Genomic DNA, 72,089 nt, shown 5'->3' with positions numbered 1-72,089 from the left:
GTTCAGCTCATACTACTTGTCTCTCTTACTTACTCCCACTATTTCATCACTGGGGTCCTTTTACATACCTTAGAAGACTTCACATCACAACTAACACTCATGGCTATTTTATTTATTAGAGAAATGAAAAACAGAACAAATGACAGAACATAAATGATTAACTGGTTAATTCCATTGCAAACTCTTCTGTCTGCCTCTCAGTGTAGAGCAGGGGCGGGCAAACTTTTTGGCCTGAGGCCGCATCAGGTTTCCAAAATTATATGGAGGGCCGGTTAGGAGAGGCTGAGTCTCCCCAAACAGCCAGGAGTGGCGTGGCCCACCCAGCCCCCACCCCTTATCTGACTCCCCCTGCTTCTCACCCTCTAACAGCCCCCCCAAGACTCCTGCCACATGCAACACCCCCTGTTACCGGACAGCCCACCTGGGATCCTTGCCTCATCCAAACACCCCTTCTCCCTGTCCCCTGATCGCCCTTGACTGCCCCCCATGACCCCATCCTTCCTGACTGCCCCTCCAGGATCTCTGCCCCCATTCAACCTGGAGCACCAGTGGTTGGTGGCGCTACAGCCGCACCGCCTAGAGCAGCAGGATAGGCAGCTGCGCTGCCCGGCAGGAGCCAGCCACACCACCGCCCACACAGAGCACCGGGTCAGGCCGGGCTGTGCAGCTGCACTGCCCCAGGAGCTCGCAGCCCTGCTGCCCAGAGCATTGCACCAGCGAGGCAGGGAGCTGAGGCTGCAGGGGAGGGGCAACAGCGAGGGGAGGGGGAACAGCTTCACGGGCCAGGAGCTCAGGGTTTGGGCAGGAGGAGCCCATGGGCCATAGTTTGCCCATCTCTGGTGTAGAGCCTTTAGAAGAGATTACCTGGGCTTTGGTGGGAGTACTTTTTTCATGGTAAATTGAGACCAAGGTCTTATTTCCCTCAATGATTATGAGTGCAGTCTTGGTGCATCAAAAGAAAATGAAGACTGTTTATAAACAGGCAAAAAAATTGTTTAAAGGCAGGTGAGCTCTGTCTAGTTATTATTAATAACCAGACAATTTATAGATGGGCAAGGTAAGCAATCAGAACTAAAACCTATGAAATCAGAGAAAATATTTAAATCAGTTAATTAGAAAATGCTATTTAAGAAATTGTCTTAAAACTGGCCAGTTAATTAATATTAAGAAACTGAAGTCTAATTAAATTATCTGCTTATTAGCAGGGGCGCCTCCAGGCACCAGGACACCAAGCATGTGCTTGGGGTGGCCAGCCTCGGGGGGCACTCTGCTGGTCGCCACGAGGGCGGCAGGCAGGTTGCTTTCAGCGGCATGCCTGCAGAGGGTCCGCTGGTCCCATGGCTTCGGCGGACCTCCTGCAGGCTGCCACCAAATTCACAGGACCGGCGAGCTCCTGCAGGCAAGCCGCCGAAGGCAGCCTGCCTGCCGTGCTTGGGGTGACAAAATGCCTAGAGCTGCCCCTGCTTATTAGTGGAATAAATGGCTTAGCCATTTGGTGATTAACAAAAGAAACTGTTAATATCTTAAATTACATCAGCATTTCAATATCCCAATAAAATCAATATGAGTTTTAAAAACTAATTCCTTGTTAGTGTTTTAATTAACTTCCTCTCATCAATGCTGTGGCAAAGTACCTGTCTCTCCTCTCCTAGCTCAGTCCTTCTCAGCCTTGGAGACACAGGCTTAGGCAAAGCAAAGCCCTTCACAGTCGCGCAGGGTCTGGCTGATCCCTTCTCAGTCAGGCCCTTGTTCTGTTGTCCTCTCCTTCTGGGGAGAGTGCAACCTGCCTTGCAAGAAAAGTTTTAGAGTTCAACTGCCTCTGCTCACTGGCAGCTACTCTACTTCTCTCCTCCCCACTGCTTCCCTGCCAGGGAGGGTTTAAAAAGGTCTCCAGCCATTGGGGCCAGCTGAAACTAATTATCTCCCTGGTAACCCCTGTTCCAGCTGAACTTTATTCCTCCATGGTTAAGCCTTCTGGGACTAATTACTACCCCTCTCTTGGTAGCTAAGTGTCCTGAGTTTGCCACAATGCATGCTGAGGTCTTGAGGACATAGGTGCTGAGACTAGGGGTACGTCTACACTACAGGATTATTCTGATTTTACATAAACCGGTTTTGTAAAACAGATTGTATAAAGTCGAATGCACGTGGCCACACAAAGTACAATAATTCGGTGGTGTGCGTCCATGTACCGAGGCTAGTGTCGATTTTTGGAGCTTTGCACTGTGGGTAGCTATCCCGTAGCTATCCCATAGTTCCCGCAGTTGCCTCCGCCCATTGGAATTCCGGGTTGAGATCCCAATGCATGATGATGCAAAAACAGTGTCACGGGTGATTCTGGGTAAATGTCATCACTCATTCCTTCCTCCGTGAAAGCAACGGCAGACAATCATTTTGCGCCCTTTTTCCCTGGATTGCCCTGGCAGATGCCATAGCATGGCAACCATGGAGCCCATTTTGCCATTTGTCACTGTCACAGTATGTGTACTGGATGCCACTGACAGAGGCAGTACTGCAGCGCTACGCAGCAGCATTCATTTGCCTTTGCAAGGTAGCAGAGATGGTTACCAGTCCTTCTGAACCGTCTGCTGTGCTGTTGTAAATTGGCAATGAGATGACGGTTATCAGTCGTTCTGTACCATCTGCTGCTGTCATGGGTGCTCCTGGCTGACCTTCGCTGAGGTTGGCCGGGGGCGCAAAGACAAAAATGGGAACGACCCCTCGGGTCATTTCCTCCTTTATGTTGTATCTAAAAATAGAGTCAGTCCTGCCTAGAATATGGGGCAAGTGTACTAGAGAACCAGTGTATCAGAGAACCAGAGAGCACAGCCGCTCCGTGTCCGATCCCAGAGAAATGATGAGCTGCATGCCATTTTAGGGGGTGTCCATGCAACAACTCCACCCGTTGCTTCCCTCCTCTCCCAACCGTTCTGGGCTACCATTGCAGGGTCCCCCCATTTGTGTGATGAAGTAATAAAGAATGCAGGAATAAGAAACACTGAGTTTTTAGTGAGATAAAATGAGGGGGAGGCAGCCTCCAGCTGCTTTCATAGTCCAGGCAGGACATTAAACGGTGGAGGGGAGCGGAGCGCAACATCCCGCTGCTATGATAGTTCAGGCAGTACAGAATCTTTTTTTAGACATGAAAGGGGGGGGGCTGATGGAGTTCAGCCCCCAGTTGCTATTATGAGGATGGTTACCAGCCGTTCTGTACCATGTGCCGGGAATAACCGGGAGTCATTCCTATTTTTACCCAGGCGCCGCCAGCCGACCTCACCTGAGGCCAGCCAGGAGCACTCACGGGCTGATGACGAGGATGGTTACCAGTCCTACTGCACTGTTCTGTCTGCCACCGGGGAAGGGAGGGGAGAGGATACTGCTGTTCATTGTCCCAGCACCGTGTCTACCAGCAGCATGCAGTAGACATACGGTGACATTGAAAAAAGTCAACAAACGATTTTTTTCCCTTTTCTTTCACGGGGGGTGGGGAAGGGGACTAAATTGACGAGATATACCCTGAACCACCCTGGACAACGTGTTTGCCCCTACAGGCATTGGGAGCTCAGCCAAGAATGCAAATACTTTTTGGAAACTGCGGGGACTGTGGGATAGCTGGAGTCCTCAGTCCCCCCTCCCTTCCTCCATGAGTGTCCATTTGATTCTTTGGTTTTCCGTTACGCTTGTCACACAGCACTGAGCTGTGGACTCTGCATCATAGCCTGGAGATTTTTTTTCAAATGCTTTGGCATTTCATCTTCTGTAATGGAGCTCTGATAGAACAGATTTGTCTCCCCATAGAGCGATCAGATCCAGTATCTCCCACACGGTCCATGCTGGAGCTCTTTTCGGATTTGGGACGCATCGCCACCCATGCTGATCAGAGCTCCACGCTGGGCAAACAGGAAATGCAATTCAAAAGTTCACGGGACTTTTCCTGTCTACTTGGCCACTGCATCCGAGCTCAGATTGCTTTCCAGAGTGGTCACAGTGGTGTACTGTGGGATACTGCCCGGAGGCCAATACCGTCGATTTGCGGCCACACTAACCCTAATCCGATATGGTAATACCGATTTGAGCTCTACTTCTCTCGTTGGGTAGGAGTACAGAAACCAATTTAAAGAGCCCTTTATATCGATATAAAGGGCCTCATTGTGTGGATGGGTGCAGCATTAAATCGGTTTAATGCTGCTAAAAATTAGTATAAACGCGCAGTGTAGACCACGCCTAAGAGTGCTGAAGGTGCTGCTGAATCCCTGGGCTTGAAGTGGTTTCCATCACATAAAGTTTGGTTCAATGGCTCCCAGCATTGCCACTGTAGAAATTGCTCCAGCACCCCTGCTTGGGGAAGTTGTCCTTACTTTGGTTTCTTCTTGAATCATTTCTGTTCTTCTTAGCTGTCTGTGACAGTTTGCTTGCAGAGATGGACAGGATGAGTTGTGTTGAGTGCAGTGTGATTGAGCAGGATAGTCAAGGGTGTGTGGCTTGGTGCTCTCTTGAGAATTTTTATACTCTTCTTCCTATTTTCATGAAGTTATAGAAAAACTTATTTCAGACTTGTTTAGAATCAAAATTGGTTGCTGTCATCCTTTAATTGGTTCCTGCCTTCGGGGGTTGGTGTTGATGCAGGAGCGGTGCCAGGGTTTTTGGCGCCCTAGGCCGTAGGGCTGGCTCTAGCCTTTTTTGCCACCCCAAGCCGGTCCTGCGGCTCCGGTGGAGCATCCGCAGGCACGCCTGTGGCAGGTCCACCGGAGCTGCGGGACCAGCGGACCCTCCAAAGGAATGCCTGCGGGAGGTCCACCGGAGCACGCTGCTGCCCTCCCGAATCCTGGCGACCTAGGAGACTGCCTAGGTCGCCTAAATGGAAGCGCCGGCCCTGTGTTAGTGACATCTGCAGCTGCTGAATATGCAATATGCTTAATCACTATGCAGCACTTTGCTGTTCTGTGGCAGGAAAATCCCAAACAACTTTTGAAGTTAGAGTTTAACTGTTTTCTTTTTGTTTGGTCCATTTTCTGAGATATTCCTTCAGTTTCCTTAGGGTTTAACAGAAAACAAAACTGTGTTTTTATTTCTCAAAACAGCCTTTTACAATTAAAGAATTCTTAGGGAGTCTTCAGCTTAAACAGCTATTAAAGAAATTGTTGATTTGTCATCATAATTTTTTGAGAGATGGTTCTTGTCTTCCTGAGTTGGGTAAGAGAGTTGCTTGATCACAGCAATTAAATAAGTATTTCCTCATTAATATAAATATTGTATACCTAAGTGGCTTCTTATATTAATAATCAGTTTAACAAGGTCTTTAGATACAGGTTATTACATAAAGCATTTTGCCATATGCATAGCACAGCTATTAGGGACTGACATAGGAAGTTTTGCATTTAGCAAACATATTTGCGTGTCTGAATTTCACAAAGGAATTTGTCATATCAACTTTTAAGACATAAAAAAGCTTTAAAATTTTCCAACTACACCTGTTGCTCTAAAGATTTAAGGACACAAGCTGAGGTTTTTCTTCCAAAGTGGGGGACTGGTGGAGGCCCATTTTTTTTACTTCGATTTATTGTCCTGATAACACAGCCCTACGTCCCTCTGGAGGCATCCTGCTTAAAGTACATAGTCACATTCATTTAGAGGACCAGGTCTTTCCAAACATTTTGAGTTACAAAGTTTTTTTTCCCAACATAAAGGACTATATCTATATCCAACTGGGATCTTATACAAGAGGGACGTACTTGAGTCAAGATAAGACACTCTTCAGCTCTATTTGTCTCTTGACCCAAGCTCCTTAGAATTACATTCTCTTTGTTATCACAATTAAACTTTTGTTAAATATTTTGCACAAAGTATAATTTTAATAATATATCTTTTAAACGTAACCCAAAAGAATGTAGTACAAAAGCTAAAGCAAAGTAAAGTTAGCCCACTGGCAGTGGCATGTAGGGTATGTGTAGCTACACGCCCCAGTGAAAAGCATGTAGCTACACAGAGAAGTTAAAGGCTCTTGCAGTGAGGAGGCAGCAAGGAGCTTCTGGAGCCTTTCCCCACTGCCAGCCTTTCACTGCATCAGAGAAAAGCTCCAGCAGTTCCGTGTGACAGGGAAAGCTCCAGCTGCTGGAGTCTTTCCCTGCAGTGGGGAAAAGCTCTGACAGCGTGACATTGCCCTGCTAAAAATAGCAGCATAAATGTGGGAGGCAGTGCTGGGGTGTGTAGAAAGCTGTGTCGAGTATATATCCTAAGGTTCTGGCATGTCTTTACTCATCTAAGCAGTGCCTCACAATACACAGGCTGTGGGGGGGTTGTTTGTGCCATGTATGTAATCTACATGCCACCATAAATGTAAATATAGCCTTAGGAAAGCTGCCATTTAAAGTTTGTATAACCACTTTTGATGGGGTGGGAAACAGTTTTTATGACCAGGCAGGTGTCATCTTCTTGACACTTAGCTAGTTTCTGGATGCCAGAAACCAGAAGCCTTCTGCAATTTCTTTGATTAGCTTGAACATTTTATAACATAACTAACCAAAAACATACACAGGTGTTGTTACATTTTCAAGCATCCTGGCTATAACCTACTTGTAGGTATATTTTTATATTCAGAAAGAATGCAAACAGGTTTGTAATGAGCTAACATAATAAAAATACTTTATAATACTTTTATTAATATAATTTTTGCATCAATATTGTGGTCTCTGTACCATACTGGGAATAGCTTTAAGACCCTGAAGAGCAGTGGATATGCAGAGTCACCAAAAGTTTCTTAGTATATAGAGAACTCATCACTTTTTATTTGTGGGATGGGAAGAATATACCCCTCAGCCCATTGCTGAAAAGGACCCCATAATATTTAAATTAATCCTGCACTTTGCCTAGTCACTAGGCTCATCTCACGGGAGTGTAATAGCTGCTTCTGTTAATTAATATACTCCATGGCTTATTGGGGCGGATGCAGAATAGGCATGTGGGTTCTATTTGTAGCTCCGGCACAGTTCAGAAAGTCAAATCAGTTCAGATCATTCAATGGTATTTGCTTATCCTGTTCACATGACCTGCAAGTGTCAGTGTATTGCCACAGTGGCACCCACCATGAACTTCTCAACTCTACAGCAAATTAGTTCCCAAATGACCATTAACTCTGTGGGTTAGCCAGCCATGTCAGGACAGTCACAAGTTTCTTTTCCAGGGTGAGTTGTGATCTCATTGTAGCACTGCAATGATTGGGCCAGATCCCCACAGAGACAAAGAAAAGTCTACTCCTTCATTCAGAAGCCCTGCAGGCACATCCTAGATCTCAAGTGTGTGGTTGAAATCCTGTTTTGAAAGCAGTGCTCCTCCAGTGAACTTCATCTTGAAGTAACACCAAAAGCCAATTACTCTGTCAGAGCGGAAATGCATTGTGAATTTTATTAACTGCTGATCCTGGCTGTCTGCAGGTGCAGTCAGTGCACCTTCCACTAGCTCTCCTGGGATGCCTGAGACATCCGCAAATTAATTTACAGGATCTTAAGCAGAAAAGTATCTTTCTATAGAATGAGTGAGAGATCTATGACTGTTCATCCTGGCCTTTATTTTGAGAAATAGCTATGGAAATGACTGCCCTTCCCAGAGAGTTGTGGGAGTTTGACCCCATCTCCCACAAACCCCTGAGCCTCCCAGAAGGCCTTTTGAAATGCGTGTAGGTGCCCAGAGGACAGTGCAACTGCAACAGTGTACTGGAGTGATAAATATAGACCCTAGGGCAGAACTGCACCAAAAACAGGACAGCTAGTATGGAAGCTCTAGGCCATTGCTATTTACATCAGTGCGAGATCACTGCTTCAGTCAGTTCCTCAGCGTAGGCTCAGACAACTGGGCAAACAGTAGAAGGTGATTTTCTTTGTTAACAATTGTCACCAGGGAAAGCAGCTCCTTTTACAAATCTTCTAGAATAAGGGATTGTATATTGCTGTAGAGAAACAGACATTCAATTTGCTACAGGCAGAGCAAGCCTAGAAGTAAAAATGGTTTTGTTGATTATTTTGGTTGATGGACTTGGGCAAATACAATCTATTCCAAATCACATTTCTGTCAGTTAAAACTTTAGAAACATGCTAATTAAATATAAGTCATTTTACTTTTCATCTGTTTGTGTCAATTTTATTTCCAGAATTACCAAGGACTAAAACTGAATGCAGTACCTCCTTAATCACTGTCATCCTGGTTAACGTTTCATTGTTACGTCGCTGATCTATTAGAGAACATATACATTTAAAGTTGCACAATGTTTGCTTATAATATTTTGTGGCCGTGGGGGCTTGGAACCAGGGTGGGTTGGCAGCCCCCCTATCAACTCCCCTCCACAACCACCCCAGCGCCTCCCACCCACCGGCAGCCTTGTGGATCAGCAACTCCCCACTCCCTCCCCACACCTCCCAACTGCAGCAATCTACTGTTTTGCAGTGTTCAGGAGGCCGGGAGGGGGAGAGAGGAGGAGTGAGGATGCAGCGTGCTCGGGGGGAGGGAGTAGAGCAGGGGAGGGAAGAGGCGGGGTGGGGGTGGAGTGGGGATGGGAAGAGGTGGGGCGGGTGGGGCCTTAGGGGGAGGGATGGAGTGGCAGTGGACCTGGGGCAGAACTGGGGGTCGAGCCCCCCTAGCACTTTGGAAAGTACAGGAAGAGGAGCAGCCTGACGATCCACCTTCTTTCATCCTGTGACTCTACCACCTCAACCAAGCTTCACAATCATCATTGCTGAGTACACTATTGTTTGTTTAGAATTGTTTAAAACTTGTACTGTATATGTATATAATGTCTTTTGTTTGGAGAAAAAAATTTCCCTGGAACCTAACCCCCACATTTGCATTAATTCTTATGGGGAAATTGGATTCACTTAACATCGTTTTGCTTAAAGTCACATTTTCCAAGAACATAACTACAACTTTAAGTGAGGAGCTACTGCAGATATTTACCTTCCTATGGATTCAAATACATCTTTGAGGTTCTTCATACCAAGATGTGGAATTATTTTTGGTTGAGTGACTTTCTAAATTGGTAGATCACTGTAAGTGTATTATATAGAGAATCTCAGCTAAATTAATTAAAATTTAGTGATACCAGTCAATTTTTAATCTCTGCAAGTTTAAAACAGTGACTGCACAGCCCAAACCAAGTTCAAACTCACATTCTTAAAGAAATTAGAGACATTTGGCTGTCATTTTTTTTTTTTTTTGCCACCGTGAAGCTGGTTAATTCATAATGAGGGCTTAGGTGGCAAATTTCTTTCCTTTCACTTAACATTTAAGTAACATTAATTACTTACATTAATATTAATTAACATAATATTAATTACTTTCTTTTAACAAAGGGAACCGTGTTCTCCCAAATTCCCACTCAATTAAAGCCCTGCTTCTAACTTTGCACAAGTAAGCATTTAAAGAAATCAGCATTACTGGAAGATCCTTCTCACATGAGAATAATTTAAGGAGATCTATCTATATATCTATCCAGCCATGCAACTTAGGCACTTATTACCGTAGTATCTGAACACCTCACTCTCCTTAACGAATTTATCCTTACAACACCCCTGCGAGATAGGAAAGTGCTATTATCTTATTGTCCAGATGTGGAGTTGAGGCAAAGAGAAGCTAAATGACTTGCCCAAGGTCACACAGAAAGTGCAGAGCATTGAAATTGCACTCCCAAATCCAAGGCTACCACCCTAAACATTGGACTGTTTTGCCTCGTCACCAGCTCAGGAAGAAAGCAAGAATTATCATTGTCATCTAGTTAAGTATACCCTCTGTATCCCCTCTGAGAATACAGAGGCTATCCTCTGATTATAGAGCCCGGACATTGAGTTTTGATGTTCGTATATGAGAGGAGGAAATACACCCTGATAGCCTCATATGGAGAAGCACTACAGAATGTAATAAAAAATACTAACTTGTCACATTGCATTTAATAGAAAATTATATTTCTGCAGTAGAATTATTAACGAAACACAGAAAGGATTTTGTTCCCTTTTAAATTCTATAGATTTTTACAATAATTTCTATAGAATCCTGTTGGTTTAATCTCTTTTAAATGTATTGACTTGATAGTAGAGTTCCGTTTATAAAGGGCTGATAAATGAGTAATAGATATTACAAGCATACTACAGACATGAGTAGTATGCATTATAGACTGTTACAAACACATCAGTAGAAAGTGTTATCAATGATTATAAGTAACTTGTTAGACTCTATAACAATGGTTAAATATTTATTAAAACTTCTATTCATCCTTTGTTAACTCTTTATAAACTATTTTTCAATGGAACCTTAATATAAAATGTGACCTTAAATTCTATGCAACTTTCCCATGAGGGATTAGAGAAGTATAAGGGGCTGGCTATAAATTAAGTAATTCATTTCCGATGATATTCAAGACTCACCCATCCCCTTGTAACACTTTGTAACGCTGAAACAAGTGAAACATGCAAAATTCAGGAACCACCTTAATATGTTATATAATTTATGGACAGCCCCTAAGAATCAACATATCCCTCTAGGTATGTTTTTTGAGGACATATTTTATGATGCACTGATCCCAAAAGGTTTTGAAAAACATCTTTTCACAGAATTACAGTGGTGCTTTTTTTAGAATTTGTTGCTATGGCTTTTGCTGTAGTAATTGGAAGAGCAGCTTTTTCTTATTAGACACCAATGAACCTCACTCACATGCTTCAGCGTGAGCCCCAGCTGCTGTGGCCCAGATCTTGGGATTGCTAGGGTTAGCCTTGATTATAAATTAGAGCAGCCTTTAGGCCCCCCTGTTTGGGAGAAGAGAAAGGTGTCTCTAACCCTAAAGGTTGCTCAGATTTACATTGACTGGAGTGGTTCCATAGGCACTGCTCCACTGGGTAGGGATTGGCTGGAGCACTGTAAGCTCTGGCGTCAATCACTATAACCAAAGGTTGTGCGGAGGATCACGTGACTTAAAGCTGGCTACCCTGGGTTTATGCCAGCTAAGGATTCTCTGTGCCTGGAGAATCCTGAGTTGACTGAGGAAACTAAGTTACTTGCACACCACTGAAGTGACACAAAGAAGAATTAGGCAGGGCTGAGGATCTCAGGGCCCTCAGCTTTCAGCCTTTCCACTGAATTTTCCAACAAGGTTTCCACTTATGAAGGTGATTTTTTTTACATGGACACCTGCCCACTAAAAAATGAATGGAGATTGTTACAACCTGGCCCAGTGCCCCTCTGTACGGCCACCAGTGTTGGAAGTGGACCCAGTTGCTGGATCCACATGCTTCTAAACTGACTATCTTGTACCCAGCTTTTCTCCTGCCTTATTCTGGTCCTGTGCCATTTCACCCCAGCCTTGCTCCCTTGCGTGCCTTCTGACACCGGCTCTGGTTACTGGCTTCTGGCTCCAGCTCTGACCCTTGGCTCTGGTTCTTAACTCTTTACTCCAGCTCTGAGTCTGGGCTTAACTTCTGTTTCTGACTCCAGCTTTGGCCTGTGGTGGCTCCTGTCTCTTGTCCCCAGTTTTAGCCAGTAGGCCAAGTTCTGGCTCTAGCTACTAGGTCAGCCCACCCATGTCCTGTTCCTGACACACTTCTATAGTACAACTGCTTCTTTTTTAAAAAAATAAACATTTTTACTAACAACCATTCATTTATAGTCCTTATGACTCTCCAGGTATGTCATTACCTATCAGAGAAAATATGAATAGGACAAAATTAATGCTTTCTTCAGGTTTTCCTTGTTACAGAGTTAAGGAAAGATAAGATGCAATGGGCCAGATTCAACCCTGATGTAATCATAATGAAGTAAAGGGATTTACACCAAGGATAAATTTGATCCCATAGTTCTCTTTTGATCAGTTAAATTGTTAATTATAAGTGAAATTCAATTATCCTTTTGGATATTCATTTTTTTGTGAATTTCAAGTTTGAAAAATTTATTGAACTGCATATTTTCAGATATTATAAGAAGAAAAGTGGTATAGTACTTTACCTGCTATTTAAATGTAAACAAACATTTTTTAAAAAATGCTGCATTTTAGTATTATTTTTAAACTTGATATATTTCCTGGAATAATATCCTGCAGCAAAAATTTTTGCAAGTTAATGACTTGCTACACAAAAATATTTTAAAAGTGTATTTAAAAAGTATTACCTTTTAATTCCATATATCACATAATCTTTTAATATAATCTTAACTAAAAAAGTCAGTGTCAGCTATAACTAAAATATGTCATATTGGTTGGATCTGATAAACATCTGAGACCAAACTATGGTCTGTGCTGCATATAGCAGTAGTCGCTACTTAAATCTACGAAAACTGCATATCCTCATCCCAGGTCAGAATTTGGCCTGTACAATAGCTACTACTCTTCTACTGAGCTAGGCAATATTATTCTCTTCATGGAACTTCTCTGTATAATTCATATTTCCAGAGCACAGAAACTGACAAGCTCCAATATATTTGTATACAAATAGTTTAAAAGGTTATTTTTTTTTGTTTAAAAAAGACCAATAAAAAACACCAGTAAAGCAACAGAAAGATGAATGCACAATAAACACTGAATAAATTAGTGTATTTTCAGAAACAAAGTATTGCAAGTACTGTATAATAACCAACTTCTGCAAAATGGAAGTCAGTATACAATCCCTTATAACTAGAAAACACATGTTAAACCACTTAGTTTATTCTCTGACCAGTGATAATTCTTATCTATGGAAGATTTTCTATTACTTTGGCCTTAAGTCATCCTGATTTAATATGCCCTTTTCACTTTACTATACATGATCTTTGATGTCTAATAATAGTATCACTGTACACTGTAAAGGCCAATTCAAATATATTCTGTTCTATTGTTTACAGGCTCTTTTAGTCATATGTGTATGCTTTCAGTTGTGTATTAAGCAATGCATTTAATAGCTATCAGATGTAGTTGGTTCTCTCCCTCACCCTTTCCCAAGGGGGAGAATTGTATGTGAAGTGGAGTGTTTATGTTAGAGAATGCGAGGTCAAAGAAGTAGATCTTGCACTTGCAGTGGCAGGTAGAGAGGTTTGTGATGTTTCTTAGTTCCTGTGGGAATTCATACCATAGTTTCCGACAGGCCTCTGAGAAAGCTGTATCTGCTGCCCAGGAAAGCTTTATAAAATATGTTGTACAATGAGTTTGTATGTAAAAATCATGCTGGCTCATGCTGTGGAAATGTATCCATTGTCAAGAAAGCTTTGCCATGTCAAAATATATTTAATAAGTAACGACTGAACATATATAACGTTATTGAAATTACAGCATACAGAGTATGGTGTATTAACACTGATGATGTGAAAAGACTTTTCGGTGACTGGATAGCACAAAGTCATCTCTACTTCACCACAGGGTATTCTCTGCCAGCATAATGAGGAAATTACCTTTAGCAGACTGATGTTACTGGTTAATTAACATGCGAGCGCTCCTTCCTTTACATCTGGACATGTAGATTCAGATTTCCAACTGCAGTGAGGATGCTCTCATGCTTTAATCATAGTTCTCTTGTGAGGACATCTGAAATTGCAGAGTTCATTTCAACAACATATCAGATGTAGAGGCTAGCCTTTCAAATATATCCAATATACAGCCCTCAATCAGAAAGCTCAAGATTCTCTTTAAAGTAGGGCAAACTTTATCTCCTTATAAACACCACAGAGCTTAAATGTCTTTAATTCATACCTACGAGGTACATACACAGTGTTACTCATGCCTTCATATTAGTGATATGAAGAGGAAACTGATCTTAAAAACACAAATGTGAATTAAACTGACTTTTTTTAAAAATCAAGAACTATGCATTCTTTGCTCCTCACTTTGTGTTAAACTGCCTAGAAACTAGTTAGCAGAAGTTAATAATGTTTACAGTCTCCCTAAGCCACTTTGACATGAAGCTGTGTCTGTGAGGCATCTTTATTTGGATGGAGAAACGAAGTTTCACTAGAAGCAGTGTTATTTTGCTTGGAGTTCATAAGATGAAACCTGAAAACAGAAAAGGCTTGAAAAATCTGTACCAAATCTAATAGTGAACCTCAGGCAAGTTACTTTTTTAAAAAAAAATTATTTACCTGGAGAAAATTCAACTTAGATGAAGTATTTTGTTTTTCATTGAAGTTCTGCTTTTAGCCAATTTAACAGTTGGGTTGACTGAAGCATCAAGACAGCTGGTGACTTGCCCCAGGTCACACAATGAATCAGTAGCTTAGCTCATGATAGAACCTAGAACTCTACAGGCTCCCAGTCCTTTAACTTTCACCATTAGACTGCTTCCTGCTAGCCTTTTTGCAACCTAGAGAGTGCTTCTGGCATATAAGTAGCTGCAGTGACAGAACATGCTTTCTGTTCCTGGCTGCTGGTCACAGCGTTGAAATGAGCCAATATAAGTCAAACATGAGTCAGATAAAGTGGTTAGGGAAACAGTTCCCAGGTAGGGGGAAATGATTTCAAAACCAGGGCATTTACTGAAACTACAGACTTTGGAGTAATATGAGAGTTTTAAAACATTCCCTAAAACCAAAAACATCTTACATTCTGGCTATTTTTTTTCAAATATATTCCTATTTTTAAAAAGTCAGATTAGTGAATTTTCTGTTGTGAATCTGTTTCTCAAACACATTTCATCAAAGTCACAAGGTTATGTACTGTAAATCAGATATTAGATACACAGGGCTATCTTTTAGGTTGCAGGCAAAAAAGTCTTAGAGAACATTTTGCTAAGTGCACTCAGTAAAAACAATAAAGAAACTGAATGATTATTTGTGTAGGTTTGTTGATGGGGAGGAAATTTCATAAGGAGCTGAAAAAATATCATCCCTACAGGTGTTTGTCTCCAAGTCTTCTCTGCAGTAATTCAAATTTATTTGTATTTTTCCTCCTATTCTGAGAACTGAAGCAGGGTCAAGCTGCAAATACTAGACAATGTGTTTTGATAAGGCAACAGAATAAATAGAATAGAATTAATTAACACAAAATAGTTTACACCTAGAGCAGATAGACTCAAATAACCAAAGTAATAAATAAATGGGAAAAATAATAAATACCCATATTAGTGTGACTTTTAATCACTTTCTCCATGATGTAGTGCAAATAAAATAGACCGATAGCTTTTTTTAATACTAACATACAAAATTCAAAGTTTCCTTGAAACTACTTTGTTGTAAAAATAATTGGTTTATTGAAATTGGAGTGTTAAATAGGAACAAAGGAGTGGAAGAAACTTCCTGGGTCTTCAAGTCCATTCCCCTGCTAACCAGGGGAATTTTAATAAATGTATCAAGCTCCATCTTGAAACTAGTTAGGATGTTTCCCTTCTCCCTCTCCCACTACTTCTTTTGGAAGTCTGTCTCAAAGCCTCAATCCTCTGATGGTTAGAAACCTCCCTCCCTGATGTTTACTGCCCTGATATATTTATAGAGAGCAATCATATCCCCACTGAGCTTTCATTTTGCTAGGCTAAACAATCAAAGTTCTTCCGGTCTCATCTCAGAAGATAGGCCCTCCATTCCTCTGATCTTACTAGTAGCCCATTCCAGTGGCATTTTCTGATTGACCAAAGGCACCTGGCAAAGGATGAGAAGGGTACAGACATGGAAGAATCAAACAGACTAATGCTTCTTTTCCTATGTAGACTGGTGCATCTGGAGCAGGGCCACAAGGACAGACTGGTGGGACGACACTGTCACGCAGACCTGGGATGACCAGCAGTGGGTCTGGAACTTTTGCATGAAGAAAAATAAATTTCTGGAGCTTTGTGAGCAGCTTGTCCCAACCCTCCAGCATCAGGAGACACAAATGAGGGCAGCCATCCTGGTCCAAAAGTGGGTTGCTGTAACCATTTGGAAACTGTCTACCCTAGACTGCTACAGGTCCATTGCTAACCAGTTTGGCGCTGGAAAGTCAACTGTTGGTAAAGTGGTTGCAGAGGATTCAGAAGCAATCAGGCATATGTTTATCCCAAGGCAGTGGATATAAACAATACCCCTAAATAACAGCTGGTTTTGAGAGAACTGTGCAAGGGTCATTGATGGGACTTATGTGCCCACAGTTTGCCCTCTTCAAGAAGCACATGAGTACATAAACAACTAAGGATACTATTCGGTTATTGTGCAGGTTCTTGTAAATCACCAAGGCCAATTTATGGGTGCCAACATGGGCTACAGTGGAAAAATTTATGATGCCAGGATTTTCTGCCAATTGGGAATCTACATTCATGGACAGGCTGGGACACTATTCCCACCAAATGACATTGTCATAAATGAAGTAACTATCCCCACAGTCATTCTAGGGACTCTGAATACCACCTGGTATCTTGGCTTATAAAACCATAAGCTGATTTCAGACAGCCTGACAAAAGAAGGTTTAATTACACTGTCAGCAGTGCAGAATGGTGGTTGACCGTGCGTTTGGCTGATAGAAAGCCCACTGGTGTGGGCTGCAGACCTGTTTGGATTCCTGTGTCATCAATGCATTGTTGTGGCTTACTGTGCTCCTCACAATCTTTGTGTAGCCAAAGGTGAGCTATTTGCCCCAAAGTGGAGGTATGACAGTAATGGATTGATGAACCAGTACACTCAGCCAGACAGTGCACCTAGTGCAGCTGGGACGGGATGGACCTAAGCAACAGAAGTCAGGGATGCTCTGTGCTCCCACGTTATGGACTTGCGTCGGCCAATGGAGAGAGAGAATAGTACATCTATGGATGTGCTTATACACTGTTTATGGTAAATGAGGTACTGTCATATCCCACACTGGAATTGGAGTGGGGAGATTGATTACCATGCATTGTAATTATGAATAACATGACCACTTATTAAATGAGGGCGGGGTGGAGAGGAAGCAGCAAGAACTGTGGATTTACAGTATGGCTTGATGTAGAGAAATGTATTGAGAAACAGTGTTTGTATACAACTCCGCAGTTGTCCCTGATCATGTGTTTACCTTTATTTGAAATATACATTAGTGATGGCAACAAAATTCCTTAATAAAACAAAAACCCCTTATTTTTGCCCATGTATTAGAATAGTACCTTATTAGCCCATTGCCAGGCAGACCAGGCGCCATTAGCACACCAAAACACCAGTAACAAACATACCCCAAAATCTTTAACAAAAACAAAATGCATGAACAGTGAAAACAGTGAAATCATTTCCAAAAAATTAATCCCCTGTCCTGTTTTTCTTTCCTTTCCTTCCACATTTAGCATGCTCTTGGCACTGCTGCAGGTGGGTGGAGGCATTCATAGATGTGGAGTCTGCATGGGAATGGGCACATGCAGTGGGGAAGGGGCCTGCACAAGAGTGGAGGACTACCCAGGGTTGAGTTGCCCTACCCAGTTGCTGTGAGGTCCCAATTGCTTGGGTGTGAAGATGGAAAGCAGGGTTATACTCAAGCCTGAGTCTGAACTCAGGCTTGCACTGCAGTGCAGGCATACTCTAAGTTACACGGGAGCCATTCCTGCTCCCTAAGCAGCCCAGAATTGGGAGGCTGCAAATGTGGCTTACAGAGTGTCACCTGCAAAATCTAGCACTCAGGGATATCTTACAGATTTCTGACATTTGGCGAGGACTCTTGAGTTTGAATTGATTGTTCTCTTCCATAATAGTAGTTCCCTCCTTGTCCCCCCACAATCAATGACAGATATGATATAGATAACATTCATTTTAAAAGTCATTCAAGTATAACATTCCTTTAGCTCAAGCGATAGAGACCAATTCTTTGGCGCTAACAATCCCAGATTCTGTTCTTGTTGATGTGTGGTGGCCTCTAGAGGAAGATTAACTCTTGTAGCTCTCATGCACTTGATACATGCATTATCTGGTATGCAACACACAGGCTAAATGGGTAACATCCTCCTCTGGTGCTTGGTCAACTGAAGAAAAGCATCTATCATTATATGTATCCTCTATATATGGAACTGCTCTAATCATTTTTGTTTTCTGCTAGCGTATGTGTTTATTTTGTTTGATGAACTCTATTGGATAAAATGAAATAAACTAATTTATGAACAAATAAGCCAAACAAACTTTACAAGCATTAAGCAGTACTTCTGTTAAAAAGCCAGCTTAGTGATGCAGTTTGTGGAGACATAGCTTATTGTGATAAGTAACGCTAAAGGAGCTAAACGTAAGGAATTCCCTTCGCATTATTTCACTTTTATGACACTCTGGGGCAGCCCTGCAGCCTTTTTTCTCCTGACCAATCCTACTGATTTCAGCTGGACCACTCAGGTCACTAAAGATTGGGGCCTCTGTTTCAGTTGGTAGGTTTTTTGTCTGATTACTAACTTAGGTTCAAATTCTGTTATGATTTACACTCTGGGGAAACTAGAACAACATTCTGAAAGTATGATTACTGTCTGGTTTATCTTTCACTGACAAGAAATTGAAGCATCTTATCACTAACTAAAGCAAATCATTCTATATTTTTTAATCCACTATCCCCCAAATACCTTAGTCCTTCACAGAGTTGTCCATAGAGGACATCATGGTGATAACTGATCTTCACCTCTTAGCTTGTTTTTCCGTACGGAAGGGAAGTATATTGGGTGTGGTGCTTGTGATGCTGTGATGATGTGAGGTGTAGAAAAACATAGCAGAAGTGTAGAATTCCGGGCCTTTTAAACACTACTTTTAGCAGAAAGCAATGTTAACTTTATTTAAAAATGCATTGTTTCGACTGCAATTTAGAGCAGTGTTTTGCCAAACCATTCCTCATATTTCTTCCATCAATTCCATTTCAAAAAAGGAAAAACTATAGCTTTTCCTCTCAAAAGAAAACTAGTCAGACAAATTTTCTGCATTCCTCCCCCCTTCAAAAATGTCAGCCTGGGTCAAATGCTGCCCTTGGATGCATGTTCAGAGGCTCTGAGTAAAGTCAATGAGACCTGCACATGTACATTCCAAGGCAGAATTCAGCCCTCGTGTAAATGAAGGAATACAAATTCCAACCGAAATAATTCACTTTTCCTGAAGAAATCCCTTCAAGAATTTTGGTAAAATTGAAAATATGTTTTTCATTCATTTTACAAGACTACACTTTTAATAGATTATTATAATCTGCCTGCTTTTTAAGATAATTTAAGCAAGGAGTTGCTTGTTTTTGGAAAAGGAGGGATCCCTGAACATTAGTGGCACGGAAAAATAAAATATGGGAAACCCTTTCAATAGAAACAAATGACAGATAGCCTCATATCACTAACCAGTTGATTTATTAAAGTACGGTTACCATCTTCAGAATTGAACACACTAAATATACAGATAAGAGGCTGCCCAAACACTAATGAGTCTTTCAAAGCTAACCAATATATGTTATGCATAAGGTTTGTTAATACTTGTATGGCAAGTCCATGTATGTTAATAATGATAAAATAAAAAGTTAAAATGTAGTTATGGGCAGAAAAGTGTTTATTCAAAAATGTTATTTTACCACTGAATCTATCAGCTCTTTGTATGTCAACAGAAATGCATGCAGTACTTAAACTGTGAAAAGTAAGGTTTTTAAGTACTTTATTACATTATACATTTGAAAATGGGCTCATTGGCAAGAAAAAATTTATCGGGGCATATGAATTTTTCAGTTAAAAAATGGACCTATTTTTCTAACAAAGATGGATTCTCACTGGAAGAAGAGGGATTTTTTGTTTGGTTGGTTGGTTGTGGTTTTGATATTTTAATATGAAATTCCGATTAGTTAAAAATGTAACTTCAAAGTACAGAATTCAGTGCAACAGAAGCTTTGACATTTTCACAGATCTAGGTCCTGAGCCATCAAATCACTTAAGCATGTGACTAGTCCCATAGGCACTTTAATTCTTTTCTGGATTAGATATAGAGTGTGAAGTCCTGGCCCCATTAAGGTCAATCATAAACCCCCTAAAGACTTTAATGGGGCCAGGATTTCACTTGCTTTACCACACACTTTCTAAACACATTTAACTATAATTAGCACCCCAGAAATAAAATGCAGTTTTGGAAGAGTGATTCAATTCTGCCTCATGCACCGTCATCAAACTTCTAAGCTAAGGTTTAACTGTAGAATCTTTATACCTAGTGAAATTGTAAGAGGCAGAAAGAATTCAGCTTCACTTTAAGACCCTAGGTGGAGATTTCAGGCCTGGAAGTTAGAAATATTATCTTTTGACTTGTAAACTGAACATATTTGAAAAAGTACAAAGAAATAATAAATATGTATGCTATATTTAGAGAATCACGTTTCAGTGTAACCACTTACTCTACCTGATCTGAGCAGAGTCTATGTGTGGGTTACTATTTTAGCAGCAAAGCTGTGAGAATCAACAAAGTCCAGAAAGTAAAGTGATATTTCAGCAATTACAGTATATTCTGGAACCATCATTGCAACTTTCTGAAAAAGAACCTAAATAGTTTTAGGGAAGGAAAATGAAAAATGGCCTAAAACCTGTCAGTTTATTCCCACTATTGAATAGCACAGTATTACTAGTAAAATCTTGTTGATTAAAAGCCAGAGGCATTTATGAAGGGACATTTGAAAAATGGAATGGAAAAGTCACTGTTACAAGGAGGGACTGATAATTGAGTGCTGTTTCTGAAGAATGCTATGTTAAAATCTGCACACGGAAAATAGTAAAAAATTGAAAGTATAATATTAAAGAAGGACCATGCACTGATGAAAAAATGTGAAGTAACAGCATCAATAATGGAACAAATAGCTATGCAAGATACCCAACAATACCAAGAAAAGAATCGACACAGAAGATAGTCATTGCTAATTCACAGTCATATAGATTCACAGATTCCAAGACCAGAAGGAACCATTGTGAACATTTTGTCTAATCTTCTGTATAACCTTCATTACTCAGTGAGGGTGGGAAAACAATAACAGAAAATGTGGAAATGGTGGAAGTGCTAAATGATCTTTATGTTTCAGTTTTAACCTAACTTAAAAAGTTAAGTAGTAATTGGACATTTAACAGTGAATGCCAGTGAAAATGAGATAGGATCAGAGATTAAAATCTGGAAAGAAAAATATTTAGACAAGTTAGATGTTTTGAAGTCACCAGGGCCTGCTGACATACATCCAAGAATAGTCAAAAAGTCGACTGAGGTGATATCTGAGCCATTAGCAATTATCTTCTAAAAGTCATGGAAGACAGGTGAGATTTTCAGAGGACTGGAAAAGGGCAAATATAGTGTCAGTCTATAAAAAGGGAAGAAGGACAATCCAGGGAATTACATACCAGTCTGCTTAACTTCAGTACCCAGAAAGATAATGGAGCAAATAATTAAGCAATCAATTTGCAGACACCTAGAAGATAATGGATTTGTCAAGAACAAATTGTATCAAACCAACCTGCTAGCTTTCTTTGACAGAGTAACAGGCCTTGTGGCTAGGGGGAAGCAATACATGTGGTTTATCTTGATGTTAGTAAGGCTTTTGATATTGTCTCACATGACCTTCTCATAAACAAACTAGGGAGATACAACCTGAATGGAGCTACTATAAGGTGGAAGCATAACTGGTTGAAAAACCATTTCCAGAGAGTAGTTATCAGTGGTTCAAAGTCAAGCTGGAAGAGCATAATGAGTGGGGTCCTGCAGGGATCTGTTCTGGATCTGGTTCTTTTTAATATCTTCATCAATGATTTAGATATTGAGACATACTAGCAGGGGTGTTGTAAGCAAGACACAAGAACAAATTCTTCCGCTCTACTCTGCGCTGATTAGGCCTCAGCTGGAATATTGCGTCCAGTTCTAGGTGCCACATTTTAGGAAAGATGTGAACAAATTGGAGAAAGTCCAGAGCAGAGCAACAAAAATGATCGTGACCTATGAGAAAAGGTTGAAAAAACTGGGTTTGTATAGTCTAGAGAAGAGAAGACTGAGGAGGGACATGATAACAGTTTTCAAGAACATAAAAGGTAGTTACAAGGAGGAGGGAGAAAAATTGTTCTCCTTAACTTCTGAGTCTAGGACAAAAAGCAACGGGCTTAAATTGCAGCAAGGGAGGTTTAGGCTGGACATTAGGAAGAACTTCCTAACTGTCAGGGTGGTTAAGCACTGGAATAAATTGCCTATGGTAGTTGTGAAATCTTTGTCCAACCTGCTCTTAAAAATCTCCAAACACCTGTCAGAGGTGGCCTAGATAATACCTAGTCGTGCCTAGAGTGTTGTTGACTGGCCTATAAGACCTTTTGATTTCCCTCTCAGTGCTATGATTCTATGATTATATAACAGAAGCCATAGAATTTCTCCAAAATAATTCCTAAAGCATATTTTTTTAGAAAACATCCAATTTTAATTGGAAAATTGCCAGTTATGGAAAATCCACCACCACTCATGGTAAATTGTTCCAGTGGCTAATTACTTTCTCTGTTAAAAATGTACACATTATTTCCAATCTAAATTTGTCTAGTTTCAGCTTCCAGTCATGGGACCATGTTACGCCTTTCTCTGCTAGATTGAAAAACCCATTATCAAATATTTTTTCTCCATGTACATACTTATAGCATATAATCAAGTTAACTCTTAATCTTTGCTTTTTTAAGATAAATAGTTTAACTTCCTTGAGTCTATCACTATAAAGTATGTTTTTCAACTCTTTAACCATTCTCAAAGCTCTTTTCTGAATGCTCTCCAATTTATCAAGATCCTTCTTGATTTGTGGGTACCAGAACTGGACACTATTCCAGAAGCAGTCATGCTAGTTCCACATACACAGGTAAAATAAACTTTCCACTCCTTCTTGAGATTCCCCTGTTTATGCAACAAAGGATCGCATTAGCTTTTTTGTAACACTGGGAGCTCATATTCAGTTAATTTATCCATCACAACTCCCAGATGTTTTTCAGAGGCACTGCTTCCCAGGATAGAGTCCCCCATCCTGTATATGTTTGTTCCTAGGTATATACATTTACATTTGGATGTATTCAAACACACATTGTTTGCTTGTGCCAAGCTTACCAAGTGATCCAGATTACTCTGTATCAGGTACCTGTCTTCATTATTTATCTCTTCCCCCAATCTTTGTGTTATCTGCAAACTTTATGAGTGACGATTTTATATTTTCTTCTAGGTCATTAATAAAAATGCTAAATAGTGCAGGACCAAGAACTAATCCTGCAGAACCCACTAGCAACACACTTGATCGATGACGCTTCCCCGTTTGTAATTATATTTTGTGACCTATTAGTTAGCCAGCTTTTACTCCATTCAATGAGTGCCATGTTAGTTTTATATCATTGTAGTTTTTTAATCAAAATGTTATGCAGTATCAAATCAAGAGCCTTACAAAAGTCTAAGTATATTACATCAACACCATTACCTTTATCAACCAAACCTCTAATCTCATTAAAAAAAAAGATATCAAGTTCGTTTAACAGGATCTATTTTTTCATAAACCCTTGCTGATTGTCATTAATTATATTACCCTCCTTTAATTCTTTATTAATCTCATTCCATATGAGCTGTTCCATTTTCTTGCCCAGCATTGATGTCGGACTGACAGGCCTATAATTACATGGGTTATCCTGATCCCCTTTTTACCTGGTGGTACAACATTAGCTTTCTTCTAACCTTCTGGAACTTCTCCAGTGTTCCAAGACTTATTGAAAATCAGCATTAGCGATCCCATGAGTGCCTCAGCCAGCTCTTTTAAAAACTCTAGGATGTCAAAAATTATCTGAACCTGCTGATTTACAAATGCCTAACTTTAGAGTTGCTGCTTAACAACCTCCTTAGATACTAGTAGAATGGAATGAGTGTTACTACCAACATCTGATATGACTAGATCATCTGTTTTTCCCCAAATACAGAACAAATATTTATAGAACACTTCTGCCCTTTCTGATTATTATGGAATAATTCTAACATTTCTACCTAGTAATGGACCAAAACCACTGTCAGGATTTGTTTTGTTGCTAATATACTTTGAAAACTTCTTATTGTCCTTAGCTCTGCTGGTCATAGATTTCCCTTGTGTCCCTTTAATTCCCTTATCAATTTTCTACAGGTCCTAACTTCTGATTTATATTCATCACTATCAACTTCCCCTTTCTTCTGTTTGTTATATATATAAAAATTTATAGCAGTCTTCACTTTCTAAACCAGGTCAATTTTTAACCAATATGGCCTTCTTTCTCAATTGTAGATTTTTGAGCATTTAATCAAGTGTTCTTAAACAATTCCCAATTACATTCATATTTTGCTAATTACATTCTTCCTTCCAGCTGATTTGATTCATAATTATTTTCAGCTTCAAGCCATCAAATATATATATATTATTGCTCTGGACTCTATTCTGTTTGCACAATAAGAGTTTGATCAAGTTATGATCACCTATACCTAAACTACCACAAATTTTTAGTTCTGTGATCATTTCCTCCTTATCTGTTAAGACAAGGCCAAATAAAGAATTTCCCAGTGTTGGCTGCAATACAATCATATGGAATGTTTATATGGTGGGACTGAAGGTGCTGTGAAAAGGATTTGAGGACACATTTGCAGGAACAGTTTATGATGATCTGGAGCTGTAAGCATATCATAACTTGGATAATTTGCTGTGTCACAATGTCTATGTCTCCTTACTGTGGCCCTCTCCCACACTTGGGTAATGCCATATAGAGAAGGTTACAACCCATTAAGGAAGGACAGAGTCAGTCAAGAGGAGGGTGGTGGCACTCTACTTCAAAGACACTGTTACTTGATTTGAAGGTATTGATAACTCAGAACCTGACTGCACATAGATCAATGTGCTAACCCAACAAGACCTAGGAAGGAGTATTGGTATTACAGACCACCAAATCAAACCAGAGAACAGGATGAGTTACTCCTTAAATACATGTCTAACATGTGGTAAGAAAAATTGTGTTATTATGGGGGCTTCAGTTTGGGAGTCATATGCTGGCAGTCTCATGCAGCCAGTGGTAAAACATTGTTAGAGTTTCTAAAAATTACAGATAATTTTCTGACACAAAAGGTATTGCATCCAACACAAGGAAATCTCACAGACGGAAAGATTGGGAAAAAATGCCTTATAGTGAGAGCTTCAAGGAGCTCTAACTGTTTAGCTTATCAAAATAGAAGATTGACAGGTGATTTTGTTGCTGCGTATAATATCTTAACTGGCAGAAAATACCAGGTACTAAAGGGCTTTTTAATCTAGCAGAGAAAGGCATAACAAGAACCAATGGCTGGAAGCTGAACCTGAGAAATTCAATTTAGAAATCAGGTATAGATTTTTAACAGTGGAAGTGATTAAGCTTCCGCACAGATACCAAGGGAAAAGGCAGATTTTCCATCTCTTGATGTCTTCAAATCAAGACTAGTTCCTTTTCCAGAAGATATGCAGTAGCCAAATACAAGTTATTGGGCTCAATACCAGGTGAAATTTAATGGCTTCTGTTTTACAGGATCTAGTGGTTCCTTCTGGCCTTAAAAAGCTATGAATCTATGAAGCAGAGGGGAGAGGAAAATGATACCCCAATTTCTGGGTGTTTCTGCTTCAATAGGTACACTGGGCCAGCTGCACTCTTCTCCTTCTGCTACACATAGTCATCTATTGGGGTGGTGTTGACAAGCTCTTCCATAAGTAGTATGTCTTGGGGTTAACACCTTATTGAGATGCATGGGTCAGTTTACATCTCCTATAGCTCTTGTTCCATCTGCCTGAAGACTCAGGTAGACCTCACTGCATCAATTACACATGGGTAACATTTCCAAGCTTTTCTTTGCACTCACCAAGTTTAGAAACTTTCCTTTAAAAAAAAAGTAGATTTAGATTCTGATTGAATCACATGATCCCAGGAACTGGTACCCTAGGCACAGGCTATAATACCAATTTTCACTACTTTTCAGTATCTGCTTTCTCTCATTCCTATTTTTCTCTTCTTCGTTTCATTCTTTCTCTCTGAGTCTATCTCACTTTTCTCTTCCACCTAGCCCTTCTCATCAATCTATCTCTTTGCTTGCCCAGGATTATGGGAAAGAAGAGAAAGGACCATAGTTGGGGTATCACTTTTGTGAGTTGGGATATGGACAGTGCTATTCAAGGGGACTGTCTTGGAGATTGGATAGGACAAAGAGGGGGATGTATTGGGGAGGTTATGGATATTGTTAGGCAGAAGCTGGGCTGCTGCCAGTGTATGGAAGAAAGCTGTAATGAGATACACCTTTAAAGCCATCGAATTTCAACCAAAGATTCCCAGCATTGCTAGAGGTAAGCCTAGGTCCATTGGAATGAAGACAGAACTGAGCATCAGCAACATATTGGTGATATTGTATCCCATAACAACTTCTCACAATCCCCCTTACTGTCTTCACATATATACAATATATTAAACAACATGGATGACAGGTTGAACCCTGTGGTATTCCTAAGGAGAGAGAGAGTCATCAAGAAAGAAGATCTATTCCCCACCACACTGTACTTGGTAGGATTGTGCCCAGCTCTGTAAGGCAATATTTATTGCCTGATGATATTTCACAGTTTTCCCAAAATATTATGATAAATGCCTTAATACACTAATGCTAAAACATAACAGCCTTTTGATTGCAAAAATACTATAAAATTACATTATATTTATCTTACTACCTCACTGATTTTACATAGCACCCTTACAGCTACTGTCACCACAGAGTATTGCACTGGTATTACCTATTCATGGACCTCTACAATACCTGGAAGGTGCTATGATTAGAGAAAGAGGAACAAATTTAATGAAGTTAGCAGCCAGACACATCAAAAAGATTCCTTTAAGTATTCCAAGGGTCAGAAAGGAAACAGCTTGTTTTCTCTATTAGAATATTTATGATAGAAATCATATAGCTGTTTTTATTACTGACTGTGCATGCACTTGTAGAAAATCTGAGTTTAGTTCTTTTGTTATCCACTAGCATGATGATCCTATATCATTTTCTTGTTTTGAGGGTCACTTTTCTTCTTATGATTGCAAGCTGTATCAGAGTGCACTTTCTTTGAGCATGCATAAAAAGCACGTCTTTCTATTATATGACAGCAATTTTGAAGTTACTTTGGTTGTATGGCTTCCTATAATACAACCACTGACCAGGTGCATTGGTTAGGTTTAGTGGATAGATTCCTCTCCAGCTCAAAAATCTTGTAAATCTTTATTCAGTGGTCCTTCTTCTGCTCCAGTAAAACCTCAGTGCATGACTTAAATGTGATTTTTGCCTGAATAAGGACTGCAGGATTGGGCTTTCTAAAGGATTCTATTTTTCAAAAAAAAATCTTTTATTTACTATTTTCTACTATTAGAGTTACTAAAAACCCTCAAGTTGCCTGATGTCTGACTTTAAAAATGTACAAAATATGAAGAAAAATCACTACAATTAAAAAAAAGTATTGTATAAATAACAAATGATGCTTTAAATATAAAAGTGATGTTATGAATCCATTGTTATGGGTTTTAACTAATAATTTTAAAAATAAGTGAAATCTTGGTCCTCATTGAAATCAATGGTAAAATTCCCAACGGGACCAGGATTTCACCCAAGGATATTTGCAAGCTCTATTTTTCCATTAGACATGGCTGTTACAGTGGAATAAGTGTCTTTCTGAAGTTCAAGAGTGGATGAGAGCCAGTTGGCTGAGGCATAATCTAGAGAAATCTGAAGTGATGAGGGTGAGAAACTGGAAGAGTTTGCAAGGGTGATATCTGCACTTCTGGTAGAAGCATATCCATCATTTGTGATTCAGGTCTGCAGTCTTGGAGTTTAATTAGATCCTAGGCTGCTGTAACCAAATGTGTTCTTTTTTATTGGTGTCTGGCCAAAACATTGTGATCTTTTCCCTCTGATGCAGACCTACCGACCATCATCCATCCCTTTATCACCTCATGACTATGTTGATGCAATGAACGCTACATGGGACTGAACATCAGGACTACTCAGAAACTTGAATGCCTATTGGCTTCGGCTACTTTTCTGAGGGACTTCGAGGTGGTGATTTTAATCTACTGCATTAAGCCCTACATGGTTTGGGATACAGTTACCTCAGGGATCGTGTCTCTCCTCAGGCTAGCTTTTCATAGTTGAGCTCAGCAGAGGTATTCAGGCTGGAGCTTCCTTGATACAAACAAGAAGGAGATGCCGCAGAATGTCCTCCATGGGGGATTCTTGACTCTTGAATTAGCTTTCTCTTTTGTTCACCACAGCCCATTGTAGGTACAGTGCAAAACCCATCTTTTCTCCTGGGCATCAAAAATGATTGAAGTCACTGGAGATTAAGAGATTATTTACTTGGGGTCTTATGATTAGATGCAGTTCTTTTGTGTTTGTGGGAGAGACTTTTAATTGGTTATTAGTCCTTTGGAAGTTTGAGGAACTGAAATACAGAATAGAGACCTTTTAGATTTTCTAATGGTTTATTCTTGAATTTTGGGAGGTGCCTACAGCTCTAGATGGCCGCCATAAAATAAAATAAAATAAAATAAAATGATGGAATGGCAGTATAAATCTCAAGGTCTCTCAAGTCCTGAGTGTTGTATAACATACCAGTATTGATAAGTGCTAGAAAGCACAGTTAGTGCAGTATATATATTAACGTAAGAATCCTCCTTTCTAGGCATTCTTACATTAAAAGAATTGGGGGAAAAAGTCATCCTTTTCAAAATGAGTCTCATTTGCAAATTGAAAGGTATGGAAAGACCTAAAATAATTTTAACAGCCAGCCATAAATCTCTTACTGAATAGGAACCTAATCTTTTTATCAAAACATGGGGGATCCCTTCCAGACATTGATTAGCTGCATGTACAAATTACAGAGACTTGTAAGTATTCTAGTCATCTATTCTAATTAAAATTTAAATTGAAAACTGGGTTCTAATGAAGAGAAGCTTAGTACTGGTCTTGTGGGAACTCCTTCATAGGGCAAGGGGGAAAAATGAACAAAGGCAAAAGAGATTTCACTCAGGCATTTCCTTAGCATATGCCGTATTGTAACATGAAAAACCATACAGCACATTCCCTTGTTGTTTAAAGGAGCCAAAGCAGGCCTTGTTGTTCTTTACACCATTGCAAATGAGTGGGAAAGCATTTCTATTTCCAAATGGAGGAGAAAACTGTGATAAAGCAGAAATAATTTCATAATTTTGTCTACTTTAGGAAAGGTGCTATAGTATTTGTTACCTTCAGATTGTCTGGCAGCTCATTCCTGCCCACATAGTCATGATTTATGGCAATAAACACACTGCGTGAATCCAGACAGATCTCAGAACTTTGAGGTACAAAGATCTTGCACCTGCTCAGATATTACACATTGAATACAGGAGTTTAAATTTGCTGAACTATTAGAAAGCACCTGAGGGAAGTGCAGAAGCCAATCTCTCTACACTGATCTGCTTTGGCTATGCTGATAAATTAGTTTTTAAACTTTAAAATGATGTGTTAATGCACTTTTAAATGCAATAAAACACAAAGTTATCACACGCTTAAGCTAATAAATCACTCAATGCATTGGAAAATTCCATATGAATCAAATGATAAACTGCTAAATAATTGAAAACATGAAAGCAATAACATTTCTCAGAAGATGGCTGTGTTACTCCATATAGTGGATATATATAGAGATACTCTGTATAAGATAATGAAAAATACTGCAAATACTTTGTATTTTTAAAGCCTGTTTCTGTGCTACTTCAGGAGCTGAAGTTTAAATGAGCAGTTATCTAATTCACCATCAAAACTTTCTACCAAGGTCTGCCTGTGTTTTGTGATAAAAATAAACTGCAGACAATGCATGAGACTATAAAGGATCAACCAGACCATCTCTGTCTATATAACAAGATAGGTCATGATATATTTCCCTATATGGACATTTAATTATGCTCTATGTAATCAGAAAGTGTAATAAATTACCGTAGCGGAAAAAAAATAGAGAGTTCTCATTTGCTGGAAAATCTGTCTACAATTTTTGGTAGGTAATAAACGTGGCATTAAGGCAATCTCTCTCCCTGGCTGTGAGCTTTCTGTAGATGAAAGTTAACTCTTGTCTTTCAAACTCTGTCAGTGGCAGGTTGCATACCAGAGAGAGAGATCTCACAGTTAATCTATCATGAACAAATATAATGTCTTCTCACAAACCTTACTCTGTCAGCTGTGCTTAGAGGGTTGCAACAGCAATATTCGTCCTGCAACATTTACAGTAGAGAATGCTGAAACACTATAAAAAAAATCACAGGGACAGATTTGACATAGACTACCAGCTGAGTTTGATTAAAATGTACTAAAATTGTATTTTTTTCCTTTCTCTGTAAGCTTCAGTCAATGTTGTTTAATGTCAATGCTGTTAATGAAGATGTCAGGCTTGTCACTTTCACTGAATACCAACTTTACTAAGAAACTGGTACTACAATTACATCCAGCTCTATATAATTAAGTTCATCAAAGCACACCCAGGCTCCAGATTGTGCCAGACGTCTGAAGAATTTTCCCATAGTTTGTAGTCTAGTCCATCAGAACTGTTCAACACAATGCACTGGCCAAAGAAAAGAGCTTAAAGAGATCTTTTTTATTCTTTGAAAATGTACAGAATTTGGCCACACTTGCTGCCACAATCCAGCTACAAAAACACAGCAATTTTCTTATATATTCAATCCTATAGCATAGAAACTGATCAACATTTAATCAATTAGAATTTTCATAGAATGTTAAATATATTTACATATTTTTAATTTTTTTTTTCAAGAATAGCAAAATAAAAAATGAGCAGCAGCACTTACATGCCATACACATTCTATCTAGATGGTACCTATAGGTAAAGTATGAACATGCTATTCATTATCACTCACCATTAAAAAAAATCACAGTAACTTATGATAAACATATGAAATAATAATAGTAATAATAAAAAAACCAACATAGTGCTCCAAAGCAGTGGAGCAGGGTAAGGAGGAAGGAAGGAAGCATACTTGAGATTCTACTCAAGGCTCTACTACAAATTTCCTCAGTGTCACATGGCAAGACATTCAGCCTTTCTGTGCCTCCATTTGTTCATTTGCAAATCCCTTCCTCATGGAGTTATTGTTTTGAGGTTAAATTAATTAATATTTCGGAACATTTTGAGAACATAAGGTTTTTGAGACAGCCTATGAACAGAGGTAACCTACTTGGTATGCTGAAAGATATCAAGCCCTAAAATCTTGAGGAGCCCAGTATCTCCTCAAGGTTCCTGACACAATTAATCTCTCCACCCACGTAGGTGATGTAACTCTCTATGAAAAGGAACATTGCCAAGGCTCCTGGTTGACTTTTGGCACCAAGGCTCAAAACTTACCATCTTGGAAATGAACTGTGGTTAATTCCAGGGACATATCCAGCAGTTAAATAAATATTGTGTACTAAATGACCTCAGAAGACATTCTTCCCATACTGGGAATTTTCCAGATTGGCTGGCAGTGATACAGAGTGATTATCATACCAGAAGAGGACCTGCTGGTCCTTCCATCTTTCTCATCTCCTAGCCAATGCCACAAAAATGGGGTAAACCCCAGTAAAGTAATATTCAGAGTTATCCCTGCACTTTCTCAAGTCAGTGGCTTGGTACCAATCCTCTCTACTGTGCTGAATCTGAAAATCCATCTCAAACTAATCTGCACCTGGAAATCAACCGTAAGTGTCAGTTAGAACTACCACAAAGAAAACGGCACTACATTTCTCAGGAATGAGTCTCGCTTCACAAGGTCATCCATCTTTTACCTGTGACCTGAATGAAGTGCAGTGACTTTCAGGCCCCAGTGGTGACTGAAGACAGTCAATAACAAAAGGTCTAGTTAGAATACAATGCATTTAGATGCATCAGTGGTGCCTGTAGCTGAGGCAATAGTGTGTTTCCCCTTCCCCTCCCCCACACCATGTAAACTGTACCAAGGCCTTGAAGTTCTGCCATTATCTCTGTAGGTAATCTGGACAGGCCACGTACGATGTCCAGGAAAGTGAGTTCAGGTGAAGGGACCTATGAAAAATGACCAAAGGACATCATTATCTGTTTATAAAGGGTGACTGATTCCATTCCTGCTTCCCTAGTAACTGTGTGCTGATAGAATCAATAGAAAGTTTTGAAGGTCAAGCAGGACAGAGCACCGTCCCCACAAATGTAGTTTTGTTAAAATATAAATGACGGTCAAAACAAAAATCCCAGTAAATGAAACTCTACCAGATAAGCAAGATGTGGATTTTATGTTGCGTTTGGTCAGTCCTTATTCCATGGCTTTCGCCAGATTAAAGGATGCACATCTAATGGGAGTGAGTAAGGAGTCTATATCATTATTCTCTCAATGTCTTCCGCAAGGTATGAATTGATCTCAGTCTAGAGTAAAGCAACACTTTCCTCATTACTCTTTTCAGCATATTATACACAGATTACACCCTCACGTTAGGTATTGGTAGTGACTCAAAGGGGCCAACCGCCTACTTCAATAAGTGATGACTGATTTTAGGTTGTATGCCATTGACTGAGCTCCGGACCCTAGTATGGGATGCAGAAGTCTGCTCTTAAGCCTTCTTACTAGTAAGCCACCTCTTTCCATTGGCATAATGGAAAACCAAAAGTTGGTGTATGTTTAATGTAAGTGGAGATAAGATCTTTACCCCCTAAGTCTTACATGTCAGTGGCTTCATCCCTGGCCCAATCCCTTTCTCTTTTATACACAGTACATGTTTGTTTTGTGATTGTTAACACATTTAAGCACATTGTGCTTGTTAACACATATTAATGTAGCTAAATATAGTATGAAAACACTGTTCATTGCAATAGATGGATTACTTATCCATTGTGCTCCCCTCTTGAGGTTGCTGTGGAATCAGCAGTTTGCTATCTGTATGTTGGTAAAGAGCACAGCAATGGGCCTCCCCTACGATCGATAGGAAGCCTCTCCCACACAGAACCTAAACTCTTTCTGTAAGTCCTTTCACTCACTTGTGTCTAAATATTCAGGAACATAGGAATTGCTACACAGGATCAGACCAGTGGTGCACCTAGTCCAACAGTGATCAGTACTAAAGAAAAATACAAGAGAGACTATACTGGGAAAATATGTGCCCAAGAGAACTTTCTATCTAACCTTGCCAGTTAGTGATTGAAGTCTGCCCTGCAACATTAGGCTTTATATCATTACCTGTACTACTACAATAAAAGTTATCCTGTCTAATGTGACTGGATGTTCTCATTATCCATATACATGTCTAGTCATATTTTCAATCTTAGTAAGTCCTTGGCCTTACTGATAGCTTCTGGCAGTGAGTTCCACTGCTTAGTTGTGTATTAGGTAAACAACTATTTCCTTGTATCAGTTTTAAATTTGTTGCCTTTCAATTTCACTGACCATCCTTTTGCTCTGGCATTAAGAGAGAGTATAAAGAAGTACCCAGTTTACCTCTTCCATACTGTCTTTGCTATAAATTGAACAGATCCAGGATATTTTTCAATCACTCCTCATATAGTAACTTTTCTCTGTCACTGTTCATTTTTGTTGTCTGCCTCTGCACAACCTCTATTTCTATTAGATCACTTCTTAGATAGGGTGAAAAGAACTGAACACAGTATTCCCAATGAAGGTTTACCATCCATTAAAGAGTGGCACTGTATCATTTTCACTTGTATTTTCCACCCCATTCTTTATACAGCCTAACATTTTGTTTCCTTTTTTTTGTCTGCCACTGCACATTTGCATATTGAGCAGAGGCTTTCATTGAGCTGCCTGCAGTGATACTGATGTCTTTTTTTCCTGAGTGGTTACTGTTACTATAGAACTCAGCAATGTGCTCAAGTAATTCAAATTATGCCTTTGAATGTCCATTACGATGCATTTGTCAACAATGATTTTATTTGCCATCACGCTACCCATTCACTTAGCTTTGGTCCTGCTGAAGTTTGTGCTTAGCTCCCAGCAGGTCACAACAAAGAAGCACTTTATTGATGGTGGCTTGAGGCAATATACCCTCTCCGACCTACTGCTGGGGAGGTGCAAAGATACCTCGTTCTCAACGGAGTGCTGTGGCTTAATGTCATATTTTAGCCCTAGGGAGGGCCAAAGGGTCATCACAAATCTATCACAAATGTAACTGGTTTTGCCCCCATGCATATGTTTAATAGAAGTCTCTAGTCTGACAGGCCCACTTTTAAATATCTGTGAATTCAGGGGAGCTACACTAGGGAGGGATTTGAACCACTAGGCTTAACATGCCACAATAGCTCTGATTTTATATGCTGCTATCATCACTCTTTCAATCTTCACATGCCCACTTATTCCTGTCCCTTCTATGTTCTTGCAAGAATGAGGCAACGGGTATTTCATTTTTTCCATACTTTCTTCTTCTTTACAATTACCTTTTTTCCCCCTACCTCTCTTTCCTTCCCTGTCAGCTTTTACTTTCCCCCTTGCTTTCTGTCTCCAAAGCTGGGTCAAACAAACCCACGACCCTCTCTAAAGTCATCTGATGGAGACTCATGTCTGCAAGGACCAAGAGTCAGACATTCTCCTTCCACCTGTCCCAAACAAGCTGTGGGAGGCTGAGGCCCAGATTGGTCTAAAGTGAAGAAATGATAAGTGACATAGCCAGAAATGGTGTATGTATTGTGGAAACAGGGGAATAATGAATAGAGGTTTCCTGTTAAACAGCAGTTGTAGCCCGCCTTTACCGTGACAAATGAGGAGATTCCTGATCTCTGAAATAGTACAAAGTAGTTCAGATGTCACATTTTTTCCTGGAGCATGAACAGTAAACACCACATTAATCTATATGGGCCTCCCACGAGCCCAGGCTTGCTGCAGCTGTTGATATGGCAGCATTTCTGAACCAGCTAAGTCTCCTTCAAACACCTTTCAGTTCCCTACCTCCTCTCTCTCTCTCTCATGCTTTGACTGTACTCCCCCATACTGTGATCATCTCTTAACCTCTCAGCTTTTCTCTCCCTAGTTAGATCCTTCCAGAACCTGCCAGCTCTGAGGGATAGAGGAGATGCTCCACTCCACAGTGCTAGCCAATTCAGGCCTTTTGATGTATCAGCACAGTTACTGAGCAAGGAATGCTGAACAATTGAACGCTGTCAGGGGAGGGAGCTGCTGAGCATCGAGATTATTGCTTTTCATACTAGTGCTTCCAGCTATCACCCTCTGGCCACAGTACTGTGGATTTCACAGAGGAACACTGCACTCTGCTGTGGAACACAGTTTGAGAAGCTCTGAGTTGGAGCATCATACAGCATGCCAGAAAGTGCCCTCTTTCCTCAAATAACCGGCATAACCCAGAAGTGTGGCCAAATGTCTATGACACAGGTATACACTGTTTTGTTGTAACCATGTTGGTCCCAGGACATTAGAGACACCAGGTGGGTGGGGTAACATCTTTCATTGGACCAACCTCTGTTGGTGAGGCAAACTTTCAAGCTTACAGAGAGCTCTTCTTCAGGTCTGGGAAATGTACTCAGTGTCAAAGACATAAATAATTAGCTTTGGCTTCTTCTATCCCTGCATTGGCCCTGATTCAGGAAACCAGTGAAGCATTCACTGAAAGTGCTTTGCTTAAAGTTTCGTGTGTGCTTCTGTGCTTTGCTGAACTGAAGCCCTTCTTAGCTAGAAATTAATAACCACTCACGCATTACTTCAACATTGGGGTTTGCTGTTATTGCATGATAATGACAAGAATCTCTCACAGGGAGAGTACACCCCTTTGGGGTCTATTCCCCTTTATTTGCATACACCAACCTGGTTAGGAGTTTCAAACATGCAGCTAGAGGAGGATTTAAATTAATATGAAAAAACACTGAAATATTCTTCCCTTTAGGGCCACTAGACTCTTTCTCTTCCAAATATAATAATTTCTCCCCCATAAGGCTATTAAGAGAACTATATTCAAAAAATCAAGAGAATATCCCTATGTGCAATTTTACTACATTATAGTTAATGGAAGCAAATCTGCACCTGTAGTACCAGTGCGCTTATCCTACCAAACCACTAGTCACACAAGTCTACCTATCCTACAAGTTAGTCTTTTACATATAACATACAGACACACACACACAGAAAAAAAATTCTTAGAATTGATCTTATTACAATTTAGATGAAATTCACATCTTTTCTTTTCAAATACAGGCTTATTTTATCCAATACACAAAGTGGGACTCTTTCCAATGCCATACTGTGCTTCAGAGTTATGCATGTACATACAAACTGTGTTTCTCTAATCAGTGCAAATTCATCCTGCAATTTTCTCTCCTGACCATTACCCACTTTAGCTACTGCTTTTTAAAATAATCTGCTTAGCTACTCACAGCTTTGAGTGCAGCCAGTTCTCCTAGGTCGGGCTTTGGGTAGATGAGCAACTGTGCTGACTCCAATGACTCACATACTTGTAATTATGTGCACACAGGGAATCCACATCCTTAATTTGTTTTTTGCCCCATGTGGTGTTTAAATCATGAGGTTTTATTTTGTTTTTTACCTGCTTTGCTGCAGCTCCAGCGAGATCTTTGCAAATTTCAGTTTTCCCTGTTCCAGTTGGCCCTTGAGGTGCTGTGCCAAGGTTTAACTGTAAGGCTCCCATTAGAGTCTTTAAAGAAGAAAGATTTCCAGGGTGAATATACTATATTAATAAATGAAACCCAACCTTTTAAAAATTACACTGTCAGAAAAACCCATTAGGCTGTAAAAGAGTTGAAGTAAACATTAGATTTTAATATCTACTGCTCCTTAGATTTTTCTGAACTGCAAATCCCCAGTGAGCACTTAAAACTTCATTACTACGCTGAAAGGTTGTGAAAGGCTATTTAAAGGTTTTCAATTTTGCTGAAGTCTAGAGGTTATTACAGCTAGAAAGAATACCAAACCTAATATTACATGGAATGAAAGGAATCAAATTTATGTTCTCATCTCCCCTGCAGTTTAATCTAGTTCTATTAGATTCATTGGAAAAATTAGGATATGTTGAAACTTTTTAGAGATCTGATGAAAAATAATATTTGGTTACTGTAGAAAAGCATTTCCGTCTATTACCCACAGTCAGAAAGATATTCCTGTCTCTCAATCCCACAGTCATATGTTACATGATTATCAGCCTCATGCCCAGAAGCCCCTGGGCTATGACCTGTGTCAGATATGTATCAAAAGCATCCAAAACTGTATAAGAAAAACAACTGTATCCAACTTCCATTTCAAACTCAAGATTATCTATAACTTGATATTTAGTTTTTCATTATAAATGTTCCTTTACTCTATTTGCTTCTTTTCACTTAATTCTGTGGTGGGTCAGTGGTTCTCTTGAATGTTATGAATCAAGCCACTGTTTATCAAATAGTAACTAACTGTAATGGAATATGATCTAATAGTGCAGTAGCAATTATGATACGGAAGAACCAGTAACTGCTCATATGCTGAAAAGTAAACCAGTCTATCCGTTTTTTTTTTTTCAGTCCTGAGCCGATAATGAACAGATGCAGTGTATTCCATATGGTTGTAGTAAGGATGTGTGTTCATTTGAGTTAAATCTTCAGTTTTCTTGGAAACTCTAGAGAAACAAGTAATACCATTCTATTCTGTTCTATGCACCACACATTGCACATAATCTCACATAGCTGAAAGAAACCGCGACCCAGTTATAATGAGCATTTCCTTTTTAATTGGCATCACTATACCTTACAGTAGTCAATAGTAATCTCGATTCATTTTACTCCCTTCATACACTGGTTATACCTACACCTGAGATTTTACCTTGAGTTAATTGATTGCCCATTAACACCTTTGTAAAGGCTAATCTGGATACTCACTCCCCAACCATTCAGTCTAGGCTATAACAGCTTGTTGTTTGCCCTAGGGATCAGCCTTGAGATTAAAAAACTGGAAGTAAAATATTCTAGTGAACACAAGCCCTGTAGGAGAAAAAAAATAATAAACCAGCCATTTGATGGCTGGCTTTGGTAGAGAGGGGATGACAGAGGCTTGCCACTTCAGGAAGCAAATAAGGGTCTAAGACACTTTTCTGTCTCCCTGTATCCTTTAGCTTCAGGTATAAGGTAGACCAGCCCATATGACTGCTCTGCCTTACACTGGCTGGAACAGTGTCCTCGGAACCAGTCTGCTGGCCTATGATCACTGGAGAACAAGAACAGCAGTCTCTGGTCCCACTTGTGTCCTGTTGGGGGCATCTGTGGTATAGCTAGATCCACAACGAGGATGTTTTTACAGTGACGATATATCTTTATTGTCCTCTTCCCAGTGACAATCTTCTCCTGCAGAGAGCTAATACTTGAAAACGTTTTACATGTTCCACGGTCCTACCTCATTCTACCTGTGGATGTGCTATTCAGGAATCTGGGCCTCCTGAATACACACACACAATTTATTGTTTAATTATAAGTTTATTAGGCAACAAATTGCAATTTTTTTTACTATATGATGAAATAATCCTAAACCAAAAATTTCCTCTTTGAACCCCCTTTTCAGACCATGTACCACCTCTTTAGGTCCTTCCATAATCAGAGATCAATTCTTAATAAAGCACCTACATTAGCTGCTGGAAAACTATTTAGAAGTGTTTCTATTGAAGCCCAAACTGGAAGATGCCGAGAGCAGAACTGTAGTTCCAGTTGGGTCTACCCTGAATATAAATGCAGTTATAAAGAGAACAAGTATCCATTATTATCAGCAATGGTAGGAATGGAGGAACTTTATCAAGGAATGTTTATGAAAAATCATAGGTGCTGACTCCAGGGCTGGAACACCCACGGGGAAAAATGGTGGGTGCTGAGCAAACCCTGGTAGCCCCCCCATCTACTCCCCATTCAGCATCCCCTGTCCACCAGCAGCCCCACTGATCAGTGCCTCCCACTCCCTCCCCGGGCCTCACACCCACTGCTATTTCAAAGCATGCAGGAGGCTGGGGAGGGAGCGGGGAGTAGCGAGGATGTGATGCGCTCGGTGGGAAGGGGGGTCAGACTGGGCAGGAAGAGGATGGGCAGGGATGGAGCAGGGCCAGGAAGAGGAGGGGTGGAGGAGGAAGAGGCCCAGGGGGGAAGGGGTGGAATGGGGGTAGGGCCTGGGGAAGAGCCCGGATTGAGCCCCCCCGGCACTTTGGAAAGTTGGTGCCTATGATGAAAATCATATAATTCTTTAGCAACATCCTCTGGTTATCCAACACAATTTAGACTATTATTCAAAGTTAATCAGGAACTCGCTCTCATAAACATGTGAGCTGTTTTGCTCTGTGGGACCAGCAGGGCCAGATTTAGGGATTGGTGACCCAGGCTCAGGGTGCTGTTTTATTTGTTAGCAGCAAAAAGGAAAATAGAATGTTTGAAGTAAAATGTTTAAAGTAGTCTGTATGTGTATTTATTTTTCATTAACCTCCTAGAATGTTCTGGATCTCTGTAGAATCTCGTGGAGCCTTCCTGCCTTTCTGAGAACTACATTTTCCTTAAACCTCCTAAAATGTTGTCAGTCATGTCCTCGCTGGTGTATAACAGCTGGCGCATCGCAAGTCAGTGAGTGAGATATAAGAATGAACTGAAGTGAAGTGAAAGCCCAGCTGTGCTATCGTGAACCTTATTCTATTGTGTAATTGTGAAAGTGCACTTGTGTTTTAAGACTTGAAAAGTGTAAGTAGCAACTAATAAAGGACATATTTAATGAGACACCAGAGATACGTATCGATCCCCTATCTATGCAACAATATAAAAGAAATACTGTACTTCTTTTGCCATGCTTAACACATAATGGTTGATGACTTTCTAAGAATGCAGAACATTGACTTTTGCTCTCCCTAATACTGTCTGTTTTCCTCCTGGAAAATAAAAGATGCCCCTGAAGAAACCTTCAGGAGCTCACGATAGGAAGCGGAAAGCTTAATTGCAATCTAGTTTGCAGCAAGAGGCAAATTTGATGGAAAAATATCTGAAATAGAACAACATATACCGGGCTTTAGGCAGTAGCGATTGTGCCAGTGCAGAAGAAATTGAGGTATGAAGCATAAATTATGAAGTTCTCTGACTAAGGAATTAGCAGATTTACCTGAAGATAAGGAATGGAAATGTGAAGAAAGTGATGGAGAATCATCCAGTTTTCCTGGTTTAAAGGAGACTGATGATAAAGAAGAATGTGACTCACATGAAAAGGAGAGAAACAATAAAAAAGAATCAGCTTCTCATGATGACAGAAACAGCAATGAGAAAATTTGCACACCACAAATCAATATATAAGATCCTGCTTTATGGCGGTGATCCTAAACTGCCAACATTGATCATACAGTTTTAGACAGCTGGGAAAAGTTAAGGATATGACATTTTCAGTAAATGAGTAGAAGGAAAACTTTTCAAAGTCATATTGCGAAAGAATGCTCAAGAACGGTGAGAAACAATTGGTTTTGGCTAGTTTACTCAAAATCTACTGACAAAGTATTCTGTTTTTGCTGCAAAATATTGACAAGACTGCAAAATTGTTGCTTATGCTTTCTGGGTACAATTACTGGCATAACTTAGCCAATGCTCTGAAGCAATTTGAAAAGTCACATGGATATTTTATGGCTTACTCCAAATGGATGGAGGTTGAGTCCAGGCTCAAGCTCAATAAATGCATAGATGCAGAAGACTGCATTATTAATGCAGAAACCCAGCATTGGAGGAATATATTTGAGTATCTGGTCTCAGTTACCCTCTTCCTTGCAAGGAATAATTTTCAGCTTTCCGGGCTCGTTGGATAAATTGTTCACTGAACATAATGATAATTTCCTCAGTCTGATAGAGCTCCTTGGGAAATACGATGATGTTATTCATGAGCACCTACGTCGAGTAGTTCATAAAGAAGCTATAGACCATTGCTGCAGCTAAACAATTCAAAACAAGTTGATTGACCTTATGGCAAGGAAGGTGCTTGACAATACAATGATGCAGCACAGCAAAATGAGGTACTATGCCATATTAATGGACTGCACTCCAGATATTAGACACAGAGAAAAGATATCATTGACAAAGATTTGTTGACAATGTATCCAAGTAAAGTACCACTTTACTTGTTTCTGGACTGTGGATGAATCTACTGGAAAAGGCCTAATGGAACTGTTTATGAGCATTTGGAATGAGAATAAAATGCAGCTTCAGGGCTGCCGCAGACAAGGCTCCAACAACAGTGTGAAGACGAAGGGAAGAAACAATGGCATCCAAGCAAGGATCCTTGCGCTGAATCCAAGAGCTTTATTGATGCCTTGTGGCTGTCATTCCCTCAACCTGGCTGTGTCAGATGCAGCGTCATTGTCTTAAGATTCAGTATTTCTCTTTAAAGTACAGCAAATGATATACATGTTTTCAGCGTCAGCTATCAAGTGGAAGATTCTCACTAATAAAGTTACAAATCTGTCTGTGAAGCCACTAAGTGACACTGGCTGGGAGATCCTCACGGACAGTGTAAGGCCAGTAAGGCACCAAGTGACTGAGGTTTATGAAGCCTTGGTGGAACTGGTGCAGTTGAGTAAAGCTAAGGCCAGATTCTGACATGAGGAGCAAAGCCTGGCAAACTGGATCACGGACTTTAAATATCTGGTCTCAGTTGTGGTTTGGTATGATATCCTGTTCCAAGTAAACATTCTAAGCAAGGCAATACAAACTCAGTCGATGGACATTGTGACCACTCTTACTTTGATGAGAAGCTGCCTGGATTTCATTGTGGCCTACAGAGACAACAGATTTGAATATGCCATCACTGCTGCCAAAGAAAAGGCAGAAAACATAGGAGTTGAGCCTGTCTTTAAGGAAACTCATATTCATTGAAAGAAGTGACAGTTTGGTTACAAGGGCAGAGATGAGGTGATGGGAAGCTTGGAAGAAAAATTCAGGTGGAGTGTTTTTGCTTGCTTGTTTGGCACTGCTTAAGTGTCCATCGAAGAAAGGTTTGGACAAATGAAGCACCACAAAAAGACCTGAGGGGGGCATTTTCTGACCCTAGTAAGCTTCTGGTGGACAGGAAAACACTCTTGAACAATTGTATGGACCTTCACTGGATGCTGACACATGGGGAATGTTTGGATGACAGTGATAAAGACCTCTATGTTCAGTTGTACAACATACGTCACATTTTGCAACACGGGAAGCACTCTCCATTCCAAGTTCTCCAATTCCTTCATGATGCAGCGCTGAATGACACTTTTCCTAACGTGTAGATAGCTTTGAGGATTCTGCTCATGCTGCTGCTCACAGTTGCATGTGGTGAGTGCAGCTTTTCGAAGCTCAGGCTCATTAAAACATGTCTTTGATAGACGATGGACAATAAGAGACTGACATTGCTTGCTATTTTATAGCTTGAAAATACCATTGGCTAGTCTTTGGATCTCTCAGACACTGTACTTCAATTTGCTAGGACAAAGGCGAGAAAAGCGACCTTTTGAACTAAAGGCCTAGGGTTAACGTTCTAAGGCCTCTTACCTACTGTAACTATTTAATACTGGTCCACACAATGTTGGTGCACAATTCAATTTCTTGATGTTAGTACATTTCAGTTTTTCTTAAAATTAAAATGTTTCTATAACCTTAGAGGAAACGATTTTTTATTTTCTTGTGTACGACATGAATAAATACAGCTTTACAGATCCTAGCACGCAAATTTATCTTATATGACAGGGATAAATCATTCATGAAAATCATGCATCAAAGTCTTAAAATGGGGTATAAATGCAATAAAAAATAAGGTATTCAAAAGTTTAACAAATGGAGGGGGGAGGCGCCAAAGACACTCCTTGCCTGGGGTGCTGTTTGATCTAGGGCTGGCTCTAGGGACCAGTATAAGCTGTGCACCACATTTTCACAGTGTTTTGCATAGCAATTTATGCCTGTGCACAATCTGATGCAACTCAAGGGCATGCACACAGGCAGAATGCATGGAACTATCTATTGAATTCAATTAGGTATCATGGTTTTAAGACTCAAATTGCTATTTACCAGAAACCTACATCAAACCTTCTGTTTCTTTTATTTGGGAGAGCATCAGGTTGCATTTAAAGTGTGGACAAGAAATGCCCGACCGATACTTTTATTTATTTATTTTTGTGGGATGGGGGTTGGAGGAATGACACTGAGCACATTTATAGCTGTGTTAAACAAAGCAACTGCAACATGTCATTTAAAAACATGTATCTTTAACACATTCATAAGTTGTTAATAAGAAACAGATAAGCTTTTATAGATATTTACCTTTTTCTGTGTTAGTATTAATCTGCACATTTATTGCATAGGGAATGTCTGTTCAACCAGCGCCAATGCACAGATCCTGCTTTTCCTTTTATGTTTGTTTAGAGACAACCTGGATTTAATTTCTTAAATGTTGGCATGTGTGCAGTTTCCACCAAGCCCATAAAGGTCAGTGGGTGCATTATGAAAGAGAAAGAAGTAAATAAATACTCGTTTGCCCAGGAAGACAGGTGATATTTGAATCACTCTTACTAGGCAATTTTCTAAATGTATTAGTTGTGTCAGCATCAGGAACAAATGGATTCTATTGTTTTATTGCAATGGGGGGAGGCTAAATTCTTATAACAAAAGATGAAGAAGTAAAGTAACAGCACAAAATTGAACAGTTTTACCCAACTCACCTATCAGTGAGGGGCTGGTCCATGGATGGTCTATTATATAAATGAAAAACTGATGGATATGGTGAATTTTTCTTTGTGTGTTAAATAATTGCTTTGATTCAACTTTGGAGATTTTAATTTCTCAGGTGTAAATGTGAAACTGTGAAATACCTTCTGTCTCTTAGGAATCTCCAGAAAACAAGATGGTATGGACTCTCCAGCCTTTCTTGGTATATGGACTTGTATTACTATATTAGAAAATCCAGCTGAAATGTTTTAGAGGGGGTCTACATTTTGAAGAGAAGCGTGTGAACCCAGCCTGTTCCCTGGATGTAACCCTGACATCTTTTGTTTCTAAACTAAAAATAAACAAAACTGTAAAACTGGCCACAGTAATCCATGCTCTCATCACCTCCAGGATGGACTCTTTTGTACCTTGAAGACCATCCGGAAAGTTCAGCGGTTCAAAGAAACAGCATTTCTGTTAAGTGGAGCAATTTAGCTGGCTCAAATCCTACACCAATACTCAAAAGTCTGCTCTGGCCGCCTAAGCAGTAGCAGGTACAGTTTCTAGTCTTTGTCCTTACCTTTAAAGCCCTAAATGAGCATTGGCCTAGCTCCCTGAAGGATTCTCTCTTACTATTAAGCAGTTGTATTTTATGGGGCTATAGAAGCTGGCAGAATCCAAGTATGAATGCACTAGAGCTGGAGGTTTTCTGGGGCAGGCAGATGACTGTGGAACTCACTAGACTCAGAGATCAGGATAAGTCAAAATCTTGCAACCTTTAAAGTGAAATGTGGAACTCCACTCTTTCAGTCGCCCTTCTCCTAAGAAGGCACAATGGCTCCAGCTGTATATTCAATGAAATATACCACTTAGCTCTGCTTACACCAAGTTTAATGCCTAAATATATGTAGTATGTGCAATGTGGGTGTATTGCTATGAAAAAAATTTTTTTTATGCTTAAAAGTGATTAGAGCACAAATGTCAGCCACATTATTTAGCTATTGAGTGGAGCTAGGTGACCAGTAGGTATCATCGATTGTTTGGGAATACTACAAATAATACTTTCTAGGCAGAACAAAGTAAAATGTCTTGCTTCTACAGTCACTATACACTAATTTTATATAGGGGGCCATAAAAATATCTGAAGCTACTAAAAAAACATTATAAATGGCAACATGGTTTTAAAAAGTTGTAATCATTTTCAGTTGAATGAATAAGGCCTAATATGGAAATATCTAAAAAGATGTACTCATCTAGGCCCTAATTCAGCAAAGCACTTCCATCTATGCTTAAGTCCATACCTACTCAGCAAATCAATTAACTCTGTACTTAAATCCATCCTTGTTTACCAAACACTTCAGAGTACATTCAAATGCTTTGTGGAATAGGGATGGATTTAAATGCATGCTCAGATGCTCTGATGAATCAGGGCCTTATTTAATTCCCAGACAAAAACTGTATTAAGATGAAGTGAAGGCTAAGAGTAATTTAGGGTAAAATATACTGAAGGGAAATTATAATTGTCCTAAAGTCAAGCATTATAAAGCCAGACAATTCAGGGTTAAATTTGAATTTAAAAGAAATCCAAACAAATTAACAAGTGGAAGTGCATAATTAGAGCATCCAAGCAATCTTAGTTCTGCCCTGGAATGACACCATTCAACAATCATGTCAGTACAATTAAGACATTTTAATATTTACTGTTTGTGCTCCCAGATAAGATTAAACTGATTTTAAAGACACAGATTGGTTTTCTATTTTTTTCCCTTTTGTGTCACTATAGGGTGGTTACAGTGCTGTTTTCATGCATAACAGAGGTTGAATCTCTGTTATAATGGCAAAATTAATCTTAGCCTGAACACTGAAGCTTCAACTGGCACTACCATAATATCTTTAGAGGAAACTGTATAAATGATGCATAAATGGGATGATATACAAAAAAAGATGTAGGTAAAAGCAGTAGGCATTACCAGGACTATCTTTATAACATGTGATCTAAGCCACATTGGTATTAAAGTTTACTTTATTATGGATTCAATTAACAGCACATTAACTCCTTTGAGTGCTTTAAAACCTGGGACCATTTTGATCTGTATGTGCACCAAGCTTTATCTAGACCAGAGGGAGCAGTGAGCACTCTTCCAAGGGAAGAATTCTTTAATTTATATACTGAATACACACTTGCATAAGTCTCCATGTGTATTTTGTACACCATGTTGCTTCACACCTTATAAGTAGCCACTTTCAAAGGAGCAGCACTTAAGGAGTTAAACATATAATGATTATATGCTAAGGTTTCTAATGCTAATGTTTAAATGGAATCTGGTTGATAAATGAGGTCTTTCATTTGCACAGTCACTATAAAAATGAAAAAAAAAGTCTTTTTTATCTTACACAGTCTTCAGTACTTTCAAAGGCACTGACTGCTCATTATGAATAATCATAGTACTCATGAAAGACATGTACACTGAAAATAACAAAACCTCTAAGTCATTAAGGCATAAATATTCCAATGGAAAGCAAAATTTTTGTATAAAAAGCACCACAGTGCTGAGGTGCCACTTGTATAAATTCACCATGTGAAAAAAAAATGATGCAATTTGACTTTTTTAATCTTCTGGTTAATATTCAAAACACCCAGAATGGATTTCCACCTAAAATCAATCTCTCTCATTTTATGACATAGGATATACATTTTCTAGGTTCAGATTTTAAGCCAAAGATTCTCCTTTAAAATATTTCTAAAGAGGAGAAATAGAAGCAACAAGCAATTTGCCTGTTAATTCAGAAATATGGAGTTTTATGGAATTTTTATGTATACAGCCTAATTTTCCATATAAAAATGTTAATTTTGCATAAAAAGTTCCTAATTTCCTAGTAACATTGAAAAACATACCACCCCATAGGAATGTATCTATATAGAATTGCTGCAACAGTCTCCTTTGTGAGCGGCAGAGCTTAAAATATTAAAATAATGAAAGATAAAGAGAAGGCATATTTTGAACTTTTAGTCACCTTTCCTTCTAATACTAAAAACAAGGGCAACACTCAATGAAATCAAAAGGCAGCAAATTCAAAAGTGATAAAAGGAAATTCTTTTTCACATAATTGTCTTGTGAAACACGCTGCTGCTTAGCAGGATCCAAGACAATGTTTATATGGATAACAAGGTTATCCAGAGAGATAACAGTATCTGTTTTTTAAAAATGTTTTGGAATTTATATAAACTCACATGCTTCAGGGCATAAACCAGACTCTAATTATTGGAAATTAGGAGGAAATTTTCCCTGGGGAAAGATTATCCATAATTGCAGAGTTCTTGTATTTTCCACTGAAGTAGCTGATAATAAACCACCATTGGAAACATAATACTGGATTAGCCAGACCAGTGGGGTGAGGCAGTAGGGCAGGTGATGCTTATTTTCCTACATAAAAAGAAGGCAAAACTAACAAAAGAAAGGAGCTATCTTATCTCAACATTATGGTTAAAATAATGCCAGAATCAGCTATGAATAAGATCCTGAATCCTGCAAAAACTTATGAACCTGTTACTCACACCAACATTCCATAGGGCTACGCCTATGCAGAAAGTTACTCAGATGCATAAGTGTTTGCAGGATTAGGGACCAAATCTGATATTTGATACTGGCCTTCAACAGTATTTGTACAGGGTTCAAATGCACTTCTCCTATTCCACATACACAGTATGTATGAGCACTGTATTCTGGTGGAGATCTCCTCACTCCCTGCTCTTAGGGTATGTCTACACTACCAGCTGGATTGGTGGGCAGCTACCGATCCAGCTGGGATCGATTTATCGCATCTAGTCTAGACGCGATAAATCAACCTCTGAGCGCTCTCCCATCGACTCCTGTACTCCAGCTCGGCGAGAGGCACAGGAAGAGTTGACGCGGGAGTGGCAGCAGTCAACTCACTGCAGTGAAGACCCCCACGGTAAATCGATCTAAGTACGTCAACATCAGCTAAGTTATTCACGTAGCTGAAGTTGCATAACTTAGATCGATTCCCCCCCACTCCCGAGTGTAGACCAATAGAGAAGAGGGCTGAGATTTGAATATCATTCACGTCTCTACAGAATACTGACGGCCTCTGAAAGGTATTCTGAATTTCATGTAACATCATTTCTTCAAAACTTAAATTAGTGTTGCTTATTGAGAGTATTTTTGAGACTGATTTCTCTGTAAATTAATTTCTAGTGCTATATTCACTGCTTTTGGTTTGCAATAATTTAATCAGGATCTGTAATCTTCTGCTAGTCATCATGCCATCCTATTGATCCTTTTATATTTGAATAGGATGCATGATTATAATTCTAGCCCATTGAAAAGAAATGCTTTGGATATCACAATACCACTGATATATTTCAATGTATGAAAGCTGAGAAATAATTGAAATGGGTCAATATCATCTTTAAATATTTGATTTCTTTCTCATTTTATGGGCATTTAGCATAAAATAAATCTGTGCTGTGAGAAGGAAGAATTGTATACTGTTTGTATCTGTTCCATTTCTCAGTGGAGTTTATTTTGAAAAAAACGGGAATTCCCCTGGTTACAAGTATGTGAAGTACCCTAAAAAGGGAAATAAACAACCTTGATTGTACTAGGATGCTCACATACAAATTTTTGTTTTACTCCTTCTTTACAGCAATTTAGAACTGATTTATTCCCCAAATCCAAGTTAAAATCCATTATTCCTTTCTGCTGTACAATAAAACAATGCTTTTCTCCCTTAACATGACCCTGATGCTGTAATATTTTTCTAATTAAGATCACCTTAAAATTAATCCTTTCCTCCACTGCCTCCTCCACCTCCCACTCCCAATTTCATCTCCGAATAAATAGACTATCGTTTCTGTCTACTCCCAGCATAAATCAATTCATCACAAATAGCCTTGTGTGGTAGCTATTAACTTGTCACCATGGGTAAAATTTATTTAAAACTTAAAGACGTCTTGCAATATAAAATGCTACCTAACGCTGCAGTAAATAGTACATGCTTGACTAATAAAACATTCTTCAGGAATCATTTTGCAAAATACAATTTCCCTACACCTTAAGACTGAATGAAATTCACGTATCGTGAACATCTGTAGTGATGAGTGACGCAAGAGTAATTCATGCCATTTTGGTCAGCTCACCTAGCACTAGGTAGACAAGACCTTCCATTTGTTTACTGCTACTATTTCCTCCCCCCCCCTTTTTTTTTTTTTTTTTTTTGCAAATAAGCATGCAGACCAGCTTTTTTGAATAATGGCCTAAGAGACTGATGAGACAGATGGTTATTCCAAATAATTTAGTGGTATATGTCAAGGCATGGAGCCCAACTAATTTCCTTCTTCTATTTGCTTTATGGTAATTTGATTTTACAGATTTCACAAATGGCATTTGTTAATCAATTCTGACACACCTATAACAGAGAATAAGAAATCCCTTAGTATTTTCAATATAGATTAGACAAATGCTTTTTAGGGAATCACCTAGTTTGCTAGGCCTGTAAAATAAAGTAGAATAAAATATTCAGAGCAGCATTTGCATGCTCAGTCACCGCGTTTCTACCTTTATTTCTATAATCTTTTGTTTATAGACATCTAATCAGAAAGTTAAAGAAAAGGAAAATAACAGAAAGGGAGAAAGGCAAAGAAATTACAGGAACAGGAAACAATTGACAATAAAACTGAGTGTATATAGAAAAGGAAAGTGACAACTTATGTCTTAAAACATACAGGAACCTTTCTAAAGGAGCAGCAATGACACCCTTGGAAAACAACCGTAAGGGGAAAGGTGGTGCTATATTTTAAAGCACTATTTAAAGCTCCATTCAATTGTAAAGAAGAAATGTTGCTGTATTTTTCCAGTTCTGTCTACCACCCAATGTTAATTTCTCCTTAGAGATGTCTTGGATAGGTCTATTTAGCAATTTTGCATAAGTCAGGAGGTTTCAGATTTCCCTTATCTGAGTATAATTCATTTAGCCAATAAAATCGATATTGAAACCCATTTTTGCATCATTAATCGGTATTATTAAATCATTCAGTACACTCAGAAAACACAACTAAGGGAAAACAGTGTATGTTAGTGTGACGCCCTTTTGATCAGCTCTTATACATAGAGCTCCAGTGCCTAAATCCATAGCTTCTGCCAATAAATGAAATATGCAACGTTTGCACGATGTTGATGACATCATAGATATCCATGTTGTACTTTTCTTTTTAGATTACAGCGGTGATGTATTTTGCAATGTAATTGTTATACCTTTTTTTTTCTGTGTACTGCACCTTTAAATTCTTGCAGCACATCCTAGCTAAAACGTTAAGCTGTAGTGCTTAAATTTTAAGGTAAACTGTTACAGAGGGGAAGGATGAATTTGTGATTAAGACACTAGCACAGGGACTCAGAAGACCAGGGTTCAACTCCCCACTCTGCCACAGATTGCTTGTGTAACTATTGATAAGAGATTTAATCTCTCTGTGCCTCACTTTCCTGTCAATAAAATGTGGATAATTATACTCCCTTTGTCCCATCCTTTGCCTGTCTTGTTTATTTAAATTGATAATAGATAATCTCTGTCCCAAACAATTTACATTTATATGTATAGTGTTAAGCACAAAGGGGCCTTAATCAAGCTTAGGGTTATAGACATTAATGTAATACAATTAATCAACCAAATTATAATGACAAAGAGACACCACACACTGTTCCCTGTCATGGAGACTTTACTTTTGCTCTTTCTTGTTTACTAGATCTTAAATAAAATTCATTGAAATTAAATGTGTAGTTATTTTCTTCTGGATAGAAAACGTAAGTGTGAAATAAACCATTATGCCAATGTACCATGAAATATTTTGTGAAGGAAGAAGTTGGATCCGGACAACACATGGAAAATATAAATGAGGGCTGGATTCACTATCAATGAGTTGTTTTTGTCAGAAAATATGTTAGCTGGTCCATGTGATATAGTACTCAGGATATTTGTTGTTCCTACCAGCATGCTTCTTTCCCTTCCTAATCAATTCCTTTTTGGGGGGAAATCTGCAGAGCAAGAGGCAGCTGCAGGCAGGCCCCAGCAAGGCAAGAGGATGGAAAACAAAATGTTAGTTGCCTGGCTGTAGCAGAATGATGAATTCTGTGGCAGAAAGGCTGAATTCCAGGACATGTTTGATAAATGCTAAATTGGGTGGCCAAAGAATTATGGAGTCCAAGAGGACATGACTAAGATGAATGATTCAAGTCACACCTCTTAGCACAATTGTTTCAGGCTCTCTGCTGACACTAGCTGATGCGACCACATCGGTTTATACTCAGTTCATATTTATGAGATTTCTTTTTCATTGAGTACTAGTAACATTTTAAAAAAAATTAAAATCTGAGATTCTGTAGCAAGGTGTCAATAAAGCCACAATTTCTGTGTCCAGGGAATTACAGTATACAAGGGACCCTGGCCATAACCTCTGAGAAAGCATAGCAATTAATGGGAAAGAAAAGTGTTTGCATTTATTACCAATATGTCCTTTGCACTCTATAATTAGTGAACAAGGAGAGTTTAGGGACCGAGCCAAGAAGTATTATCTGAAAACACTTTTAAGGGTATTCACTCATTCTACAGATGGTTATTTTTCCCTTTTATAATTTGAGGCAATCGAATTGATTGATGCTGGAAAAGTCCAACTGAGATACAAAGGTGGATGCATATGATTATTTTACTGCATACTCCAAGTGCTGTAAAACATAATTATGATTTACTGCCAAAACCAATATTTGATTAGTGAACTGAGATCATTCCTACCCCGCAGGTTTAACCAAGCCACATATAAAGAAAAAGCTCAAATCCATGATAACTATTCAACTAAGGCATCCCTTATTTGATTTTCATTGATCCCTTTAATTGAAGTTTTGCCTCTTTTCTTCTCCCATCTTTATTAGGCAACAAGTTAGTTACGGTGTTCAAAACTGAGCTTCATTTACCTCTGAGGTCACCACTGTCCTGTGCACTACGCTAAATGTCAAACACCCCTTCAGCGACCCAGTGCAGAAATCCTTCTTCCCTTGGGTTATCTGCATAAGCTGTGGTAGACTGGATCATCACTACCTGCAAAGATTTCTTCCTTTACTTCTTTATCTACAAGCAAAAAAAATACTAAAAATATTAGGAGAATAGTTTTCACTTTTTCCTAACAGATATATTGTAAGGAAATTTGGAAGTGACTCTCAGATGACCATTTTGTATCTTTCAGACATAGTGAAGAGATTAGTCACATATACCTGTAATGGTAATGGGTATATGACAAGTGTTCTCACTGAAAAAATGATCCACCAGTTTGCTTAGAGAGCCTATTCTTCCATAGGGGGTTGGATTAATTCTAACAGAAGTTATGGGTGGAAATTGCCTCCCCATGTAATACATTCAGTAGGAGAGATGTATGTGTGGGAGCACCTTCTCTTCACATTGCAAGAGTCTGTGGGCTGCCCCTCTGCTGGAGGAAAGGTAGTCACTTATGTGGAGCATTGACTTTGTGTGCTGAGGAGCTATGGATAAGGGGAACTGACAGAAAGCACTCCATTAGGGGATCACTAGGCAAGTTTTGTGCATCAACACTATCCTATGAGAGAGTAAGGAAACAACTTGGAAATATTAAGCAAAACTTCTTCCTAATTTCAAATGCTGTGCACTAACAATGGACACTCAGAAAGCAGGAGTGCTTGCAGCTGTCTGCTTGGCCTGCTGTTGGAGACAGGATATACAGGCTGCAAGGAGAGGACACATGGCTATGCAGGTGTGACGTCCAGGAGACAAGTCTGCAGCTCCCCATGGGTCCTGCCCAGTGCACAGACTTCTCAGAAAGCAGGTCTCCCTCGCTTCCCAGAAAGCATGTCTAGAGGAGATGATTTAGAAACCATCACACACCACTGCTTAATAACACCCTACAATATTTTACCTGATGGTTGCAGAGCCAGGCCACAGATGAAACAAAGTTAATTATCAGTGGTAATGATCAATCTCTATTTCCTGACTTAAAATGATAACAAAGTATCAGACGGGTAGCCGTGTTAGTCTGGATCTGTAAAAAGCGACAAAGAATCCTGTGGCACCTTATAGACTAACAGGAGTATTGGAGCATGAGCTTTTGTGGGTGAATACCCACTTCATCAGGCACATGTGGTGGAAATTTCCAGAGGCAGGTATAAATATACAGGCAAGAATCAGTCTAGAGATAATGAGGTTAGTTCAATCAGGGAGGATGAGGCCCTTTTCTAGCAGTTGAGGTGTAACACCTAGGGAGGAGAAACTGCTTTTTTAGTTGGCAAGCCATTCACAGTATTTGTTTAACCTTGAGCTGATGGCATCAAATTTGCAAAAGAACTGAAGTTCAGCAGTTTCTCTTTGGAGTCTGATCCTGAAGTTTTTTTGCTGCAGGATGGCTACCTTTAAATCTGCTGTTGTGTGTCCAGGGAGGTTGAGTGTTCTCCTACAGGTTTTTGTATATTGCCATTCCACAGGCTGTCTTTTCAGTCAGACTCTCCCCTTTGATCAGTGTTTCAGTAGCTTGGTGGTGATGGTATCTGTAGATGGAGGTGGAAGAAAGAGGCAAAGATGATGGCACTCAAACAGGAAAATAAATGGAGCACAGACAATGTTAGCTTGGGCTCGATTCAAAATCACACTACAAAAATCAATAGAAATAAAAATTCCAATGGAATAAAAGCAGCAAAGCATCTTGTGGCACCTTATAGACTAACAGACGTATTGGAGCATGAGCTTTCATGGGTGAATACCTACTTCGTCGGATGTTATTCCCACTGTTAACATTGTTTGTTTTGCCAACCCACCCAGAAATGCCTCAAAGTAAAGCAGATGCTTCCCCCCTCCCCCACCCAGCTCTAACAGCGCAGCACATTTATTTAGCATGACTGTTTAGATGCTGTTTTTGTATTCTACCACTTCAAATCATTGTGTCTCACTGCAGAAGGGATGCTGGGTTTTGATATCCAAGGGAAACATTGCATACTGTGGCTTATGAGTCATTATAAAGCTTCATGAATGTACCACAGAGGAGTGTGTACTGCCTGAAAGGGTACGTTGTACCATTAATTGAAACCTACTTACTTCGGGATTGTACCTCAATGCAAAAAAAATAAGTATTTTTACTATCATCAAATGAGATTTAAAGCTGCTCCCTTTCAAGCACAAAATGAAAGTATCCTGGCTGAAAATTTCAAACATAATGCTGGAAATCTTGCTCCCAAGGGCAGCCACTACTAAGGCCTCCATGATGTGATTCCCTCATGCCTGTCCTTGTTTATTCCCCAGTGCTGAATCCATCAGTTAGAGAGTACACACCAGAGTGGATGTAGCCAGTTAGTTCAGTCTACAGCCAGAGGAAGTATTGGGAAAATTACCTCAGCCAAAACCCAGCCTGGGACTATGGACTTCCTGTGAAGGAAAGCTGCCCACAAGTTGAGCTGAATAAATCATTGATCATTTTTTTTTGGTTCGGTGGCAAACTGAAAAATCTGGAAAAAAATTGTTTCATTTCAAAACAAAACATTTTTTTTCATTTATTCCTCACTGAAACATCTTCAGCCACCTAAGAAAAATTGTTCAGGTTGAACAAAATGTTTCTCACATATTTCAAAATGCAATGTTAAAACAGTTCATTTCAAAAACATCAAAATTTCTCCCCCAAAATTTCAATTTTATTTTTTGGCTGAAATTATGAGCCAGATTTGACCCAAATTCACAAATAGTTTCAGTCCTCCTCCCCCCAGAAATGCATTTTTTGACAAATTTAATATTTGCTAAAAAAAATTTCCCCAGGCCTACTCTCAGTATTGTGGGATTTTTTATTCTCAGAATTTTTAACTAAATTAACTTTAATCAAATTAGCATTTACATTCACTCTCCATGAATTTTTTAGCAGATGAGTTTACTGGCAGGAATTTGTTTATGAACAAATATTGGTGAATTTTTTCAGAAAGCAAACTTTGAACTCAGAAATGTGGATACTCACAGAGTAAAGTTTGTTCACAGAGTTACACTAGTCCAGCAATGGAACTGAAGCATACTTTGTGATCTATTTTCCAATTAGCACAGCTCTAATTTCAAAATAGCAAATACTCAGAATATTGTTCATGAATATGTTACAGACTTTGTAGAAGTTATGACTTGAATAACCTGAGTAATTAACTCTTAGAAGACAAGTCACAATCTGCTCCCAGATTTCAGAGTAGTAGCCATGTTAGTCTGTATCCACAAAAAGAATAGGAGTACCTGTGGTACCTTGGAGACTAACAAATTTGTTAGTCTCTAAGGTGCCACAAGTACTCCTATTCAATCTGCTCACAGAAAATTCAAAACAGAATTCATTTTTTGTCATAAATTGTTTGTTCACTTTCAAAGACTATACTCAGGGGAGCTAAAAGGGAGCTTCCCAGGGCCAAACCAATAGGCCCTGGACCAGTTTTAGTCTTGCATATTTTCCAGCCAGAAGCCAGCAAAGGGACTTCATAACGGTGACCTTGATTTTGGTTTTGGTTTTCAGCCCTTTCAGTGGTGAAGAGAGAAGGGTAAGTGGTGTACTTTTTAATTATACCGAAACAGAGCTGGTTGAGAATTTTCCATTGTAATATTTTTGATGGAAAATGCAGCTCCTGCAAACGAGATTTTCCATGCAAAAATTTCAACTATGGTGATATTTTTTTCTTTTCCATTGGGAAAATTCAAAATACCGCATTTTGTTTCAGGTTGGGTGAACCTGAAATCATTGTTGTTTCAGGTGTGTTTCCTTGAGCTGCCAGGGTGCCTCTTGGGATTTGAAGTTTGGGTGTCCCATTTTTTTCTCCACAGGCTGGGTGCCCTCAGAACTACAGCTCCCATGGTACAGACTGTTTTGACATGAAATCAGGCAAAACTAAACCTTTCAACAGAGTATCTCTTTGAAAATTTTGCCTGTACAAACTGAAAATTCAGTTGAAGCTTCAATGGGAGTCTCTGATTCCATCTGGTTATAAAGCTAAGAAAATATTTGACCGAGTGGCTGCAAAGTGATTCAGCAGAATTTTACACAGCTTTAGATATAGGCCCTGAAGCTATAGATTGTCTGTGGAATGGACTCATGCACCTGCATGGAGCCTCAATTAATCGTTTGGGGCTCTGCGTGGGAGCAAGGGACTTCCCATCGGAAGTAGCTTGCAGGTTCTGAACCATAATGCATAAACACTGGTTTCTGAAGCTTGACAGAAAAATAAGTTCAAGGTCTTCATTTGGTTGCCTAGAATTTTACATTACAATGATTCAATGTGTGAATCATGTTCAATGGTTGCAAAATGTATGATTTCATTGCACTAAAAGCCCTCCGAATGGTGCCCATTTAAGAATAAAGGTGGTAGCTCTCCTTCCAAGCATCTATGCACTGCTGGATACCTAGTCATTGACTACTTTCCTCATTTTATTTCTAACACATTTTCAAAATTGATTCCCTTTTGCAAGCTTTTCTTCCAAGATGCTCAGTATTGTAAAGGGTTCTGCAGCAGATGTAACATCTGGTTTCACAACTGAAAATGCAAGGGTGAAATGGTACATACTTGAAAAGGAGAGTTTCAACATTTTATTATAACATAAGGGTTCTTTCTTGCTAGGCCACTAATGAGAAGCCTGTACAGAAAAAAAAAATGACACACACAGGTGGCAAAGAAATTGCAGAACAACTGTAAGATTCCCTTTAGTGAAGGCATATTAATGCTAACCTGCTGTTACACCAGGTTGCTGGCTCAGCTGTGCCAGGTCATTCCAAACATTCCCTCAGGACTTTTCTTTCCCAGGGAGAGTGGGAAGGCAATTTATCCGAGAAAGTCTGCTTTGGCTTGTGGGAACTGAAAACTCATTTCAAGCACTTCTAATTAGATTCCAATTGATCTTTTATAATGGGACTTGAAAAATATTTAGCATTTTTAGGGTTAAAAAAGTATAACAATCTTTTTTTCTTCACTGACTAATACAGTCTCATTTAATCCAGACTACTTTAAATCGGTACACAGATACAGTACATCCCTCGCAAAATAAACCTAGAGCTTAGCTACTGTCTTCTGTTTAGTATTCATAATTCTGTTTAGTCTCCATAAGCAAAAACAGATACATATGGAGACAGATCCTCAGCTGGTGAAGTCAATGGGGCTATGCTGATTTACACCAGCTTGGGATCTGGTGTATATTGTTTTATTTCCCATATTACTGGGGAGAAGAAGTTCTTATTTGTTTCATAGGAGTAGTACAATATGCTACCCAAATAATTAGAAATGAACTAATTATGCAGAGTGTGTTTAAAATGTTATATTTAGTTGGTGATGCACTTTTAATTCAATCAATATGATATGACAGGGCATACATTACACTAGATGGAATATTAGGCACTTAGCAAAGCAAAATCCCTCCAATAAATCAAGAAGTGGCATTTTCCTTGCATAACACTTCCACCCGCAAATGTCCTATTAGAGTTGCATTTTATAACAATCACGACGTAGTATCCTTTCTAATTTTTCTTGACAGATTCTTTATTAGATATTGGGTAAAATTTTCAAAAGCACTTTAGGAACCTAAGCCCATTTTCCAAGGACACTAAGGTACGTAGGAGCCTAAATCTTATTGAGAGTCAATGGAATTTAGGCCTGCCCCTTTTGAAAATGGGACTTAGATGTTTTGAATATCCCACCCATCGTCTATTACAAAAGGAATTTTCTCACTGAATAATTGACTATGCTATTATTATTGTCACTTTTTTATTTTTGAGGCATCAGTTCCATAATAAACATCTGGTCACAGTTTAATATACTGTATAAATTCATGTTCATTTACATTTATTGATTGAAAATGTTAATGAACAGATTAAAAACACCTTGCTAATAAATATATTTCCCATCCTTTTTATTTAACAATTGCACTCTGCAAACTGGAATTTATTGTAGCAACAACATTCAAAAATATAACTAAGAATAAATGCAAATGTGACTAAGTGCTTTCATACACAGAGTTTCAAATCATAACTCTGCCATACTAGCAGCAGAAGCATTTTAAGACCTGAAGTATTAAAGTGTCTGAGATCTTGTAACTTTCTCTTCAACAGTACTGTTAGTGGGAAAGCTGTTGGGTCATAAATATCAATACACCACAATAACAAATCTTCAGACAGCCCAAAGGGCATGAATCTAGTCTCAATGACACTTGTGTAAGTCCACTGACTTTACTGGGATTGCTAATGACTCCTTTTTGTGACTATATCTGAATCTGGTTTAATAAATCTGTGATTTTTCGTGCCTCCCTCTAAATGCAGAGAACCCATCTTCCTGACAAGCCTGCTTTATTGTGGTTTCCAATCAATACTGTGAAATATATAGCAAAATGGAGAGGGGAGGAGGGAGCAGTGCCTGAACTTCTTGCTCACCCTCTTCCTTGCAGAAGCCCTTCCACCCATGCTGGGGGAAGAACAGAGGAGCTGTCTCATTCTGTGGCTCCCATCTGACCCCAGCAAGTATCCAAGAAATTATCTTCACAGGAGTTAATGCTGGTACAAAAAAGTCATCCTTTGCTCTGTGTGTCTACAGCCTGCTGAGAAGGTGTTTGTGCAGGCACAGAGCAATGACACGGGAGGCTTTGCTGTGGTGCTGGTGGAAGTGGAGAGCACCAACCCTGTGGAAGATGGGTGCTGTTCAATTCTGCATAGTTTAAAGCAATGGTGTCCAACCTGTGGACACTTGTGACCCTTCAGGCTCTAAGCTGTGGCCCTTGAGGGCAAGTGTGTTAAGAATATTTCTCTCTCAATTGAAAATGAGTTTCCTGAGCTGTCCCTTGCTGCTTTTAGGTGGGATTCTTTGAATCAGCTCCAGTGCGATGGGGAAGAGGTCAGAGGCACTGCAACCAACTGCCTCCCTGGCACCCCCAGTGGCTACATTCTGTATTGCAGTGGAGAGAGGCAACAAGAGCTCTGGTGGTTGTACTGCCTACTAAGCCTGGCCAGAAAACAAGAATTTTATTTCAAAAGTTGTTTTGTTTCCACATTGGGACAAAACCAAGAACTTTAAAAAATCTTGAAAAAACAGAGAGAGACTTCCCTACCTTGCAACAGCAAATAGGTTGGTGGTGAGAGAACTCAGCTGGAGTGGGAAAGACCCAGGTTCAAACCCTTATGCTGGTTTTAGTCATGGCTCCAAATCAGGCAGAGCAAGGGCTTGAACCTGGAGTGGTGACTGGAACCAACTAATTTGGCTAACCTGAGGCTCTCTTCTGCTCCCCTAGCCCCCACAAAAAATTCATGCTGGATCTGAGAAACCTTTCCCAATCAGCTCTATTGACTACTTGCCTGCTGGACAGTGGAAGGGAGATCTGAATAGCGGCTTGATCAGCTCTGCCTAAACCTAGAGGAGTGCCTAGCCAAAAAAAAGGCTCCCCTTTCCCACCCAGGAGAGGAGAAACTGAGAACCAAAAACCAGGTCTGGCTCCCTGATTTTTTGCTCCAGCCCCAGTGCAGTTAGAGCAGGACTCCTCCAGGCTGGTAGTGTCCTCAGCAGGAGTCTTCTGCTCACTTTGCACCAACTGAGTGGCACACAGGAAGTGGATCAGAGTAGAGACTCTCCCCCTGTGTATTGACTGTAGTCCCTAGATGTTTTTGAGATACTATGTTTGACTCTTGGGCTGGAAAGAATGGCCATTACACATGAAAGAATGCTCCATAAAGGGAATCTTGCAGAATTCTCTGTGCTTCCCCTCCCCTAGATTTTACTGAAGGATTCAGTATGGTGCTATGATTTCACTACCATCCCTACAACCACAAGGAAATAATGTGCAGGTATTTTCTATTTGATCTTTCATTTGTCATAGGAATTGCCATACTGAATCAGATCTTTTTCCCTCACCAGTCCAATAGCCTGTCTCTGGCCAACATCAGAGGCTTCCAAAGAAGAAGCAAGAAACACCATACTGAGCATTTAAAATATTTCCAGTTGATAAGGTATTTCCAGCACATTGCATTTCTGATATGTGTGATTACTGTTTCCTTTCTAACATATGTTTTACACACTGCTAAACTAAAACAGCCATAAATAGAATCTATTAAGTATGGTTGCAAGATAAACACTGGCATTTTGTTTCTAAAACTATAGAAGTAATGGAAAGTAATTGGGCTACAGTGTAAAACATTTTTTTCTTTTGCACTTACCAAATCGAAAGGTCAGGTGTTGTGAGAGTTTATAGTGGATTTAGGAAGAGAGACCAACCCTTCACTATGGGCCTTATCATGAATAGATCATTTCTTTCTGTAATAAGGCAAGGAAGCAGGATTCATACTGCTGACACAACCAAAGAAAGCTGACTGGCGTGTACAACTAACACATATTATCATTAAACAACATCTTTAAAATGCCAAACTTATTTACTGATCTTACAATTCTATGTTATCTCATACAAGCAACGGGAAAAGTAATACACTTTGTGTAGATTAATCCTTGTAATTCTACACAACATACTGACAGAGATAACACACACTCACTTTGTCTTCTCATTATCTAAATAGACATGCCTTTCCCTAAGTCATCAACAGAGGTCATCACACCAATGCCCTTGTGAAATATTCATTAATCAAATAACTAATTTGAAATGGATCTTCAAAGCATTATTCACTCCCCATCATTCTTCATACATCAATTTAAACGCTTTATGTGTATAATGAGTAGGTTGATGTTTAATTAATTGTGAAAATGTGAATTAAAGCTAAATTACAAGATAAATTATTCCCTTCCACTGACACAAAAGAAGCTGAATTCTGTTCTGTTTGGAAATCTTGGGAAATTTCTATAAACTTCTTTATCTATTAGCTTTTTACTGTAAGATGACTGTATGTCAGGTGGCCACATTGCTTAGTAAGTTACATTTTCTGTGCTGCTTCCTTTTCTCCAGTTGGAGTATGATCAAAAGTCAATGCAAATACAGATTTATATATGTCTTAGGAAAATCTATTTGTAATTAAGAATGAATATGATGTATATTATTTCAAAGAAAACTCACAGACCCAAGACAGGGAGGTGTATTAGAGAAGCTCCTTCTCAGACTGGGTGATTCAGTATGCAACATATAATTTTGTGAATCAACACTGAAGTAATGCCCCAGTGTGTTGTTTGCAAGGGGAACTGGAGGTGCTGTCTTCTGGATGAGACATAAAATCAAGGTCCTAGGCTTTCACATTTATTAAAAGAGATGTTTTGCATGAATATGGGTTTTATCACCAGTGACTTAGAGAAGTGGCCTAATTGCAAAATTGGTAATTAAATTTTGTCTACCTAAAACCATGTGTCTTTATTTTTCAACTGAATACATGATTATTCATTTTTCTTCTTAAAAACAGTTGTGCATTCTGCTGGTGCAAAATGGATGCTATTTCCTACCTTTAGAGGACATTTCAGAGATGGATAACTGAGCCCAGTACGGTACAGTCCAAGTGCTTTGGGATACTTTAAAACAGCCATACCTCCTCAACATTTAGAGGTGGAAAATATTCTATTTATTTACAATTCAACAATCATCAGAACAAATACAAAAAAATATTAGTTCAATGTGCCTACTAGATATATATGCTCCAAAAATGATGATGGTGGGATTGTAACACATTTTAATAGGTAAGTATTGCATAGTTCTTCTTTAATTTTAATTAAAAAATACATACTTCCTCAAAGGAGATTATTTTTGGGAAGCTTATTTAATGGAAATGGGACAAAGAAAAAGCACTCCTATTAGAAATAATATTTGTACCCAGAAATAAACAAGACAAAAGCTGTGCAGAAGGTGAAATATTGAATTCTAGAAAAATTAGGATAGAAAGCAGACTTTCTACCTTTGTTTTCCTACTAATAGGTCACATTCTGGTGGGGCACAAATTATATGGACATCTGTCAGTAAACTTATGATCCTTTCTCACACTCCCAGAACTCATTTGTGCACCTACAGCAAGGTGCTTAAACACATGTTTAAGCCTATCCCTATTCAGTAAAGCACTTACACATGTACTTAGGTTTTACTGAGCATGTGTCTGAAGTTAAGCATGTCCTTCAATGTCTTGCTGAATAGGGATGGACTGCTGAATTGGAGGTCCTAAAGGATAAACTGTGATGGAGGATGTTGAATGGGGCTACTACTGGCCAAAATGAGGGCAGATACTATTTTAATCTTTCCGAAGTAAGTGTTAGCCAGTCTGGGGACCCTTTTTACAGGTGGGGCCTGATTCTGAGACGTGTTGAATAGCCATAACTTTCACGGACTCAGAATCAGGCACATGGCCAATAATGAGGTTCATTCTCTTATATCTGCTTTGTCTAAATAATAGAGAAAAATACCAACTAGAAACAATCCGTGCCATTTCAGCATCATAGCCCAGACCTCACTAAGAACTTGAGAACTGGCACATCAAGCAATAAGAGTTTTAAGGATGATGACTATTAGTCGAGATGAATTTTCAGATGACATTATCATCAAAATACAGTACTGAAAAGCCAAATAGTCAAGCAACATTTCATTAATTTTCTTGTTTGGGGAAAGTTCAGTAGTGAGTTTCAGATAAATCAAGAGTTTTTAATTTGTGTCTTGAATAACAAGTGCTTCTCCTCCCTCTTCCTCCCTCCCAGCCCCTGCTGTCAGTATAATAGCCTTAAGGTCTACACAAAACAGATGCTAAGAAGACGCCATGTCCAAATTCCACTTAAGCACAGTGCAGCCCTTAGCAACCAATAAAAAGCAACATTAATAAAGCTGGTTTCATCCAAGTCAAAGCAAATATCATTCAGAAGATGTAAAATACAGCAAGAGGGCTTCAAATGCATGTCTTGTTAGCAGTGATTTATTTGTGAAATTCCTAGGGAGTGCAGATGAACACAGGTCTCAAAGCTGTAGATTGTGGTACAAAGTGTGCCACAATATTTTCAGCGAATGATGATTTAAACCATACAAAACTAAATTGGGAAAGGGAGAAAGGGACAAAAATGTTTTCTGGCTGGGAAGTTACTGAACACCTTGTTTTAACAGATCATATTACTCAGATTAAACTGTTCAATGTAACTACAATTCCAGGTCACTGACAAGATGCCAGACATTCCCACCAAAGAGTCCTTGTGGATCTTCTGCTGATAAGGAATGTGGTTTCTCTCATTTATGGGATAAGTGGTTTGAGGTAATTCAAATCCAGTAAATATAATTATAAATTATGTCTAGGACTAAAATAAATAGATTTAGCATCAGAACAAATCTCAATCCACCCACCATTAGGGTTCTCCAAATTAGTAACAGAATCAGAGATGGGAGAGAAAAAATATTAATTATATAATCTTGTTAATTTCTCTACAATACATTCTCAAGTGCTTTGTCTTGTCTAGCTGTAAATGGCTCATCAAATAGAGGTCATGAGAGACATTTCCATAATTGAACAGACATTGCTGTTAGAATTTTTTCCTGATACTCAACCTAAATTTTCCTTTGCTCCATTTAATGCCATTATAGACCCTCTACCTCCTTAAACAATTCCTTTTCTTCTTGGATGCTTACCATTTGTCAAATACTTTACACTTTCTTATCAAAAACAACCCACCCATCCCACTTATATATCCAGGCTATGCATATTTATTTTACCTGTCATCCATTGCAAATTAGCCACTTATTTTTGTTTGCACTCTTTTCATTTCCCTTCAATTTTGTTCACTTTTCTCATGCCAAGTTGCCTCTAGATGTTCAGTACACTCACGAGCCTGGTTTCACTTAAACTCAGCTATGCTTGTCTGTCTTATGTAATGTTACACTGTATCAGACATATGTTACTGCTACTAAACATATGTTGACAGTGCTGTCAGTTTTTGCTACAGTATCTTTACCAAGGCCCTATAAGGTTTCCATAATGTATTTCTGTCAAACACCATGTGTCTGTAAATATTAGGAAAATTCAGTTTGGGGAATTCAGAAGTTTTTTAAATGTATTGTTTTTAATTTTGTTTTTTATTATTTGTATATAAAATATAGCCACATAACAAAACATATATAAATACACGCACAAGATGGAAATAGCATATACATAACAAAATTCAATGTTCATTATTTGCAAAACCTGGAAAAAATCCAGAACCCTCAGAAGTCATGCAGGGCATCAATTATTAAAGTGACTAAACAGATAAATAGGTGAGAACATAACCTATGATTATTGGGGAGTAATATTCACTAAACTGAAAAGGTAAGAAATAATTTCATATGAGACCAGAGATCCTCATATTTTTTTCCAAATGTTTCTATTCACAGAGTCATTATTTCCATTAGTGCAGCAGTAGAGACCTCACTAAGCCAGTCTGTGTATGAGGGAGGAACTGCAGCTTTCCATTTTTCTCAAAATAATTCTTCTGGCCACTAAACAGTTACTGCAATCCATTTCTTATTGTTAACTAGTAATACCAACTCATCCAGAACCTCTAACACCAAGAAGAAAAGATAGTGACAATTTTAGCTTTTGAGAGAGCACTAAATATGGTGTTCCAGAACTCATGTATTTTTTGGCAGGTATAGAGGACTTGCAAAGGCTGACATGTGGCTGTTCGTATATCCAACATTTGCTGTGCACTGCCAACGTACCCTGAAACAAACATTCTGCAATTCAGTAGTTCCTATTTAATATCTTATTCTGGAAGAATCACAAGGATAAAGAACAAGAAGCATTTTTTTCACATTAAGCCAGAGAGGCTGTTGAGAAAGTCAGGCAAAGTTCTTTTTCCAATCTTTCTCTGGGACTGAGATTGAAAGGGTACTGCAAAGCATTAAGCCATCTATAAATAATTCCTACAAAGTTACTTTTGCTTCCATATTTCTTTACATGTTCTCAAGGTGAGAGAGTTGAAAGAGACCAATTGTCCCCTATCCCTGCAGGAATCTGTGAGTATAGATTGTAAGGTGCTGAGTCACTCCCATATTAGGCTCTAGCCCAGGGGTTCTCAAAGTGTGGGTTGGGACCCCAAAGTGGGTCACAACCCCCTTTTAATAGAGTCAGCAGGGCTGGAGTTCGATTTTCTGGGGCCTGGAGCAGAAGTCCAAGCCCAAAACTGAGCTCTGGGTGGCAGGACTCAAGCTTTGGCTTCAGCCCTGGGTGGTGGGGCTTAGGTTACAACTCTCCCCCGGACCCAGGATGGAAGCCCTTGGACTTTGATTTTGGGCCCCCTGCGGGCCAGGGTGGTGGGGCTTGGGTGGACTCAGGCTTCGGTCCCCCCTACTGAGGTTGTGTAGTAATTTTTGTTGTCAGAAGAGAGTCACAGTGCAATGAAGTTTGAGAACCCCTGCTCTAGCCAATCCACAGGCCAGGAACTGGCCTTATGACTCCCAGATCAAGTATACATGTCTCACAAAAGGAACAGCAGCTCAATCTGGTCAATGTCACTCCAGGGCTTGGAACTCACTCCTGCCTGACAGTGGCAACAGATAGAGAGATAACAATATTGTTGGGTGAGTTAAGTGTACCACTGTTGTAGCCCCCTGTGGCATATAGGAGCGCTCAAAAAAGCAAAAGCAACATTCCCTCTCCTGGCATTGACACCTCCTCATCAATTATTGGGAGTGGACTACATCCACCCTGATCGAATTGGCCCTGTCGACATGGGTTCTCCACTTGTGAGGTAACTCCCTTCTCTTCATGTGTCAGTATAATAATGCCTGCATCTGTAACTTTCATTCCACGCATCTGAAGAAGTGGGTTTTTTACCCACAAAAGCTTATGGCCAAATAAATCTGTTAGTCTTTAAGGTGCCACCAGACTCCTCATTGTTTACATGAATAATGCTTCCAAATTAACATGAAAACACCTTTGTTATCCCCCAATATTACAACCCTTGGTAACTGCCCTTCCAAAATAACCCTTAGTTTCTGTTAATCTGAAAACAATGTGAGACGTGAATCTTGTCCAGTAATATTAAAAATAAGGACTTTTTGTTCCCCCTTTCTCTGTTGGTATAATGTGTTGCTAAGGGTGATTGGGCTTAAAGTAATCTCAGCATAAAGTAAAGGCTTTAACTTTCACATCTGTGAATGGTTGGTGTCATCAGTATACACTGACAAGCATCTCCAGGATGGCCTGTAGTGGTCCCCCATTTATCTCAGTTGCTTTTCTTGTACTTAGAACTCTTCCATCTTCACCAGCCTAGATTATTCCTCTCAGAGCTCTGCAACCTCTTTATACTAGCAGTTGCTTCACCATTCACAGCTGATCTAGTGCCCCAGTCTCTGTGTTGCATTTATCCCTGAAACTCCACTCCCCAAATGCGATACCAACCTGGTACCTCTGCAAGAGGCTAGAAGCTGTCTTAGTCATGGCTCCTCCACTTGAAGTGAACTGTTAATAGAGTTTCTTAATGGTTTTGCCAATATGAAAGTTACTTGGAATACTCCCCTGAAATGTCTGTGACCTTCAGCATTCTAAGGGCTTCTCTATATGAGAAAGTTCTACTGCTTAATTATACTAATGTAGTACAAGTGGCAATACCCCCACCCCTACCCCCAAGCCTGCACACAGTTATTCTAGTATAAAAGTTCTTATACCAGTATAGCTTACTCCATTTCAGGAACTGAAATAAACAATACTAGTGTAAAGCATCTTTATATCTGTAAAACTGTGTTTATGCTATGGCTTTTACTGGTATTACCAGGTTAGCCAAAAAAAATCACCCTCACCCTCCTCCATCCAACATAGTTATACCAGTAAAACTTTTAAGCAGGGACCATCCAAAGTTCTCCTCTGCCTTTTTACCAGTTACTTCAGCATGTTCCATTTGAGGCTTTCCTGCTCTAGCATGGGAGAGCCAAATTTAAGTTGACCTAAGTATGTTTGTCAGGGGTGTGAAAAATTCACATCCCTGAGAGATGTTAAGCCAACGTAAGCCCCAGTATAGACAACAACTAGGTCAACAGAAGAATTCTTCCATTGACTTAGTGACTGTTTCTCGAGGGGGTGGATTTACCCCTTTCATTGCTGTAGCACATGTCATAATCATAGCCTTCCCTTAGACAAAAGGGTTGGAAGTAACTGCTACTAAAACCTTTCCCCTTTCTGAAGTTGTAGCTCTGCCTTTGAGCATGCAACTGGATCTTTCCATTTCTTTTTGACAACATTGGGTAAAACCATATGATGTTTACTTCAAATGGACTTGCATGTCCTTAGCACTGCTCACCTTTGTCTAGTGCTAGGACATTCAACTTCTGCTCTCTCAAATATACCAAAAAAAATCATCCCAAAGAAATCAAACCTTTCAAGTGATTGCAATGTTTCTTGCACTCAGAATGTGGTCCTTTTGCGTTACATGCTACAACATAAACAACCAGGTAGTACAAAAGGTGGCATTGGTTACAATATTTAACTTCTAGATACTCCCGCAAAGAATCATTGTGGTAACCAGGAAACAAAAGAATCTCTTGTCCCAGAAAGCTTGTGAGTGTCAGACAGGCAGGTGGAAGACAAATGGAATGGAGGTGATTTGGTAGTTTGTGGTAACAGTAAAATGAAGTTCAGCAGAAGTCTCAGCTTGCCACTTGCATGAGTAGGCTACAATAGTTCCAGTATCTTCAGATGGCTTCCACCAAATGCAAAATAAACAGGACCAAACTTTTATTTGCAATGTTTCAATAATGATTTAATGGATGTTAAGCAAGAGTTAAAGGAATTTCTGTAAATGAAATTTTGATTTCACTCAGTAACAAATGACTTATTTCTCTTTGAGAAATAAATATTTAAGATTTTTTATTTAAGTAAATGGTTTCCATTTGTTATTAAAGTAACAGTGTGCAACTTCCATCTTTGGAACAAATTGTTGTATGTTTTCTTTTAAGGTCACCAATAATAGCTTGATATCCTTTTTAAAAACACATTAAATTACCAGATTGGTTGATAAAGGTAAACAGTGTTGATATAGTAGACTTCTGTAAGGCATTTGACTTGGTACTGTATGAAATTGTGATTAAAACACTAGAATACAAAATGAACATGTCCCACATTAAATGATTAAAAACTGGCTAACTGAAGGTCTTAAAATGTAATTGCAAATGGGGAATCAGCATAGAGGTAGGGTTGTTTCTAATGGGGTCCCACAGTGATCAGTTCTTGGCTCTAAACAAAATCTAATCAAGTTTGCAGATGACACAAAGACTTGGAGAAAGGTAAACAATGAAGAGGGCAGATCACTGATACCAAATGATCTGGACAGTTTGGTAAGCTGAGAACAAGGAAACAATGTGTTTCAATATATCTAAATGTAAATGTATACATCTAGGAACAAAGAATATAGGTCATACTTACAGGATACAGGACTCTATCCTGGAAAGCAGAGACTGAAAAAGATTTGGGGCCATGGTGGATAATCAGCAGAACATGAGGTTCCAATGCAACACTGAAGACAAAAGGTCTAATGAAATCCTTGAATACATAAACTGGGGAATCTTGAATAGGTGTAGAGAGGTTATTTTACCTCTGTATTTGGTATTGGTGCAACCAGTGCTGGAATACTATGATCAGTTCTAGTTCTTGCCATTCAAGAAGGATGTTGATAAATTGGAGAGGGTTCAGAGTAGAGCCACAAGAATGATTAAAGGGTTGGGAAACATGCCTTAGAGTGATAGAAGCAAGGAGCTCAATCTATTTAGCTTAACAAAGAGAAGATTAAGGGTTGATTTGATTACAGTCTGTAAATATCTATGTGGGGAAAAATATTTGATAAGCTCTTCAGTCTAGCAGACAAAAATATAAACGGGTTCCAATGGCTGGAAATTGAAGCTAGACAAATTCAGATTGGAAATAAGACATACTTTTTTTAACAGTGAGGGTAATTAACCATTGGAATAGTTTACCAAGGCTTGTGGTCACTTTTTTATCACTGGCAAATTTTAAATCACAGTTGGAATTTTTTTAGACTCTATGATCTAGTTCAAAATAAATTATTATTTTGGAGGCATTCTAAGGCCTGTGTTATAGAGGAGGACAGACTAGATGGCCACAATGGTCCCTTTTGGCCTTGGAATCTATGAATTTCCTCAACATTAGACCCAGCTAAAATTCTAGATCTGAACACCTCTATCTTCCTGAAGTTTGGAGAAATTTGGCTCTGGAGCTATCTTTAGGCATTGTCCTCATCTATGGGCTTTTTTACTTTGATCTATTTACACTGGTCCAACTTCCTGAAGTAGATGCACTGTACCTGTGCAAAATGGAATCTACAGCATTGTAGCTTAATTTGGTAAAACCCAAGAAGAGACTCAATGACTTCAATGGGGCTACATGCAGGCATGGAGTATGCAGAATTCTGTTTGTGGGATCACATGAATTACCCATGACATACATGGGAATTACAACTTTATCCAGCACTGAAATGCAACTACATTTGGTGTAAGATGCAGCAATTCAAACAAAAAGCTCCACTATAAAACTGCTTAAGACAAGAAGTGAAGAAGAATCTCTCACCTGAATGAAGTGACAATGGCATTTAGACAGACAGGCTGTAACTGCCATGCACTGGAAACTGGCAAGTTCAATGGAGACAACACTCTTACTCTTCTAAAATTATCCTGGGATCTTTAAGGATCATAAATGGTCAGAAACCCAATTCTATGCCTCATATAAAAGATGGCACTTCCAACAGGTCAAATCCCCTAGTACCATTCTGAACTATTGGGTAAATGTGCCTCATGGTGAAACAGCCACAACACTTTCTGTAGCATCTGGGTTTTTCTTGGTGCTCCTCCATTCAAGTGCTGACCTCATGTGACCCTATCTAGCTAGTGAAGTCTGAGGAGAGCACAAGTTAAGACAGTTTGAAACATTATCATTACCTAAAATATCTGCCATCAGTGCAAATAGAAATAGTTCAAAATAACTACATACATTTAGGTAAGATTATCATTCTGATTAAATTTATTCAGACAATGAGTAATAGGAGAAATGGCTCCAAATATTTAATTAATGTGAGACATTTGCTTAAGTGGCGCTTATGAATAAGCTTATAAAACCTGCAGAGATACGAAGCAATATTTGATGCTTTAAAGACAGTGGTGGTAGGGGATGAATTCCACTTGAGCAGCAATTCAGGTAATCCTAAAGGGAGGAAATTTCAGGCTCTTTCCAGTTTATTTTGAGACAGAAAAAGGTTATGAATATTCCCCAGTACTGTGAGAACTGACTGCATTCAACTGGACAAACAGAAGAAAATGTTGTCTGTGTGAAGGCAAATGGTCTTAGTAATCATGCCAGTTATCATGTAAGGGCCAGGCACATTTCACCCCATAAACTAAGTCAAAGGTTAAACGGCCAAAGCAAATGAAGGGTAAATGTCAGCCAGGTGTCGCACCTAGTGGTAATGGAAAAGTAACTGAGGTATTAGTATTCATTGGGTATCATGGGCTTCATCTGCAGAAATACTGAATACCTACAACTGAAGCAAAGGGAGCTGTAAGTACTCAGCACCTCTGAGAATCAGGGCTTACATATATTAGGTTTAATGATCAGATTAAAGCAGCTTTAATCAGCACTGACAATTTCATCTCATTTATAAAAGTTGCAGGCAAAATGCTACATATTGGTAGGTGATGGAGTCGAATGCTATTCACTAAGGGCCTGTCTACACAGCAAGTTACTGCCTCGCAAGGAGGGTGTGAATCTATAGCACACCAGCTTGCCATGCAGTAACAGCTCATATGGACACTGCCACAGAGCACTGAAAGTCCCAAATGGTTTGCAGGGTAGACAAGCCCCAAGTATAGGTAGCAATAGTATCCCTGTAATGTGGTATTCAGGTCTTTTGGTGCCCCCTGGAGGGGACCCTAAATCCCAGCCACCACCAATTCCAGTGGTGTCCATAGAAAAGATCCTATCAAGGCACACAACAGCCAGGGATGTGGCAGAGTAAATTGTAGGCAGATTCAGAGGCCGTTCAGGGAAGCATATCCAGCCAGAAGCTAGTTAAGTGCAGATGAACCTATTTAGGTTCAGGATTTTTACAGCAAGGGGTGTTATCCTCTGAGAAGAGAAACGAGGAGGTTCTGCTGACCAGGAGCTAGGGCAGGGAGCTCTGGAGAAATGTAGGAGCTGAACTGTCTGGTTTGAACTCTGTTCTTGTAGTTTTGAGTTTAGTGCTTGTAAAACTCTTTGCAGAGTGTGTGACTTTGCATTCAAACTGGAGCCTCACATGAACTTGTGCTCTCACCTTTCTGCTCCTGACCTTGTCACAAGTTTTGGCCTGGTCCTGTAGTTATATAGGCAAAATGCCCATTGCTTTCAATGGGAGTTTTGCTTATCTAGGAGATGTATGATCAGGCCTTCTGTCTTGAGCTCTGGCTAGCACAGAAATCCAACCAGATATCTTTGATTTTATGCATATTTATTACATTTTCATTCACTGGACCAGTAATTTAAAGAAGAATCTTGTTGTCAGTATCAGAAAAGGATACTGGACTGTATGGCATACTGTATTATTGGATACATACTCAGATGTGAAATTCATATATGGGATCAAGTTTTGTTTATGATTTTTATGTAAGGTGCTCACAATTTACAGTTGTACTTCAGAGTAAAAGCTACCGGCTGTGCACACAGTCCATTGTAGGGAGAGTTAAATAGAAAGGGAAAAGATTAACCATTCTACACAGGGAAAAAGAAGTTTCTTCTACATTAATTTTGATTGGACTCTTGAATTCACACTAAAATAGACAGTGGAGGGTCAGTTAAACTGTTTGAATATAACTGGAGAAAATCAGCAGTAAATATACGAGCTATTTATTGTATCCTTGCATTTTTTCTCTCTCTTTCTTTGGTGAATAGATGCCTCGCTTTATACATTCAAGATTTATGTTAATCGTTTAAATCATTATAATATGGTCAAGTTGATACACACAAGCGGTGAATTAGCAGCATCCCTGTTTGGTTATTCTGTTGGGTAGAACCAGAACATTCAGATTGTCATTAACAAAGTGTAGAAAAAAGTGTTGCATTATTTTAAACTACACTGCACTATACAATACCCACCACTTATCTTTTTTTTACTACCTGCTTCAATATATTCTGAACAGGAAAGAAAGGTAAACATTCTACTTAACTTAATATCTCTCTCTCCCTGGCCAGAGAGCCCTTATTGATCAGAAAGCCTTTATGAATGTTGTGGTTTGGCAGAAGACTGAAATGAAGCAGAATCGTTGACTGACCCCTTTTGATTGGTCCAAACTGCAGTGTAAGACTGACAGGATGGGCATTAGTGAAAAGTATACAAGTAGTAAAGACAGTGCAATTTACATAATGAGAAAAAAGGTTCAAATTTCTTTCTGCAGCTAGTCTAGCTTTACATTTCCTCTAGGATTATGTGACAGGGCAGAGCGGCCCTGCACTGGTCCCACAGGGGTTAACCCTTCCTTCCTAGCAGAGGAAGCCACACTCCGGAAGCTCTGCTGGGCATGCTCTAACTGGAGAACAGGTATAAAAGCCTGCAGAGCTGCTCCG

At 39.3% G+C, this 72,089-nt stretch overlaps 1 pseudogene; it reads right to left on the bottom strand.

Annotated features, from left to right (window-relative positions):
- Positions 1-13,328: 13,328 nt before the first annotated feature.
- LOC127042713 (dynein axonemal heavy chain 12-like) lies at positions 13,329-40,756 on the bottom strand (annotated as a pseudogene).
- Between the last annotated feature and the right edge of the window lie 31,333 nt (positions 40,757-72,089).

This window comes from Gopherus flavomarginatus, chromosome 1, assembly GCF_025201925.1.
Source record: "Gopherus flavomarginatus isolate rGopFla2 chromosome 1, rGopFla2.mat.asm, whole genome shotgun sequence".
In the NCBI taxonomy this organism is placed as follows: Eukaryota; Metazoa; Chordata; order Testudines; family Testudinidae; genus Gopherus; species Gopherus flavomarginatus.
Note: the sequence above shows the minus strand (reverse complement) of the source record. Positions and strands in the feature narration are given on the sequence as shown.